This window comes from Papaver somniferum, chromosome 1, assembly GCF_003573695.1.
Source record: "Papaver somniferum cultivar HN1 chromosome 1, ASM357369v1, whole genome shotgun sequence".
Taxonomy (NCBI): domain Eukaryota; kingdom Viridiplantae; phylum Streptophyta; class Magnoliopsida; order Ranunculales; family Papaveraceae; genus Papaver; species Papaver somniferum.
The window spans coordinates 203,169,187-203,241,275 of record NC_039358.1 but is presented as its reverse complement, the minus strand read 5'-3'; the positions used below and the strand labels follow the sequence as shown (position 1 = coordinate 203,241,275).

The 72,089-nt window shown below is 36.2% G+C and overlaps 4 protein-coding genes and 1 long non-coding RNA gene across 8 annotated transcripts; all 5 read right to left on the bottom strand.

Moving 5' to 3' along the window:
* Positions 1–14,193: 14,193 nt before the first annotated feature.
* Positions 14,194–18,619, bottom strand: LOC113312606 (histidinol dehydrogenase, chloroplastic-like). The gene is made up of 15 exons (XM_026561347.1): positions 18,384–18,619; positions 17,890–18,014; positions 17,747–17,799; positions 17,539–17,611; positions 17,327–17,428; positions 16,865–16,966; positions 16,674–16,745; positions 16,514–16,576; positions 16,376–16,417; positions 16,207–16,266; positions 15,919–16,029; positions 15,538–15,708; positions 15,258–15,348; positions 14,775–15,056; positions 14,194–14,395 (listed from the first exon to the last, which is right to left on the bottom strand). The coding sequence occupies exons 1-14, from the start codon at positions 18,499–18,501 to the stop codon at positions 14,782–14,784; spliced, it is 1,458 nt and encodes a 485-aa protein (XP_026417132.1). The 5' UTR covers positions 18,502–18,619; the 3' UTR covers positions 14,194–14,395; positions 14,775–14,781.
* Positions 18,620–23,930: 5,311 nt separating this feature from the next.
* On the bottom strand, positions 23,931–29,676 carry LOC113312611 (histidinol dehydrogenase, chloroplastic-like). Of its 4 annotated transcripts, XR_003341692.1 has the most exons (13): positions 29,465–29,676; positions 28,585–28,633; positions 27,906–28,022; positions 27,613–27,680; positions 26,641–26,762; positions 26,362–26,436; positions 26,158–26,255; positions 25,649–25,750; positions 25,493–25,562; positions 25,332–25,397; positions 25,185–25,226; positions 24,803–25,065; positions 23,934–24,660 (listed from the first exon to the last, which is right to left on the bottom strand). XR_003341692.1 is itself a non-coding variant. In XM_026561353.1 (11 exons), the coding sequence occupies exons 6-11, from the start codon at positions 26,161–26,163 to the stop codon at positions 25,012–25,014; spliced, it is 333 nt and encodes a 110-aa protein (XP_026417138.1). In that variant the 5' UTR covers positions 26,164–26,255; positions 26,362–26,436; positions 26,641–26,762; positions 27,613–27,680; positions 27,906–28,633; positions 29,465–29,676; the 3' UTR covers positions 24,676–25,011. The 4 variants fall into 4 exon arrangements, 1 of the variants encoding a protein (XP_026417138.1); XR_003341689.1 differs by having other exon boundaries at positions 23,931–24,660; positions 24,877–25,065; positions 27,906–28,633; XR_003341687.1 differs by having other exon boundaries at positions 23,932–24,660; positions 27,906–28,633.
* A 7,635-nt stretch (positions 29,677–37,311) lies between these two features.
* LOC113358488 (protein NDR1-like) lies at positions 37,312–37,992 on the bottom strand. The gene has a single exon (XM_026602083.1). It carries the CDS (start codon positions 37,990–37,992, stop codon positions 37,312–37,314), a length of 681 nt encoding a protein of 226 aa, XP_026457868.1.
* Positions 37,993–56,769: 18,777 nt separating this feature from the next.
* On the bottom strand, positions 56,770–57,552 carry LOC113335498. Its single transcript, XR_003353386.1, has 2 exons — positions 57,406–57,552; positions 56,770–57,254 (listed from the first exon to the last, which is right to left on the bottom strand). It is a non-coding gene; the product is annotated as an uncharacterized LOC113335498 (long non-coding RNA).
* A 12,236-nt stretch (positions 57,553–69,788) lies between these two features.
* On the bottom strand, positions 69,789–71,564 carry LOC113358481. The gene is made up of 7 exons (XM_026602074.1): positions 71,436–71,564; positions 71,228–71,314; positions 70,915–71,133; positions 70,659–70,817; positions 70,520–70,573; positions 70,249–70,395; positions 69,789–70,172 (listed from the first exon to the last, which is right to left on the bottom strand). Exons 1-7 carry the CDS (start codon positions 71,559–71,561, stop codon positions 69,789–69,791), a joined length of 1,176 nt encoding a protein of 391 aa, XP_026457859.1. The 5' UTR covers positions 71,562–71,564.
* Positions 71,565–72,089: the final 525 nt, after the last annotated feature.

Here is a 72,089-nt window from a genome sequence, read left to right as displayed (position 1 = left end):
TGGTTCAAGAGGCGTAAGGAACGCGACTGTACCTTGATCAGTGTGAGATTAATTAGGTCTCAACTACATTCCAGTCTGAAGTTAACTGGTAGTAGGCTAGTCTCTGTAGCGGCTTAATATGGGGTGGTGTTCAAATATGGAATAGGTCCCGGGTTTTTTCTGCATTTGCGGTTTCCTCGTTAACAAAATTTCTGCTGTCTGTGTGTGTCACTTCTTTTCCGTATTATATTCGTTTATATAATTGAAATATCATAGGTTGTGCGTAAGTTCAATCAATTGTGAATCCAACCTTTGGTTGTTGATTAAATTGATTGACACTTGGATATTGGTTTTTGATACCATCAAAGTTATTTCTTATACTCAATCGGGCTCGCAAATTCCTATTTGTTTAATTGCGGATTAAATTGAGAAACAAAGATATAACTCTTTGATATAGTTTTCTTAAGATTGAGTCTGACTGTCTAGTTGATTCTCTTGAAAGTATATTGTAATTAGTCCATACAGATTGCTAAGCGAAATATTGGGTGTGTTTGTTGGACCCCCGCTTTTTCACATATGGTAATATCAAAACTAACCTTGAAGAAAGTCACCATCACCTTGACTGGATTACCAAAAATCAATTTAACATTAACAGAGGCAGAGATATTAAGGAAGCTAAGAAGAAGGTGGATCACTGGCAAACTGTTCTTGAGAGTTTTTGGAAGATTAAAAGCAGAGATCAGTTCATAAAGTTAGGTGAAGAAATACCAAATTCTTCCATGATTCTGCTAAAAGAAGATATAAAAGAAACAAAATTGACTCCATTCAACAGGAAGATAGTACCTGGATTCATGATATCAAGGATGTCTCTAAATGCTTCATCAATCACTTTGCTAATATGGCTACTGCTGAAATTATAACCGTAAACCAATCCATTATCAACCTAATTCCTTCTATTATCACCACCTCTGAAAATACTAACCTCCTCAAAATCCCAGATACTACTGAAATCAAAAATATCCTCTTCAACATGGCTGGAGATAAATCTCCTGGTCCTAATGGTTTACCACCAAATTTTTTCAAGCCAACTGGACATTGTTGGGGAAGATATTACTACTATGGTTCAAACCTTCTTCACCTCCGGGTACCTGCTAAAACAAATGAACTCTGCCTTTATATCCCTCATTCCAAAAACTGATCATCCAACCTCCCCCTCTCATTTTATACCTATATCTTTATGTAACACTACCTACAAAATAATTTCCAAACTTCCCTCCGAAAGATTTAAACCTCTGTTACCCAAAATCATTTCCCCATTTCAATCTACTTTCATTCATGGAAGACAAATCTCTGACAACATAGTTATTGCTCATGAGCTCATTCATCACATGAATACCAGACAAGGGGGAAAAAAGGAGATAAAGGCATTATGGGTATCAAGATTGATATGGAAAAAGCTTTTGACAGAGTCAGTTGAGAATTCCTTATGAAAATCATGGCTCAAATGGGTTTCAACCAACAATGATGCAACTTAATTATGCAATGTATCTCTGCAACAAATTTTGATGTTCTTGTGAATGGTTCTCCTGGTACTTTCTTCAAGCCCAGTAGAAGACTCAGACAAGGTGACCCCCTATGCCCTTACCTATTTCTGTTTTGCATGAACGCTCTGTCCAGATACCTTATACATACTGAAACTCTCAACTTGATCATGGTATTAAACTAAATAAAGATGCTCCTGCCATTAGTCATCTCCTCTTTGCTGATGACTGCATGATCTTCTGTAAAGAAAATATGGAGGAATGCATAAATATTATCAAGATTTTCAAGGATTTCAATCAATCTTTAGGGAAAATGATCAACTTCACTAAGTATGGCATTCTTCAGTAAAAATACTGCTCCTGACATTGCTGAAAGTATAAGCCATCTCATGAAAGTTCAAAAGATTAAGATTAAGGATAAATATATGGGTTAACCCCTCTTCACCAATAAAAGCAAAGTGCAAGCTTTTAAACCTTGCATTGACAAATTAAAGTTCAGACTTGCTGGTTGGAAAGCCACTATGTCAACTGCTGGTAAAGTTACTGTGATCCAGTCAGTTACTTCTACTTCAAGTATCTACCAAATAAACTGTTTCAAGCTTCCAAAAACCACTTGGAAGGAAATCAATGCTATTCAGAGAGACTTCTTCTGGAATAAGGATCAGGATAAACCCAAAGGTATTTACTACATAGCTTGATGCTTTCAATAAACCCAAGGAACTTGGAGGTTTGGGTTTTTCAAGAACATGGAATTATTCAATAACGTTATGATCACCAAGATAGCTTGGAGGATTATAACTGAACCTGATTCTCTATGGACATGCTCAATGAAAGATGCTCACTTTTCTAATCATGAAGTCATAAGGATGGATACTAAACCCAAACCTTCTGATTCTTGGATATGGAAAGGAATTCTTGAAAGTATTTCCAATATCCAAAAGTACTACATATGGAAGATCGGGAATGGTAATCTAATCCACATTTTGGAGGACATATGGTATGATGGTCAAATAAACATCCTACCAAAACCAACCAACTACCCTCTTGACCTCATCACTGTTAGTCAACTTCTCAACAACTCTAGTGATTGGGACTTAAATATTTTAGCTCAATGGTTTACCCACGATGTGCAAAAGTCCATTCAAACCACGCAACACAACACCAGTACTGAAGACAAAATTATTTGGAGACTTTCTACCAAAGGAAATTTCTCTGTGAAGTCATTCTATGATAAACAAATATCTGATAAGTATGCCAATGATATCCTTTATTCTCCATGGGATAAAATTTGGAAACCTGATACCTCTCCTGCCATTCACTTATTCATATATAAATGTGCTCATGGCATTCTTCCAACCAATGCAAAGAACGCCAGTATCCTGACTTACATTGATCCTATCTGCAATATTTGCAAAAGTACTAAGGAAGATATTACTCATGTCCTCTTCTCCTACCCTGTTGCTTCTGATGTTTGGGGGAAACCTTTTGGGACTTCTCATCAACTTTTCAGTAACTTCAGCTCTTTTCATGCTTGGATTAATAGCTGGCTCAATACTCACAACCCCAATTCTAGCTGGAATGTTGTTTTTGCTACTATTTGCTGGTTCATATGAAAAGCCAGATGTGATTTGGTCTTCTGGAATATTAATCCTTCTGCTGAAAGTACTGCCCTGAAAAATTACCCAACATATCTGCTCTTTTAATAGAGTAAATCATAACCCAAGGCATATCTTGAACAATATGAGATACATGGTTACTGACAATGATCACCTTGATATAAGTTCTAGGCTGATCAACCATCATAAGGAGAAATTTGGAATCACTATCAGCATTAGTATATTAGAAGTGAATAATATCAATGCTAATAGTGATTTAACCCCCTATACCAATTTTGCCTTATTTGCTTTGTCCTTTTCATGTAAATGTGTGGGAACAAGGAACTACAAAGATTCAACAATTGGACTCAACAAAGCAGCAAGGACAAACAGAGGAGCTCATCTAGCTTTGGAATGGGGCAAGGAAATGCAGAAATTCAATATAGACTTTGCAGCTAAAGATGATGAAACATTACAAGCCATTAAGAAAGGTTACCCGATGGAAGTTCAAGAAAGATTTCAAGTAGGACTCAACCACACTCATGGAGACAATTTTGCAGCTACTGATTTTGTTTTAGGCAATTTAATCAAAGTAGCTCCTCATCAGAACCTCTCGGCACTTAGATTAGCAAAAATTTCCATTAAGTCAAATTTACTTCATAACTTAAATTGGCAGGGTCCTAACCTCCAACAGTTTTTTGTTAATATCCAGTCAGTTCATGTTTCGACTGTTGAGACAACTAGTTATAACTCATATCGGACTGAGAATGTTCAGAATGGTGCTAGACTTAGCCCAACTGAACATCTTTTTGTATCCCAGAAATAGTTTCTCGTGTTGAATGTAGGATCCAAATATCACACAAATATTTGTAAGTGTGCGAGACTCATAAAAGGCTGTGCAATAATGTCGCACGGAGGATATGAAATAAAAGGAAATATGAGCTATGTAAACACCTATATAAAGAGAATAGCAGGAGAGAGAAAGGGGGACACACTTTATAAACACACACTTTAGGGAGGACACATTGGTAGAGAGAGAGCATAATTTGTATTATTATCTTCTTTTTCTTCCTTCAAGAAACTAGAGCTCCAAATACTCATTAATGGAGTTTCCATGTAATCAAGATGTAATTATAAATAATCATAAGTAAACCCTAACCCCATGGTGGTAGATCAAATGGATCGAACCACGTAAATCTTGTGTCTCTTTACAATTTTAGCATTCTTATCATCATTCTTATGTTTAGATCTACAAATTATTATAAGGGGTGTGTTGTAGGATTTCCTGCAACTACATTTTGGCGCTAGAAACACTACCTGCTTGTTGGTATGAAGGAGAATTAAAAAGATTAGTTATTGTTAGTGGTGAATTCAATTGGATCTATAAACTTCAAGGGAAAAAACGAAAGTTTGAACAAAAGATTCTTATATCCAGCAACAAACATCATCAACAATTTAGAAACACAGATGCGAAGATTTTCAACCTGCATCAACGGATCAAAAGGAGAATATACAGATTTGCAGATCAAAGAAAGAGTTGAGATGCGCAATCAAAAAAAAAAAAAGACAAAATCTTATCCCCATCTCATCTATTTTGTTCTTAGCTCTAATTAGATCTGACAATTCAGAAACAAAATTCAAAACATTGTCCCAAAAACAAAATTCAACTAAGGACTGGTGATTATTAAAGTCTGATTTACAAACACTGTCTTAAAACAGGACATCATCTTTACGTGTTTAAGACAACAAACTCGAAAAATTAATGAAGCAAGGAAACGGGAAAAGCTAAGGGAGAAGGAAGGAAAAGCTTATGTGCGATAACTTCGCACGGTATGTTCTATCAGCACAGAAAGCAGCTGGTATCGCATAAAGAAAAGAACCGAAAGGAGAAGCTCCTACAAGCAGCAACGCAATATGACCCAAAGTTTTACATCACGCGAAGTCTTTCGTGCCAGCTCTATACGGCAAACTCAAGTACCAAAAATGGAGCAAGCGAAGACAATAATTTGGGTGCAAATAAATTTTCAGGGAGTAAAGCCTCAACCAAATGATAGAACATAACGATAGAAAGAAAAGAAGGATTTTCCCCGTGCGAAGAAAATAAGAAGAAAAGTAATTGTGCGAAGAAAACACTCGCAACTAAGGAAAGAAGGAGAAAGAAGAAAGCAGATGGCAGTAGAAAAATATTCATGGACGTACGAAGTTTACTTCAACTGAAATTCAGGAGAAGACCCAACTCATACAAAGGGAGGTTAAAGACACATATAAAGGAACAAAACAAATTTAAAGACGCACAGGGCAAGAGCAGCTACAAGCGAAGATAACACACAGATGTAAATAGGAGTTCAGATTCGAAGAAGAAGAATAAAATGGACGATGACGTGGATGATTCTGGCCGAGAAATGAAACAACAGATAAAAATTCACTTTTCGTGTCCATCAATCCAGTTCCCAACAACTAAGTTTGAGGCAATCAGCTCAATCCAAATAACAGCTCACTTCGTCACCAACCATCCACCTGCGAGATTCTAAGGTCACTTCGTCACCAACAACTAAGTTTAAGCAAACTAGGACATCTCGTAAAAGGGAAGATAACAAAGAAGAGATAACTAACTCTGCGAAGTAGAGCTACTCCAGCCGTTATATGCAACCAGTTCATACCCAACTCGCCAACTAACTACTTGGCCGATTTATGCAATGCAACTTCGCCAATGGACTCACTGACAACTTCCTACCTCGTCAGCTAGACGACACCAGTTTATGCGAAGGAAAAGGAGTTAGTACTTTGTCAACTAGTTCAGCCCCCACGAACAAAGCATATCAAACTCAGTTCATCAGATTCCTCTCGTCAATCCACTTCGCGACTAAACAAACCACCCACTGTCAATGATACCACTAAAAGGGAAGTACTCTTACTCTCCCTTATATAATCATTAAGAAATTCTCATCTAAGAAAATCCGAACAGGTACACGTGTTGGAAAAAATGGGTTTCAAAAAGGATGAATGACACAGAGAAGAAAGTGTTGCACTCCAAAACTTTCAAGGCTTGTATAAATTTCTTTTAGACAAATATTTCTACCCTCCCAATAACAATTGGCGATTACAACAGGTATGCGAAATATTGCCTTCAGGATACAATGAAAGCCCTGCAACGAAAACTGAATTCAAGGTTTGTACCCCTTGATTCAATCAAGAACACACAAAGAGATTTCTGATTTCTGATGATGCTTTTTTTTTGAAACAGAGAAAACATATTGATTTTTCTTATATGTTAAACGAAACTGGGAGAAGCTATTTATAAAGGGTTTTGCACCTGTTGGGAATAGGTTTTTTTTTTTTATTCGCCAACAGGTTTCTATTCACGAAACGTCAGGTTCCTTCATCAACAGACATCAATGGTGTCTTTTGGATTCGAAATTTTCGAACAGGCTTTTATCGGCCAAATAAAACCTTCAGTTCAAAAAATTCTTCCGGGGGCGTTGCCCCCTTGAAACCCCCTTTGGTCGACCACAGCCTGGGGGCGATGCCCCCCAGGACCCCCCTTTGGTTAGCGGCGTTGAAAATATTCCAACATTCTCCCCCTATTTTCAAAAACCATAAAACAAAGTTAAAACTTTTAAATCAGAGTGACTGCATCACCGAAGTGACTGCCTACGTACCCGAGTGGGATCAAGCCAACGTAGTTCAAGCACAATTGAGACTAAGCATCATCGTTGAAATCAACACATAAATGATAGGTATTTTTTGGATTTGAACCTTCACTTAGTGTAAGAAACTCAAAGCCTTATCGAGGTTCTATGGTGAAACCAGTCTTGAACCAAGTACCCCTTATGATAAAACCGGAGTCTCCACACATATTGATTTCATAAAATCATGTGTTCTGTAGCCAAGCACGTTAATGGACATGTGCTTATATCCTTGTTCATGAGTCTTCTTTAGAGAACGGTCTTCTTCTCTTAGGAAACGGCCTTATTTCCATACTCATATAGGTAAGTCTCGAAGGTGTTTCTGCGATACACCTTTTACTAATCATAGACTCATTAAGGATTTACATCCATCCTATTTTCTTGCAGAAACCAGCACTAATAAGAAATGGGAAGTTTTTATATTAGTGCTCCATAATCCACATCCATAACTTGTTGGTACCACATTGAACCTTGTTTATCCTTTTCAAAACATAGGTTGGGTTTCTGCTATGGGAGATCAAACTTCCTTCACAGACCTTAGTCCCATTTCTTTCCTTTTTATTGAAACCACTGAACTTGGTAGACTTTTCGTAAATGGGTCTGCCAAATTCCTCTTTGATTCAATAAAGTTAACCGTAACTACTCCCCTCTTGAGTAGTTGCCTAACCATGTAGTGTCTAAGACTTGCATGTCTAGACTTTCCATTATAAGTCTTATTAGAGACATTATAGATTGTAGCTTGATTATCACAATTAATCAAGACCGCCGGAGTTGGCTTCTTCCAAAAAGGAATTTCCATAAGTAGGTTTCTAAGCCAATCTGCCTCCTTACATGCATCAGTTAAAGCTATCAATTCTGACAACATTGTTGAATCAGAAATACAAGTCTGCTTCTTGGAACTCCAAGACACAGCAGCACCCCCTAATGTAAAAATCCATCCAGAAGTTGACTTGGAATTTGATTCTACATTGTTCCAGTTAGCATCGATGTACCCCTCTAGTGCAGCGGGATAGCCTTGGTAATGCAAACCAAAATTTATTGTTCCTTTCAAGTAAGCCATAACTCTTGAAACTGCTTTCCAGTGTTCATATCCTGGATTACTTGAGAAACGACATAATATTCCCACGGCTTGGGCTATGTCCGGTCTTGTGCAATGCATAGCGTACATAAGACTCCCAATAACACTAGAATACTCAAGTTGAGCATGAGTACGGCCGGTGTTCTTCATTAACTTGATAGTATGGTCTAAAGGAGTAGGTGCTGGATTGTCATCAAAGTGACCATATTTCTTGAGAAATTTCTCAATATAATGAGATTGAGTTAAAACCAACTCATCTCCCTTTCTTAGGATCTTAATTCCCAAGATTACATCAGCCTCTCCTAAATCCTTCATATCAAAGTTAGAACTAAGAAACTTCTTTGTTTCTTCCACAACAGATATGTCAGACCCAAATATTAACATATCATCAACATACAAACAGAGAATCACACAACCAGAACTATCATGCTTACTATAGATACATTTGTCCGCATCATTCACCACAAAACCATATGACAAAACTACTTTATCAAACTTCTCATGCCATTGCATAGGGGCTTGCTTCAAACCATAGAGAGATTTCACTAACTTGCAAACTTTCTTCTCTTGGCCTGGTAATATGAAACCTTCAGGTTGTTCCATATATATCTCTTCTTCTAAATCCCCATTTAGAAAAGCAGTTTTGACATCCATTTGATGCACAACCAACTTATGAATAGAAGCAAGTGCAATCAAGCAACGAATGGATGAGATGCGGGCAACAGGAGCATATGTATCAAAGTAATCAATACCATGTCTTTGTTTATAACCCTTGGCAACTAGCCTTGCCTTAAACTTATCAACTTCACCATCATCTCTCAACTTTCTCTTGAATATCCATTTACTTCCTATTGCTTTAGCACCAGGAGGTAAATTTACTAATACCCAAGTCCCGTTAGTCAAAAGCGAATGCTTTTCATCATTGATGGCTTCTTTCCAGAAATTTGCATCTCTAGAACTCATGGCTTCAGCATAAGTTTTAGGGTCATCATCAGTATGCATAACATACTGGTTAACACTAAGAATTCTATTCTTATTTGCCTCTACAAGGTAATAAATAAAGTTTGGATCAGGCTTTTTCTCAATCCTTCCTCTCTTACTCCTTCTAGGTTCGATATCTTCAGTAGGCACTGAAATATCATTGTCATGAGTAGGAGAGGGATTTTCATCATTGTTATCAATCTCCATAGGTTCTAGATCAGGTAACAATGGATTTTCCATGGGTTGCATTTGAGAACTGTTCCTATTTAAGTTCTCAAAGAATTCCACATCTACAGATTCTATAATCTCAAAAGTGTCAAGGTTTATAAAGGGTTTTGCACCTGGGAGAAGCTATTTATAAAGGGTTTTGCACCTGTTGGGAATAGGTTTTTTTTTTTTATTCGCCAACAGGTTTCTATTCACGAAACGTCAGGTTCCTTCATCAACAGACATCAATGGTGTCTTTTGGATTCAAAATTTTCGAACAGGCTTTTATCGGCCAAATAAAACCTTCAGTTCAAAAAATTCTTCCGGGGGCGTTGCCCCCTTGAAACCCCCTTTGGTCGACCACAGCCTGGGGGGCGATGCCCCCCAGGACCCCCCTTTGGTTAGCGGCGTTGAAAATATTCCAACAACACGAACAATGTCGAAACAATAAACTTGAGATACCAGTGAAGGATTGAACTTCAGAGAGGTGTCCAACAATTGCTAAGCAAAGCAAAGCAAAGCAAAGACTAAACCAACTTTTCCATTGTAGAAATACGAAGTTCATCCCCAAATCCAATGAAGACAACAACTTTAAGTCAAAATAATGAAAACGAGAACCGCACGGTACAAAGCCAAGATGAAGAGAATGAGGGAGTAGGCTATCATCAGACAACCAGTAACGCGGATTCCTAATACTAATAGCGAAGAGAAACAGTAGAGAACCCTACTCCGTCACTAACTACCACGAAGACGTACAGAGAGTGAAGAAGTGGTAATAAAGAAATCGCTTACACAAAGTTGCTCCAACGAAGTGCTATTTCAAAGAAGAGGAAGTTCTGTGAATCACACTTCGTGACAAGCTCACCAGCAGCTGATGAAGTTCGAAACAAATTCTCCATATCAGCTCCAGTGAAGAGAAAATGAAGGACCAGAGAGACAATGGAGAGGAAATACTTAGGGTTAAAAGCTTCGCAGAGATCAATTCGTCAACCAACTTCGCCAGCAATCAATAAGGAACGAGCTAGCTCGCAGAAACGTAATATCTCAGGTTCAATTCGCCAACTTGACTAGTAAAGAATCAGCAATCATTACTTCGTCAGATATGGAGGTACTTCATCGACAACCTTTATCTCGCCAAGTAATCACTTCGGAGGGGACAGATCTGCGAGCAACAAACCAGCGAAGTACATATCTCTCTCGACCAACCAGTTCAAGAGTTACGAATAAGAACCGGTGATCCAAATAGCTCAATGACGAAATAAACGACTCAATTCTTTTGGATTTGTGGATCATCTCGAGTTCAAATCTTCTCAAATCCACAAGCGAAGTACCCTCTCCACTTATCTCTGATTTTATTGGTCACCAAGCTAGAAATAAGCAATAATAAAGTTGACGATAATAAAGTAAAGCAGTGATGTTATTTTTTGATTATGCAACCATTAACTCTCTACGGAGAATCACAGGAGCATATATACATTACTAAAGTGGAGCATTAACTGACGGTGCATGACGCAAGAATTGCAAATTAAGAGAAAGCGAAGTAATTTCTTCATCAACTAAAGCAATGACAGAAATGAAAGAGTGAATGAAAGAAATGACAGAAAAGAGTAAAGAAACGCGAAAATTTCGCAAGAGACAATCTAAGATCCATAAAAATCTAAGATTAGAATGGGGTGAATCTTTATGGCGTACACCCTAGTTCGCGAATAAAATTTCGCAAGAGGCAAATGTAAGACCTAAAGTACGTCATAGAAGGGGTACCTTAAGCATGACTCAGGGAAAAGGTTACACCGCCCCTGAAACCTGAGTCATGGAGATTTGGGGTCATTAAAGCCATCCGGGAGAGGCACCTTGGATTCTCAGCTTAAGCATATGACTCAGGTTGGTGACTAAGGTAATAAGGACTTTCCCAAGGAGTGCGGAATCTGATCAAGGCGCCGAGGTACACGGTTGAGTCAAGAGTGTCAGGGGCGTCTGCAGCGTACTTTTCCATTCTTGACAAGTCTTGGCTTATACTGCACTCGGCCCGAAGAAAACCCCACTTAGGGTGCAGTCTCGTAACCATAAGCCTTATAGGTAAAAGGGATAAGAGGCTGCGAAAACAACTGGTTGTTGTTAAGACTGGATGGGAGGAGCTAACCTTGTATGGTAGAAGTACGCCTTCTTGAAGGGGCAACCAGGGGGGAGATAAGGGCGGCACCCTCCATTAGGGAGATGATAAGTGTCTTAAGATGCAAATGTCATGAGGCTTTTTACTCGCAAGAGTATTAAGGCTTGTCATATTTGTGCGACAATCCTGAAGAGGAAATAATATTAGAGAAAAAGATAAGAAGAGATCAATGGGTTTTTGCATGAAAGTGCAAAGACGTCCTGCGATTTCGTCGCAAGACGGCAATGTCATGGGGCTTTATTTTCGCAAGAATATTTAGGCCTGTCATATTGTCGCAATAATCCTGAAGAGGCAATAATACAAAAGAAAAAGTTAAGGCAAGATCAATGGGTTTTTGCATGAAAGTGCAAAGACGTCCTGCGATTTTGTCGCAATGACAAGAGGTGGCATAATAAGACCTTTAACTAGGAAGGCAAAATAAGACCACATAAGAGAGTACGCAAATAAACTTGCGAAGATGACTATATGAAAGCAAATAAGCTGGCGAATATGTACATGGAAATGAAATTGAGGCAGTGAAAATGCCGCAGACTTGATACTATGATCATACTGTTGTGAGATACTAATAGTGCAGGAAAGAGGAAAGATGAAATACAAGTAAGAACTTGTGAGAAACAATAACTACACGAAGAGGAATGCATACATTAAAGAAAAAGCCAGAGAAATGAAGAATGGAAGCAATTTAAAGCTACATCAATTTTAGACGGCAAAATGAGCTAAGTAACACAAACATTAACTATATATTGCAATAGATAAGCATTCTCATCATACAAGCATCATACTCGCATCATAAAAGCATTGCACAAGCATTTCATGGCATAAACATCACATACACATTTCATAACATAATCATCACATAAGCATTAGATTCGCAGAATTGTTCAGAATTTCGCAGAGTTATTCAGAATTTCGCAGGATTGTTCAGAATTTCGCATAATGATTCAGAATTTCGCAGAATGATTCAAAATTTCGTCAAATGTGTCAGAATTTTGCAGAATGTGATTTTTCCGAACGATATGATTATTTCTCTCAATTATTTCACACAATTATAAGCAACTTGAAGAGATTATACTATCGCATGAGCACAACACATGAGACAGAGGCAAGATAAGAATGAGGAAACATTTCGCACATTCAACATTTTCTCAAGGATTCTACCTTCATAGATAAAGAACAGAGGAAACTATAGATTATCAAGAAAACATTTTATGTTCTTTATCTCCTCGTCAAGAATCATATCCAAAGTGGACGTACAACAACAAGAATCCTCACCAAAAATAGAGTAATAATTTCGCATGGATAGAGGCAATACTTATTACTCTCATTCAAAGACGGATACTTCTTATATTTCGAAGATTGAGTATTTCTTATACTTCTTCAAGGATACTTCATACTTCGCGTACTTCAAGAGATGATACTTCTTATTTACTTCGCAAAGTTTCGGAACTTCACAAAAGAATAGAGGCAAGTACGTACTTTTCAAGTCCAGTATTCTTTCGCTCGTTCCTTCATCAACAAAGATCAAAGACTACTCCAACAACACGTATCTCGCTCCAACAACTACAACACAGATTTTTTCCTGAAGATTGCTCTTCAAGCAATTTTCAAGAAAAAAGAGGCAAGATGTAGGATCCAATTATCGCACAAATATTTGTAAGTGTGCGAGATTCATAAAAGGCTGTGCAATAATGTCGCACGGAGGATAGGAAATAAAAGGAAATATGAGCTGTCATCCACTATGTAAACACCTGTATAAAGGGAATAGCATGAGAGAGAAAGGGGACACACTTTATAAACACACACTTTAGGGAGGACACATTGGTAGAGAGAGAGCAGAATTTGTATTATTATCTTCTTCTTCGTCCTTCAAGAAACTAGAGCTCCAAATACTCATTAATGAAGTCTCCATGTAATCAACATGTAATTATAAATAATCATAGTAAACCCTAACCCCGTGGAAGTAGATCAAATGGATCGAACCACGTAAATCTTGTGTCTGTTTACAATTTTAGCATTCTTATCATCATTCTTATGTTTAGATGTACAAATTATTATAAGGGGTGTGTTGTAGGATTTCCTGCAACTACATTGAACTCTATATCTGTTTTCTTGTAAAAAAAAAGGATTATGGGATGATAATCCATTAAAATAATGGTTACCAAACAACCCCAAAGATCCAACCTTTTTAAATTAAACACTGAAAATAAACAATGAAGGATTTCACTAACCTTAAAATCTGAGACATGGGTTTTGTTTTTCTATTTAGTCAGAAGAAATGAAGAATAGGGAAGTGACGTTAACATTCACTACAAGAAAATCTAGCTATTGCAACACCATATATTGCCACACTTTTGATATAGGTGTTGCAAAAACAAATTTCTAGTCACAGTATTTTTCAGCAATAATTTACTGCTGCAAAATGAAATTTTTGCCACACAACTTATAGCAAAGAGTGTGGCAAAAAACGGGAATCTCTTGTTGCAGCAATAAAGTTTGGGTGCAGCAATAGATTTCTTGCTACATAGGTTATCGGGACACTAGTAGGGGTTTATGCCATAACCATTGGGTGTTGCAATATATTAAGTTTCTTGTAGTGATTAGCTTACTTCTTCAGCGTTCCATGAAAAAGCAGCTCCACTTTGTTTGACGAAAACAGGTTGTTTTTAACAAATGAATCAAGTAGAGGAGGATCTACTTGCCTGACACTAACAGAGATGATTTGACTCGGCATCGGCATCTAAATCTGACCAGATGTAATAAATTTGGTTCAAATGAGTTATTTCCCCGTAGTAGCATTTGATTAACGATGGATTTCACCTTCTTTTTTTTTCTTTCTCAGGTTTAATGTTTTTGAGGTTACTGTATATCAAAATCTTACGTATTTCCTAATGAAACCTGCTAGGCAACTCTTAGTTGGTCATTTGTGAAATCCAGAGGGAAAGGTTTTATATTTTGGTGATGAACAGCACTTCGATAAACACTCTCATAAGGTAGATCAGAAATCGTAAATCGGAAACGAATGATACAATAATTTAGAACAGATTTTTTCAAAAACATTATTAAAAAGAAAAGATCAGAACAGACTTCGATGGTCTTCTTTTATCACCAAAAATTGAGCTTTCCTATTCTCCCCAGCGTGTGCTGTGCAGTAAAAAAACCTGCACCAAAAATCAACCGTTAGGTAAAAACTGATATACAAGGGCCTATTTTTGGATCCGACCACAACTTTTCTTGGTTTCTGCCATTGGTTTTCTTTTTTTTTGCTTTTTTTTTTTTTTTTTTTTTTTTTTTGGATCCGACCACAACCTTTCTTTCTAGACAGGATCTCTGAGGATTCTTCTACGTTCTTAAACCATTAACCGTGACCCTAAGATACAAACCTATTGTTCTACAAGAGTATCTCCTGCAACTCACAGGTCTGATATCTAAGTTACCACGGGGTTCCAACACTCGGTGTACATTCTGTGATGCTATTTTAAGTATCATGGATAGCAGCTAACAGAATTACAGCGAAAATAAGGGCTTAGTGACATTTACCATGTTCTCATACTGGGACCCTGGCTTCTATATCTCGGAGTCTAAGTGTGACGGCTCTCTTGTGAGCTTCTAGTCCTTCAACTTCAGCCATTTTTACCACGTGCGGCCCGAGCAGTTTCAATCCTTCCTCCGTTAAGGATTGTACAGTTATGAACTTGAGGAAGGAGTCTAGAGACACCCCGCTGTACATCCTTGAATACCCATAAGTTGGGAGAACATGATTAGTCCCACTTGCATAATCTCCCATGCTCTCAGGGGTCCAAGGCCCTAAAAATATTGAACCTGCAATAGATACAGAAAGTTGTTGAAGTAAGTTGTTATATTAGACAGAAGTTGAAGCTGATCTTCACGAAAATTCATATCGAACAACAGAATTTCACAAGCTGCAGCTCGGGATTTTCATGGTTTTGACTGTTAGGAGAAAGTTTTTCAAGCAAAAATAGGAGGTGCTAAAAAGCTCGAATACCAATTGAATATTATTACCTGCATTTTCGATGAATTCCTCCCAGTTCTCTGCATCTTTGACATTCATTATCAGATGCTCTGGGGCATACAAATTTGAAAAGGAGATGGCCTGGAGGTTTATCATAACTGAGATTTTAGTCCTAAAATAACATACACATTGAAGAATGCAAACCTCATATTCTGCAGTGAAAATAACACATCTGCTTCTTTGCTAGATTTTAATACGAATATCATGTCTCTAGTTTGTTCTCCGTAAGGGTATGCTAGGATCTAAAAGCAGCTGATAACAAATGCTAACCTCAACCATATCACGAGCAAACACAGTGAAACTATGGGCAAGTGCCTTCGAAGCAAAATCTCCCCTAGGAAGACTCTGACACTGCGAGCTGATTTCCTTCTCGATGGCCTCCACATCTACACCATCTCCAGCAATTACAAGCACAACCTGACTGTCAGGACCATGCTCTGCCTGAATCCACCAAAAACAGTATAAGACTTATGCAAATGGATAGGTCAAGCAACACTGAGTGGCCTGGTAGAAATTGAATACTTCAATGAACAGGAAGTATTCGTGCAGGAAAAAGAAAATATTGAATAATTCAATGAACAAGAGTATTTCACATGAAGTTCATTGTACCAACTAAATGAGAAATCCGGAAGTAAATATATCTATAAACACCTGAGAAAGTAAATCAGCTGCTATATGAGCCGGGCTGGCATGTTTATCGGCAATAACCAGAACTTCAGAAGGGCCCGCAGGCATGTCTATTGAAACCATCGCTTCACTGTTCTGCATCGCAAAAAGTAAGAATGTGAGAGGTACGTCTAAGCTTCAAGCAATAGTAATACGAACTTGACGTAGATATAGAACATTTAAAACGTAAAGACAGAATAGTTGGGTATTAAAAAGAACTAGAAATGGAAACGGAAATTCTGAGTGATTAAATATAAGGAAGCATAAGAATACCTGAAGAATCATTTTTGCAGCAGTGACATATTGATTTCCAGGTCCAAATATTTTTTCCACCTACAAATTAAAGAAGTTACCATAAAGATTAGGCTCCAACAGCGCATCAAACTTTTCACTAAACTGCATTTCTATAAAAGCCTGACAAAAGTGTTGGAGAAATTAGCACCTTGGGACAAGATGATGTCCCCCACGCCATGGCTGAAATGGCCTGTATGAGTGAAAAGATCAATATTAATTTTCCTTTCCGGAAAAGAAAAGTATTCCGAACGTAGTGCTTAATAAAGGTCACGGATCAAAACACTACCTGAGCTCCCCCGGCTTTAAGAATATGAGTCACACCTGCTTTCTTAGCACAATAAAGCACCTCCTGGAGACGGAATGATTTGATAGAGAGATATTTGTTTAGCTTATAATGTATCGTAATAAATGGTATGACTCATGAGAGTAGATCGTTAAGTAATAACCTTGCAAATGCTACCATCTTTTCCTGGGGGAGTAGCCAGAACAACAATTTTGCATCCTGCAATCTGTGCAGGCTGGTGCGGAACAAACAAAATATCAACCAAATCTGGTTACTGAAAACTGGAAGTCACTGAAAATGCATAGGGTAATGAATATGGAATCTCATTGTTAAACAGAAAATTAGAAAACTTACCACTGCAAGCATGAGAGCTGTTGAAGGTAAAACTGCAGTTCCCCCAGGAACATAAAGACCCACAGAAGTAATGCACCTTGATACTCGCTTGCATCTAACACCCTGACCAAATAAAGTGCCAGGTTAGTGATATGATTTACATTCAAGACACATCCATTTTTCTACTAATTCATGATGGGACGGGGATTTTTTACTTTTTTATCTTGGACTGAGGTTTTGTGAGGAGAACATCCTTGGCAAAATTTAACCTTGGATCATCCCTGTGTATGGCTCTTTGAACCAGAGATAACAATTCTAGTTTTTTCTAAAGAGAGAAGGATAGAAAGATAAAAAAAAGGGACGAGGGCCTGGAATTCTTCCAATTCAGAGTCCTCATTTAGTTTGAACACATTTATTTGATTGTCAATCATACTTAAAAATGTGGACCAGAAAGACAGAAGAAAGGGAGTGATATGTACTTACTTTCATATTCTCAACTTTCACCGGGGGAGCCTTTTGAGCAAAATGAAATGCATATATGTTATCATACGCAACATCAAATGCCTCTTTAACAGCTGGATCAAGCTGCAGCCACACATAGAAAATACTTAACCGTAGTCTTATATAGATGAAGTAGAGCACTTTGATACTGCACTAGTTACTCAAAAACGATAATAAATTGATATTTAGCCTACCTGAGGATCAGGAATATCAGCCACCCGTTCGATGATTTTATCCAGAGAAACTTTGTCAAACCTCGCAGTATAACTACAAAATCAACAAACAGCCCGATCAAATCCTGATTACGCGACTCCAGCTTAAGAAAAGAAAAAGGAAACTGCAATAGCTTTTCCAAATGAGAGAGATGCACACAATATAACAAAGAATCATAGAAGCACCAACTCTGTAACAGCCTCATCGCCTCTATTGCGTACATCATCGACAATGGGTTGGACCTATTCCAGTACAATCACCAAGCACATGATTACTTTAAATTCTTTCGCAGAGTAAACTTATGGGAAAATGAAATAAATATAGAACCTTACCGTACTAAAAATGGAAGAGAAATCAATACGAGGGCGAGCCTTAAGGTTATCAACCTCAGTTTTTGACAACTCGGACAACCTATAAGACTTCATTGCAGACCTAATAGTATTATTCTCCTTTGGTTCTGCCACAACAAGAACAACTTAGTTATGTTGTTTATGTTAGGACTGGGAGGTTTATAAAAAGTCCCATTTCGCAACATCAACAAACAAAGTGAGATATGTAAGAAATACCCACATGACAGAAACAAGTTACCCACCAGTGAGACAAATTAACAAACACTTTGAACGCACATTTAACATTCAGACATTGTTCTTTCTATATCACTTAGTATCTCATGGAAATGTCAAAATCTACATTCTTTACATTAATATGAACAATGAATTAAGCTAACTTGTTTTCCAAATTAACACTAGATTTCTATTCTAAACTGACTACATCAAGAAAAACACATAATTTCGTAGCAAAACTTTATAAAGAGACTACTACTTACTTGCAGAGAAACGGAGAAGAGAGTGAAATGATGAAGATTTTGAGAAGGACCCAGAGAAACGGGGATTCCGAATTAAGCAATTGCTCCTCGGATTAAGAGAAACGATTTGAATATCCATCCAATTTTGATTAATTAGGGTTTTAGTGTATATAAATGGTCTGCTCTCTGGTCCAGTCCGGTCAATCCTCCTTTCCTTTCTCTCTCTTCTTCGCTTAGACGAAATGCACCTTTTTTTTTCTTTTTGTGATAGTGGCAAAAAAAAAGAAAGTGATGGACCAACTCCAACGCCTGAACGGCCTTGTATATGGGTTTTTACAAGGGCCGAGCCCGGAGAGGGCATATCAACTGCACCGCACGACAAACCAAGCCTGCTAATCGGGGTTACCAGGTTTGGTGGGGGTGTACCAAGACAAGGCAAAACATGTTTTGTCCTATATGAAAATATATTTTGTCTTATCTTGGTTTTGGTACACCCCCATCTAATTTGGTATCCGTATTAGTAATCTTGTTTGCGACAAACATTAGAGGCCAAGCATTTTAATAAATGATTTTGCTTGATTATATCTTGATTATAGCGAACTCCATCTATTATAGTCTTTTGTGTTGCTTACTGCAGGGATATGGCTTAAAATTAAAGATTATGTTTCAATCCGGTCAAGTAATCAGTAGGGCCATTAACCGGTCAAAATCAATCTCCTCGGGCAATTTTTTTTTTTTTTTTTGATCAGACATCTGGGACGGACTAGATTTCAACCCCTATCAAAATTTACATAAAAATGTACATTAGTTTAACCATAATAATAATCAAATTTTTGAAATAAACAAAAGTCAACACCGCCTCAAGCCCCCCGAATAACATTACCGATCCCATATCTCACCACCCCAATCATCAAAACTTCTTTTGTTCTTCTCTATTCCTAGATAGAGAGAGGAAGAGATGAAAGAATACCAATCTTTTCATTATTATTACAACATGATCGCATTTTGCAATACAAACAAGAAGCTTGAGCTTGGTAAAAGATCACTAATTAAGCAAATAATGTACGTGTTCATAGGACGAACTCTTATAATTGTTATTGCAAAGGAACTTGAAAGTAATAACCAAGATACAATAATAATGATTGGTGTCGGCCATTAGTAGCCGACGGAGGTGCCAGCAAATTAGAGTAAATTTCCAGGTCACAGAGAATTGACCACGGACGCATCTGTATGTCATTAAAGTAGCGTTTCAAATATCAGCACAAGAAAGAAAAAGCAAATAAAGAGCAAGATCAATCAAAACCAGAAACAAAACACCATGAACGGAGTAACTAGTATAACTTACCGTATGTCTGCTGCAACAACCAAAACCAGGAAGACAGATCCGATGAGAGACAAATTTAGTTTAGCTTTAGCCATGATTAATTTCTATTAACTCTTTTCTATTTATAGGCATTCCGGCTTCATGGTGATCAATAATGTGACCAACCAATTTTCTTTTTATGTATATCTTAATTCATGAGCTCCATTGCCCATCACATTTCCTGTTTTATTTATTTATTTCTCACATTTTTTTCTTTTTACATTTACCTGCCTGTTGGTCATGAATTTTTTTTTTGGGGACTTCTTTTCTAGCCCAATTTCTCACCCATCACCTCTAGCGGAGCAACCAACATATGAAGAACCTGATTCTGATACACCTACTGAACAAGAAGGTGGTGAGGAGGAGATGAATGTAGAACAAGAAAGTCGTGGCAAGAAAGGTGTTGAAGAAGAAAGTCGTGGCAAGAAATGTGTTGAAGAAGAAAGTGATGAGAGTGAAAGTGATGAAGAAGGAGGTGAGGATGAAAGTGATGAAGATGGAGGTGAGGATGAAAGTGATGAAGAAGAAGGTGAGGATGAAAGTGAGAAGGAAGTTGATGAAGAGATAAGAGAACTCGTTCAAGAACAAGTGCAAGAATAAGAAGTTCAACAACAAGACCAAGGAGGAGACGCTCAAGAAAAAGGTAAGAAGAAAGAAGGAGTAAAGAAGAAGAAAGGTAACCACATTTCCGACCCGCTGAAGATGTTTGCTCGCGGCCCTGATGATCCACCTTTAGGGATACCCGGTGATGGAAGAAATGTATTATAGGGTTACAAAAGCAGTTGGGTCTCCGTCATTTACAATACCATAGTAAGTACCTAAACCTTATGCTATGTGATGTAAACATTATTATTTGTGTAGTGTTTTGATTGTCCATCGTGGTTGTTTTGTTTTATAGGATTACAAGGATGTCGTTCGTCTTATGAAGCCAGGGACGTCAGTAAGTATGATGAGGCAATGACCACTTATAACACTAGAATCCACCGAAGGAGAAGTTCCGGAAGTAGTCGATCTAGTCAATTCTACGGGGTTGGTACCTGCGGTCGACAATTTGGACCACCTTGGTTACGACAGACCTCTATGTTCCGCCTTTGTAGAGAGATACTACGGGGAAACAGATACTTTACATCTTCCGTTTGGAGAAATAACGATAACTCCGAATGATGCGAAGTTCATTACCGGGCTAAGCATAGAAGGTAAAGCCGTGAAGCACAAAGGGTACGCGCAAGAGCTTGCGTGGGACAAGATTTATACGTGGACCAAGGAAGCGTTCTAATTGGATGAGGAGAAGACTAAGAAGGAGATGCTAGTAGGCAAGTCAAAGCAGAGGACTCGAAGCTGAGGGACAACTGCATGGGAACAAAGAAACTTCGTGCTCATGGAAAAGAGGTGACGCCGCAACGTATCATCGCCATGGCCAATGCGTATGTCCTATATGTCCTGGGAGTTGTTATCTTCCCCGACGTTTCCAGTGCACGTGTGAACGCCAAATTTATCCAGATGTTGCAACCATTTGACAAGATGCACGAATACTCTTGGGGCACTGCCATGCTTGCACACTCGTTGAAGGAGTTGAGAAAGGCTTCTAGGGCAGCCAGGAACCAACACGGAGGGAATATGGCTTTTCTGCAGGCGTGGATATATTTGCACTTCCCAATATTTGCTAAAATGGCTTTTGAGAACAAGGAATGGGACAGAGAGCATTATGGAGACAAGTACAACTACAGAAGTAAGCCGAAGAAACAAAAAATGGATTTTCTGAATTTGAGACGCCAGTTAGACAACTTGACGACGAAGGATGTTGTCTTTGATCCTTACAAGCAGGATTTGGCTAAAGGAAAAGGAAAGAAGGTTGGATGCAGAGAGCAAAGTGAATATTGTGGGCCTTTGTTTCACCCAAGAGGATATGTAATGTACAACCCGACGAGAGTTGCAAGACAATGCGGTTACGTAGAAAAAATCCCAAAGCGCACAAGATGTTCAACATCAATTGGACAAAAACCAAATCATATGATAATGATGTTGTCATTGTTCACAAGCCTTTACCATCATGTGATTATTGGGACGACAGAGCGTTTCACAGATATCCTTTGGATGGTCCATCTCGAGCAGATGACAAGACAATTCCGGGTTATATACCGTGGTACCTCAAAGTTTCGCATACTCGAATGATACGAGTAGATGAGAGGCCCAAGATAGAGGACAAAGATACGACTTTCGATTACTTGGTGCGTATTGTACTCAATTACGATTTTGTTAATGGTTTTAGCATTATATATTGAATATTTGTTATTTGAAATTGAAACAGAGAAGACGAGTCGGACACTTGATAACCCAGGCAAAGCTAGAAATCAGGGAAGGGAAAAATGTGAAGGCCAATGAAAATCTAATTGATGAATTGAGCGGTCTCGAAGATGTAGAAGCTGGTGCAAAGTTTGGGGAGAAGGAAGAGGATGATGATGATGAGGAGGAGGAGGATCCAAAGAAAAAAAAGGAAGCGAACACCCCTAAAAAGGATGTCTGAAGGTGCATCGAGCAGTGCCCAACCTCCTAAACGAGGACGCGGTGGTCGTGGTCGTGGTGGGGATGTTGATGAATGAATGGTTACATTCATGTTTATGTCTTTAACTATGGATAATTTATGGAGTCAAAACTTATGTCTCGTCTTAAACTTATTGTTGAATTATGTTTGGTTATATTCCTAGTTTATGAATGACTTAATCTGGTCTCTTTAAAAATTTGTTTGTGTTTGTCCAAGACGCGATAAAATAACCAACTACAATATGTGCAAAAACTGTAGGATTCTGGCATTTTTTCAGTCAGAATCGGTTTACATGTAACTATATGTAAACCGATTCTGACAATTTCCCAGAGGTCCAGTTTCAAAATCGGTATACATGTACCTTTATAAAATCCGATTGCCATGAAGAAAACTCCTGTAACTTTTGAATCCAAGAATCGGTTTTTATGTACATAAATGTAATCTGATTGCTAAGAAGAAAAGTTCTGTAACTTCTAGAATCGGTGTTTATGTACATAAATGTAATCCGATTGCTAAGAAGAAAAGTTCTGTAACTTTTAGAATCGGTTTTTATGGACATACCTAAAATCCGATTGTTTGATTTGAATTTGATAAAAATAGTCGTTGAGTCCTTATCTATATAAGGACAATCTCTTTCACCCACTCCCATATCACACACTTAGCCTAGAAAACGGAATGGGAACCGTTTGAAGATTTTTGTCTCGCTAAATCCTTTGCTAATACGTTCCGTGAACGTCCGAATGAAATCTATTCAATGTTTTGGAAGAGAGTTAAAGAGTCCTTTTACGAGAGTACCGCGAATCCCAACAACCGCAAATGGAGAGACTTGGCATTTCGATTCCAATACATTAAAAGGGGCAATGCGAGAGTACGTAATAGTTAGAAATATGGTGTACCACTGTCATCCACGAGCTCCTCTTAGGGAAAAAGTGAGTAATGCGATCATTTTTATACCTATGTCAAAAGTTCACGTACTTACATATAAGATTCATTGAATTTCAGCTGGAACGTTTCAACGGGTTATGGAGAATTCGTAATGGGGAAAGAAAGTTCATTCACCACAAAGAATACACGACGTTGTACCGACGTGCTCGGAGGTTCATTGACGAGCATTTGATGTGTCAAATTCTAGAATTCCCATATTGAATCCTATATGTATTGCGCTAATTTCCTAAACTATGTAATGAATATTTTGTTTCTGAAACTAAAGAATAATCGGATTATATATATATATATATAAACACCGATTTTGGGAATCGGTTTATTTGGGTATCGTTCAAACTCCGATTCTAGGTTTACTTCGTCACTTGAAAATACTCAACCCAGAATAGGTTTACAAATTAACTAACATAAACCGATTCTGGATCGATTCTTTCTAAAGAAAATTAAAATTTTTGACAATTGTTAATTATGCATTAATGAAAGTTAATTTTAGAATTAGCTTGATTAAGTATTATTTAATAATCCGAATTAACACTAATTTAACAAGGGTATATTAGGTATTAACATAAATAGTGGATAAGGGGTTTCTATGAAATATTTCTTAATGACCATATTTTATCATCTAGCTATCATCCAGCTATAGGCCCAATTTAGCCAGGTTTTATAATAGGCACTTATAATATTCAAAAGTAAAATTATCTCCTAAAACCCGGCCATGCCAAATAAAATTAAGATTACCATTTCAGTAATTCTGGGATGATGAACTTGAGGCCGTGCGAAGCACGGGCGAGACACTAGTTTATATAATAAATAAAGATTCTAAAATAATCCCACATCCTGAAAGTAAATCAACGTAAATCGTTTTATAAGGAATCAGAGAGTCTACATCCACCGAAGGTTCCCACACGGTGCAAATCACGGTTTTTGTTTTCGGTGGATGAATCATTCCGGCCGGAGTAGATGCTGGCATATTGCCAATGGCAAAGAGTTGGTTGGTGAAGGTCTGAGGAGAAGCTCTCTCCATAGACAGAGTATGAGAAGTATGATCTCCAGAGAGACCCCATGGCCCATGGTATTTGCCATTGGCTTTTCTGAATCCGACCACAACTTTTACTTTTAGCCTGGATATCTGAGGATTCATGCTCTAAAACCATTGACACTCAGAAACCAATATGCTGGACTAGCTTCCCTAGAGTTGGTTAAACAAGAGTTCCTCCCGCAACAGTTCGGAGGTCTGATATCTAAGTTAGCCCACTTGCATAATCTCTCATGCCTTGCAACAGACACACAAAGTTGCTGAAGCAAGTTACCAGGCAGAAGTTGAGATGATCTTTTCGATCAATTCCTCCCAGTTCTCTGCATCTTTGACATTCACTCTTTTCAATGGCATCCACATCTCCACCATCTCCAGCAATTACAAGCACACCCCGACAATCAGGACCATGCTCTGCCTGAAACAACCAAAAGCAGTATAAGGCTTACGCAAATGACTAAAAGATCAACCAGAAATAGAATACTCTGCTAAACAAAAAAAATTTGCGCATGACAACGTAACATAGAAAATTTCAATATTTTGCATGAAGCTCACAGTACCAACTAAATGAGAAATCCAGAGATGTAAGGTTAGTTATAAACAGCTGAGACAGTAAATCAGCTGCTACATGAACCTGGCTGGCAAGCTTATCAGCAATAACCAGAACTTCAGATGGGCCACAGGCATGTCTATTGAAACCATCACTTCACTGTTCTGCATCGAGGAAGATAAAAAAGAAAGTTCTCGATGCATAAACCATCACTTCACTTCACTGTTTTGCAGCTGTGACATACTGATTTCCAGGTCCAGCAATTTTCTCCACCTACAAAATAAATAAGAAAGTGACCACACCGATTAGGCTCTAAAGAGGAACACCGCATTGAACTTTTCACTAAGCAGAATTCCTATAAAACTAATGAAAGCGTTGGAGAACATCGGAACCTTAGGACAAGATGAAGTCCCCCACGCCATCGCTGAAATGGCCTGCATACATGGAAAAGATGGATATTTAGTGTTTCCATCCGAAATTGTATATCTATCTATGCAAAATAAAGGATCTATTACAAAGGTTACGGAACCAAACACTACCTGAGCTCCCCCGGCTTTAAGATAAGAATGAGTCACAAAAGCTTTCTTGGCACAATAAACCACCTCCTAGAGAAAGAAAGAAGTAAAGAGAGATTTTTTAGCTTATAATGTAATGTAATCAGTGAAATGATTCACAAGAGTAGATTTTGGTAGGTAATTACCTTGCAGATGCTGCCATCTTTTCCTGGGGGAGTAGCCAGAACAACAATTTCGTATCCTGCAATCTGTCATCTGGTAACCGAAAATTGAAAGTCACCATACAGCATATAAGTCGTTCAATACGAAATTTCACAGGTAACATAAATTACACAAATTACCACTGCAAACGAGAGTACAATTGAAGGTAAAACTGCAGTTCTCCCAGGAACATAAAGACCCGCAGAAGTAATGCACCTTGATACGCACTTGCATATAACACACTGGCAAAATAAAGGGTTAAATTAGTGATATGTGCTACATTCTAGAAAAAAGGGAAAGACATATCCATTTAACTAATTCATGACAGGACTGCGACTTTATACTTTTTAGAATGGACTGGTTATGTGAGGAGGACATCCTCTGGAAAACTTAAGACTTGGATCATCCTGTGTATACACGAACTAGGGTCTCAGGGCTCTTTGAGTCGGAGGCAACTATTCCAAATTTCGCTAAAGAGAGAAGAACAAAGAGATAAAAAAGGGACGAGGGCCAGTGAACCTCAGACCAAAACCCATCAACATTCTTCTAATTCAGAATCCTCGTATAGTTTGAAATACAATCACTTGATTTCCAATCATACAGAAATATGTGAACCAGAAAAACAAAAACGGATTGATATTTTACTTACTTTCATGTTCACAACTTTCACCTGGGGAGCTTTTGGGGAAAATGAAATGCTATGTTATCATACGCAACATCAAATGCCTGTTTAACAGCTGGATCAAGCTGCACCCACACCAAAAAAAAGGCTTAAAAATAGTAACTGAAGTAAAATACTGACTATACAATTACTTACTCACAAACGACAATCCAAATTAGATATTTATCCTACCTGGGGATCAAGAAGATCAGCAACTCATTCAATGATTTTAGCCAGGGAAACTTTGCCAAACCTCGTGGTATATAACTACAAAGTGAACAAACAGCTGTAATAACACATACTTTTAACTCCAACATAGACATGAAAAGCCTTCAGAAATGAGAGAGAAAGCACATCATCAACATTGGGTTGGACATGTTCCAGTACAATTACCACAAATCAAGCAGGGGATCACTTTAAATTCTCATGTAAAGCGAATTGATGGGAAAAGAAATAAACACACAACCTTACCGTGCTAAACATGGCAGAGAAATCAATACGAGGGCGAGCCTTAAGGCTGTCAACCTCAGTCTTTGACAGCTTTGACAACCTATAAGACTTCATTGCACACCTTATAGTATTATTCCTCGGTTCTGTCACAACAAGAACAACCTAGTTATCTTATTTATTTCACAATAAACAAAGTGAGATATGGAACGAATACCCACACGAAAAAAACAAGTATGCCACCAGTGGGACAAATTAACGAACACTTGAACGCAAATTTAAATTCAGACATCGTTCTTTCTCGACCTTTTTATATTGACCTTCATTATCAGATGCTCTGGGCATACAAATTTGATGTTATGGGGCATACAAATTTGAAAAAGTGATGGCCTGAAGGTTTATTATAACAGAGGTTTTAGTCCTTAAATTACATACACGTTGAAGAATGCAAATCTCATATCTAGTAGTGAAGATAAGAGATCCGCTACTTGGCTAAACACTTATATGAATATCAGGCTCCAGTTTGTTCTACTTACATATCCTTATATGTGAGGAATTCGGATCTAAAACTAGCTGATAAGTGATAATAAATGCTAACCTCAACCATATCACAAGCAAAAACGGTTCAGGCAAGTGCCTGATTAAAAAAAAGCAAACACGGTGAAACTATAGGCAAGTGCTTTTGAAGCAATATCTCCCCTATGAAGAATCTGAGACTGCGAGCTAATTTCCACATCTACACCATCTCCAGCAATTACAAGCACAACCTGACTGTCAGGACCATGCTCTGCCTAAAACTACCAAAAGCAGTATAAGACTTGCGCAAATGACTAGAAGATCAAGTAACACTGAGTGGCCTACTAGATATCGAATACTTTGATGAACAGAAGTTTTTTGCGCAGGACAAATATAACATAGAATCTTTCAATATTTTGCATGAAGTTCACAGTACCAACTAAATGAGAAATCCAAAGATATAAGATTAGCTATAAACACCTGAGACAGTAAATCAGCTACTATATTAACCTGGATGGCATATCTATTGAAACCATCGCTTCACTGTTCTGCATGAGAAAAATAAGAATGTGAGAGGTACGTCTAAGCTCCAAGCGATAATAAGACGAATTTGACATAGATACAGAAACCATGAAACAAAAAAGGAGATGTGCAGTCTGGAGCAGAACAAACGAAGTTTCAACCCATCTGGTAACCAAAAATTGAAAGTCACCATACATCATATAAGTCGTTCAATATGGAATTTCACAGGTAACATAAATTAGAAAAATTACCACTGCAAGCGAGAGTACAATTGAAGGTAAAACTGCAGTTCTCCCAGGAACATAAAGACCCACAGAAGTAATGCACCTTGATATTCGCTTGCATCTAACACCCTCCAGTGATGTAAGCTACATTCAAGAAAAATGCAAAAGACATGTCCATTTAACTATTGATTTTCCTAATGGTTCACGATAGGACTGCGATTTTATACTTTCAGAATGGACTGTGGTTAGATGAGGAGAATATCCTTTGGAGAACTTAGGCCTTGGATCATCCCTGTATATACATGAACGAGGGTCTACAGGGTTCTATGAATCAAAGGAAAGTATTCCAATTTTTGCTAAAGAGAGAAGAATAAAGAGATAAAAAAAAAGGGACGAGAGCCAGTGAACATCAGATCAAAACCCATCAGCATTCTTCTAATTCAGAATCCATGTCTAGTTTGAAACCCATCAGCATTCTTCTAATGTAAACCAGAAAAACAAAAATGGAGTGATATTTTACTTAGTTTCATATTCTCAACATCAAATGCCTCTTTAACAGCTGGATCAAGCTACACCCATACCAAAAAAAAGGCTTAATAATAGTCTTATATAACCGAATTAAAACACTGAGAATACACTTACTTACTCACAAACGACAATCTAAAATAGATATTTAGCATACCTGGGGATAAGGAAGAGTACTTACTCATTCAATGATTATATCCAGGGAAATTTTGTCAAACCTCGTGGTATAACTACAAAGTGAAGAAAGAGCCAGATCAAATCGTAATAACACATATGCTGAACTCCAACATAGACAAGAAAAGCCTTCAGAAATGAGAGAGAATGCACACAATATAACCAAGAATCAAAGAAGCCCCAACTCTGTAACAGCGGCATCGTCACTATTCCAGTACAATTACCACATATTAAGCAGGTGATTACTTTAAATTCTCACTCAAAGTAAACTTACGGGAAAGTGAATAAATACAGAACCTTTCCGTACTAAAAATGGAAGAGAAATTAATACGAAGGGGAGACTTAAGGCTATCAACCACATAAAAATTTAGACATTGTTCTTTCTCTACACTTACTGTCTTGGAATTGTCAATATCTACATTTTTTACCCTAATATGAATACTGAATTAAGCTAACTTGTTTGTCAAAAACAAATAAACACTAGAATGTCACTCTAAACTGACTACATCAGGAAACACACACTAATTTCATAGCTAAAAATCATAACTTTATAAAGAGACTACTACTTTTTTAGATTAGGTTAGGAGGCTCATAATAATTTCCATTTCCCAACATCACCAAACAAAATGAGACATGCAACAACTTCCCACCTGAAAAAACAAGTTCGCCACCAGTGGGACAAATTAACAAACATTGTGAACGCACTATTAAAATTTAGACATTGTATATCTCTACCTCTCACTATCTCATGGAAATGTCAATATCTACATTCTTTACCCTAACATGAACACTAAATTGTCATTCTAAACTGAATAAATCAACAAAAACACATTAAAAAGCGAAACTTTATTATGGGTTTAAAGGAGGAAAAAGAGATTACTACTTACTTGCAAAGAAACGGAGAAGAGAGTGAAAAGATGAGGAGACCCAATGAAGATTTGAGGATTCCGAGATAAGCAATTGCTCCTCTGATAATTAGGGTTTTAGACTTTTGATAATGGTCTGCTCTGGTCCGGTCAATCTCCTTCTCTCTTCCTCTCTTCTTCCTCTCTCGAAGTCGTCGGGATTAACAAATGCACTTTTTTTCCATGTAGTGGCGATAGCCAGATGGACCAGACCCAGAGGGCCAGAGCCACAGCGGCCTTGTATCTGTGTTGCCTGTCTTGTCATGTAATCAGCTGCGCTTCTTGCACGTGATTTGCTTGAAATTTCGGATAGGTAGCATAAAATTCGCCCGGAAAAAAATGAATAAAAATTACAAGATCCATATTCTACCATGTACGAGGTGGTAAGTGACAAGCGAGTTAATGGTGTGGTATTTAACATTTTCTGTCATGGCATTGGCATTTATTTGCGAGGGAGTGTATGCTATAAATTTATTAAAATCTTGTAAAATCTTGTATTATTATTATTATCATTTTGACGAATAAAAATCAAACATAAACATTTTGCATATTGATACAAACGAACACTAATTCACAAAGAATCAGCGACACAAAAACATTCCAAACAGAATAAAAATTGACGAGCTCAATAAGTTACTAATAATTGAGCAAATAACGTGTTCATTGAACTTATATTATTACAAAGAAAGACGATCTACTCATTACTTGCACAACAGACCAGGTGACTTGTGATAACCTCAACAAGATACTACATAGCTATTCAACCTCGGCAGGACAAGCTATCAATTTGCATAAATCAGTCATCATTCGCCATCCACACACGACCACAAATGAAATACAGAGGCTAACAACAACTTTCAACATTTCGGCAACGTCTAACCCACCTAAACACCTAGGTGTGGAATTCAAGCAAGGAAGGAATTCATCACCTATTTTTGTTGAACTCTTGCAAAGACTGGAAAGGAAAGCCAAAGGATGGATGGCGAAACGTCTCAACCAAGCGGGTAGATGGCTACTAATAAACTCAAGTCTAATACCCACAACTAGTCACATTATGCAAACTCAATTGCTGCCAGCTCATGTACACCACAAAATAGACAAGATAACAAGAAATTTCTTTTGGGGTCATGATAAGACGACAAGGAAATTGCATATGATTGGTAAGGAGAAACTAAACCTACCCTTCACAGGGAGGATTAGGAATCAGGAACACTAGAGTGCACAACTTTGCTCTCCTGGGGAAAAGGATTTGGCAAATTCATGCTCGGCCGAATACAATATGTAACACCATGTACAGATCCAAATACATGGCATAGGAGTCAATCCTGAGAAGAATACCAAAACCAAAGCCGACAGCAATCCCGGCTTGGAAGAACCTGACAAAAACAACCTCTTTTGTATAGGAAAATTTTGCAATGCAGATTGGAGATGGAAATGCGACACTAACAAAAGACAATTGGACACCTATGCATGCACGGCTGACAACTCTGGGAAATTTAGGTAACAATTTCGTAAGTACGTTAATGATTCCACATTCATTTAATTGGAACACTGAGTTGTTACAACAGAGTTTCGAGCCTCACATTAGCAAGGAAATTAGCGCAATCCATATTCCAATCCCAGCTTCACCCGATAAACCAATTTGACCACATGCCATCAAGGGACAACACACGGTCAAAAGCAGGTATGAGATACTTCTACGACATCAGAACACTCAAGCACAACAACCTCAACAGAGCAATAATTTCAACACAACAAGGAGGTACAAGGACCTATGGAAAGTAAACTTCCCCCAAAAAATTAGACTTTTCCTCTGGAAAGTCAGTCACAATGGATTACCAACTTTTGAAGGCCTTCACTATAGACACATTGTTAGTTCTAACATGTGCTCTATATGTAAGAATCAGTCGGAAACAGTCCAACACTGTCTGTTTAAATGCACCGTGGAAAGGGAGACTTGGAATCTTATGTGCCAACATGTTAACAAAAATGCAATCATTCACAACATATACAACAACATTGTACTACCACCACACCCGATACAAAATACCATCTGCCAGCAAGCACAGAGAATAGCACCAATCCAGTATCAGAGAAGAGATACACCAGCAGCAATTGCAAGAAAACCACCATCGAATTTCGAAGACTTTCTGAAAATGCAGGAACACAAGGAGGATTTCACGTTATGCTGCTACATAATTTGGAATATTTGGCTGGCCAGAAATGGAAAGGTATACCAAAACCAAGTGCAGACACTAGAACAGACCTTCCATATATCGTTACTGCTAAGCCAAGAATACCAGTGGGCCAAAAAACACAATTTATTCACACCGGAGGCAAATGGACAACAACTGGAAAGAACAAAAAAAATTAAATGGATCAAATGGGAGGCACCAAAAAATCAATGGCTGAAAATCAACATGGATGGAGCTACAAAGATGGATGGGATCGGTACACCAGAAGTAGCTGGAGCAGGATGGATATGCAGAGACGACAGGGGTTCAGTCATCATGGCAATGGCAACACCGATTGGCAAAACTTCCATCTTCATATATAGAACCATCTTTTCGACCAAAATACCATGATGTTGATAAAAAAAACTCCAAACCATCTTCTACATGAAGAATACTTGTCAAATTGATCATGTTTTACAAACACCATGAAAATCATCAATTGTCATCAATCAATCCTTGCACAGACTCCACCATTGATCACCAAGAGAACCATCCAGAAGAATCATCGTTAGCTCCACCTAACTTGTAAACTAACAACATATTGAACTCTAATCCAGAAAGGAAAAATTAGCTTCAATATCATACTCCAGCACATGTCATGATTACCGTGTATGTGAAACAAACTGAAAAGGCGAGGGTACCCAAATATACCTCAAGCTAAAACTTTTCCTACCTATAAGTCCTTTCTCCGAAAGTGATTGTCTATGGACTGAGTCGAGACAATGCAACTAATCGGTATGGATATGAGATCGAGACAATACAACAACTAAGTATGTTTACTTGATAAAAAGGTTCGGACTTAACAAAACACAATAGGATTGCTTATCAAGTAAATAGGAATTAACGTTTGTGTAATTTACTTTAATTATAATAAACAATTATAATACAGAAATATAAAGTAAATGACACATCAAGATTTTGTTAACGAGGAAACCGTAAATGCAGAAAAACCCCGGGACCTTGTCCATAATTGAATGCTCTCAGGATTAAGCCGCTACACAAAATTACACCTAACTTCGTATAGTTGAGACCAAGTAACTAAACCTATAGTTCACCTAGTTCCTTCTGTATTCCCACGCTTCCAACTTATGAATAAGTCACGTACTTGGAACAATGCCTTTGGTTCCTATTCCAAACAGTAAAGGAACAACAAATCTGTTTGGTATCAACTCTATTCAACCAAGTGATGTGAATCGGACAAAGGATCTTCTATTTATCTTAACATAAACTCCTTCGTCAGGTTTTTCGATCTACCTTATGTTGAATCACCAATGGTGATTGTTAATAAATACTTTTAAACACAAAGAATTGTATTGATGCAGATCGAAAAAACTAATCAATCCAATCTACCACAAGGATAAACCGATTATAGTTGGATCCTCTTATACCGAAATAAGTATTGTGCACACCTAAGATTATGAACCCCAAATCAGAAATCTTCAACATCTTTTTTGTCTTCAAATCTTCTTAGATCTTCAATAAACACCTGCACACAACAACTTGAATCTCTTGTGATCAATCACGCACAAAACGGAGTCTGTTAACAATGAATTATCACAAGATCGTCTTTAGAACTAACAACAGTCTAAAGATCATGTCGAAACTTCGATCTAGTTTGAGTGAATCTTATATCAGAAGAGAAGATTCTCAAGCATAAACAAACTAGGTGCAATCAAAGTTCAACCACCGTTAGTCAATCAAATCAATCGAAAACACAAGATAAACCACAATTATCAAGTTTCCCACCAACGGTACTCGTAGAGCTTCTCAATGCCAAAGAAGACTTTAAACTGAGCGGCCGTAAGAGATTTCGCCTAATTAGGTTACTCTCCTCTCCGAATAGGCGGCTACACCAGTAACAACACAACCGAGGAAGTTTGCTGTCACGAAGGATTAGTTTGATAGAAATGCAAACTTCAAGTATTTATAGACAAGGAAGTTTGGACACCAAGGAATTTCCAAAACCGAAAATATTCTCAAAGATATTCAATATATTCCAAATTCGTTTTTCATAATTCCTGGAAATGCTCTATCCAAAATAATGACCGAAAATCTCTTTGAAAAATCTAAACTAGTAAATGCACATTACTAATTCTCATTTTACTCAAATAAAATTGACAACCTTAATTAAAAGATTCTTAACTTATTTATTTCAATCCTGGGATTTTGTTCCTGTAGATATTAAGGAATAACTTTGAACAATAAAAGATAAACATTATTGTATGTGTACAAAGTATGTCGACATCCTTACTTTGTAAGTCCTTTTTCATACTTACAACCTTGAAACCGATTTTCCACACTTCCAAACAAGTTTAGAATTGGTTCATCTGACTTTCAAGAACTATGTGATTGATTAAGAAACACTCAATCACAAATCATGGATTTAACGGTCTACCAAAACAAGTTTCGGTTCTACCTCCATGAGTACTGCGCATAGTCATACTAGCTTTCCAAAATTCGGTTGACTAGGTACTAGGATCGGTTCCCCACATATATATGGTATATAACTTATATGTGTTGCACATGTCCATAGGATCAGTTCCCCTTTGCCTAAAAACGTGTTGCACATGTCCATAGGATCGGTTCCCCTTTCTGTTACAAACTTGATGCAACGCATACAAGGATCGATTCCCCTTTGTGATGTGTTTCACCTCTTTATAGGATCGGTTCCCCTTTACCCAGATTCGGTTCAACAAATCACAAACTCGATCATACCATCTCAGGTGATTACTTAAGATCGGTTTCACTAATAAAAGTCATACCAATACATAAGTCAGGCCTTTGTGAATAGTTTTACCAAGAACGCAAACAAGTCGTGAGCGGTTATACTAAATCACACATATTGGATGTTCACAAGATATGCAATGAATAACAATCCCAATAACGCCTGGCGATTTCCTTTTCGATTCATAAACAAGTTTATGAACTTACTTCCTTAAAACACATGTAAAACATTGTTTTCTAGGATGAAATCCTCACCTCATACCCATACATAATCACAATAGCATTTAAACGATTATGTCGATGTCTTATCTACAAAGTTTAATGGTTAAGCAATAAACTTCATATTGTATTCTTTAATACTATGTCTATCTAGAGTGTTCATGCTTCGCAATTTCGTTTTCAGCATGTACGACTTGAAAGATAGTTAGGAATGAAACAGTTCAAGTCAAATATCACTAACCTCAAGTGGAAGGATGATGTTGTCGTTGTAGCTTCTTACTTCTTCACTTCTTCAAGTCTTCGTAATGCTTGTAATGTCTCATATCCTAATACTTTCAAGCTAACCTATACGAAGTTGACTCTAGTACATAATCAAGCGACTCTTAAAATGAGTTTTGATTCACTAAAATATGACAACCAAACTTGACATACCAGCGCTTGGTGGGTTCAACCGAGCTATGCTCTAACACAAACCATCAGATATTTCCACTATGATTAATAGGCTTAATCCTTTAAGCGATTGGCAAATCCATCACCAACCTAACATACTCTTTACCACCATTACAGCCAACATACTCGCTTAGAATATATATCGTGTGAATGCCCATATAACTGTGGTACATGCTTCCGAGATCGGGCACATTCTTGATATTACGTGGAAGTCATCAAGAATACTTTAACATAGACTTAGGAACAGAAATCTATACATCTCGTGCATAACTTCGAAGCATTGCTGGACTCGCTTCTATATAAGACCTCATATCCCCATCCTTTCTTCAAACTTTGTAACCCATTATTTATGGTGTATGGTCACCAACACCCTTCAAGAAGTATATGTGTATTCCACCTCATCCAGCCTTATTCTGCATCCTATACTACATGATAAAACTAAATGAAGAACATAAACTTCTACCAAGTTGAACCTCTGATTCGTAAATCACATCACAAATCCATCTTTGTGTTAACACCGGTTGAAACATTATCTTCATAACATATTTCTCCACCCGAACAATTAACTATCATTCAATTCATGGTTCAATCACACTAGCCCGTCCAAGGGTTCTGATACCAATTGTTGGGAAAATTGGCACCCCGAGCGCAGCGGAACACAGGATCACAAAAGGTAATTGGTGATTTGAACCAAACATGGAAAAATAACAAGAGACACAGAAGATAATAAAGCATACACACAACCACAACATAAGATATACGTGGTTCACCTTTACAGGCTACATCCACGTCCAACACCACTAGAAAAAATTCTATTAAATCAAAGACCATTACATGCTCTTTCCGCAACCCATGACAGGAACCAAAGAGTTAACAAGACATACCCGAGAGCACCATCAAAGAAACCATAGAAACCAATTCTATAACCATTCCTCAAACCAGCCTCATATTTTCTCTTCTACACCTTCTTCACAGCTGCTAGTAACAGAGTGGAAACATGGAAATACTAGAAACTTGGTTTAGGGCAAAGCCCCAAACCCAATACAGTAGAACTCCAAAATTCTCTCTCTACAAACTTTTCACGATCCTTCCAACCAAAGAGACCAAAAATCCTAAGCACATGGATTTACCACTCTTCTAGGTTGGATATCTACAAACCTGCAATTCTAGTCCTATATATAGAGAACACAAACTTGGACACCAAGTATTAATCTCCTATTAGGAAACTAAACTCTTTCCTAATAATATTCCCACTCCAATTAGGAAATACAACTAATGTGGAAACGGACTTAAACTAGGAAACCCACGGTTTTCCTAACAATCCTTACAATGTTTTTGCCAACATTGTGACGCAAGATTGATCCAAGAAGCTTGGCGATTGACGCAATATTTTATATCTCAGTAGTTTCCTATATCTTTTGTTTAGTTCTTGTTAATGTACGTGTCTGGACGTTAAGAATATACAGACGCAAATTTCCTTTATATGGATCAGTTAAGCACTGAATATTAGACCCGGCTTTTATCTGTGCTAATCGGAAATGCTAGTCCTAAGACACCATAAGGCGCAACCTTATAATCTTTGGCTCTGTTTTTTTTTTGCATCGATGAATTAGAGATCTCTTTTTGTTTTTGGCTAAATGACTAGGAAAAGGCGATAGTTGTCTCGAGTTGTAAATATCATGGTCATTACTGATGAAAGAAAGACGTTGGTGTGAAGAAAAAAAAATCTCTTTACTCGAGTTCTAGCTAGCAATATGCGCAATTGGTATTGACATGAAAATAAAGCTAAGATGGCAGTTTTAGCTAGCTAGCAATGCGTACACCTGAATGGGAATAAACTCCCAGTCAGAACTCTTATATGTAGTTACAAATTACAATGCCAGAAGGAAAATTACCTTAGGAATTCGGTTTTCCCTTTTAGTTTTGTTTCCTTGTAGCACATTGTAACATGTCTAACTTAAGGTGCAGTCTTGTATTGATAGTTCAACCGATTCGTGGTGTCCCATGGAACAAGAAAAGGATGCATAATAAAAGAACGTTAGTATGGCTATATATGGCTTTTGCTGTTGGTTGAATACACAATGAACATTAAGGATGCATAAGAAAATCTCACACCAAAACTACTAACTATTACAGTAAACCATGGAGCGCACAATCTAAAAAGATTAGATGAATGCACATAATTGACATCAGATCGATGTTTCACAAAATTAAACTCAAAACTGATAAAGCGAGAAGAAAAAAGCTAGATGGGTGAATATTAATACGCCTAGAAGATGAAGTGAGCCTCAAACCTTTAGATACTGATTTATTTCCTTGATCATTGACAGTAACATTGGCACCAAACTCCACCGTACCTGTTTTGGTATGCGTAAAGAATTTTATAAGCAACATTTCATAACTAACACGTGAAGCTAATTCAACTCTGAATGTGGTAGTGCCGCCGTTAGAAACTGCAATCCTAGCTTCCTCCCAAGGAATCCCAAAAGTCTGAACCTTCACAACATGATGCTGTGGATTCTCAGACGTAGATCCACTAAATTTCGGAATACATATATTCCCAATGGGTGAAGGTATTAGAATCTCACCAGTAGCACTACTACCATTGTGGTAATAATAAAGAGTGATGTTAAAAGTATTATAATCAACTCTCCAAATACTAGGAATTTCTATCTTTAGTCTGAGATCGAATGATATGGTTGTATTGATTGTCGAGTTTGTTGCATCATTGGAAGCTTTATTGAGAGCAGGAACATAGAAGTCTTCTATAGTACACTTCGGGAAATTATCGTAAGCATCAGAGCCTACAACAGGCGAAGAAAATAGAAACGATAACCCTACAAGAACGACTAAAGACCTTCGACAACAAATCTTCATCGACATTTGCAGTACCGTATAAAAGAATACATCTATACTGATCCCCTTATATAGGGCAGTTTTCATAGGATTCGGAGATTGTTCAGAATAAGTCTCACATTTAGATACAGCATAGAAAAATATTTGGTAATTGTTAAAGAATTTTAAAATAAAAAAAAAATTACTGGCGGAGGGTCTAGCTTCCGAAAATGTTAAACACACGGAGGTGCCGATACCGAAAATTGTCCCGAGTCGCAAAGACTGGTGGGTCCCACCACCAAAAGACCGATCCCTGTCTATCACGTGATCACTTGGTCTAGGGGTGGGATTTGGGTTGGCCGGGAACGACGCATTCCCGATCTAGGAGTCCTCTCTCCAAATTGCCCATCAAACCCGTGGAACTCATGGAACATAATTTGGACGGACCTGGGCTCTAACAATTTTTGTGGCTTGTTTAATTAAAGTGAAAACTACAGAGAGACCCATTCTTCCTGATGTTTCTACTGTGAAACTCACGCTCCCAAAACTACAGGCGCGCACCCAAATTCTGGAAGAAAATTATTCTCAAACCCAAAATATATAAAATTCTGTTTCTGTCTTTTTTTTTTCTTCTTCTTCGTCTTTTTTTTCTTCTTCTTCTCCACTATACCTAGATCTCAGAAAAAGGGAGAGATTCGATTGATTTCGAGAACAAATTCATGCTTAAATTCGATTGATCTCAACAGCAGCACCAAATCGTCTTCTTCTTCGAATTAACGACGAACCCTCTTACTACCAATTCTCTTCATTACAATTTCAATTCACTACTGTTACTAATGGTAGCAGCAAAAATCCCTAAATGGGTTTGTAGAACACGGTTTGGTCATCATAGATTTATGATCAAAACTTGTTTTCAATGAAGATTTTGAAATGAATTTCATATTTTTATGAAACTCTCAGCCGTGAATTGAGTTGGAGTAAGCAATACTGGATGAGTTGTGAAGAAGGTTTAATTGCAGATGATGGTGTAAATACATGAAAGAAGATGATGGTGTAAATACATGATTTTGACCAATAGCCCCCGAATAACTGAAAGATAATGGTTTGCGTGGGAGTTATTGAAACATGAAAGAAGATGATGATGTGGTTATGACTGCATAACATGTCATCAGTGGAGAAACTGTCTGCATAGCATGTTATGCATTCGTGAAAATGGATGCATAACCTGTTATGCATCTACAAAATTTGTAGCATAACTTGTTATGCAGTCCAGAAAACCTGCATAACCTGTTATGCGTCCAAAAATATGGCTACATAATGCATTATGCATCGAGAAAATAGATGCATAACCTGATATGCATCCGTAAATATGGATGCATACTGCATTATGCATCAATTTTTTATATGTACGGCTAAAATCAACCAAAAAAATGGTAATATAACTTGTTATAGATGCATAATTTTGTTATCCAAATGCATAATTTGTTATGCAGTGGAGAAAATGGTTGCATAATTCGTTATGCATCTGCAGAATGTGTTATGCATCCTTTTTGGTGACTGCATAATGGTTAAGTATCAAGTTTTCAGAAAATATCCCTAAAATGAGGATCACCTCCGATTTTTTCGTTAAAAACAAAAATTTGATATTCTTGTTTGTACTCATTGCGTAGCTCTTTTAAAAATATTTCCAACGATATAAAATTTGTAAAATTTTAAGGCGCGGATTTTTAGATATGTTATGTCCAAGTTGCGCTGCCAATTATACCCCTGAAAAATTAGTCTGCGTAACGAGTTATGTCTGAAAAGATAGTATGCATAACCAGTCATGTATTGATTCATATAATAATTTCATATAATTATGGGTGTCACGGTATACAAAATTAATTGTGGGCCTGAGAATGAAAATATTATTTTTTTTGGATCTCCCCCTAATTTCCCCTTAATTAAATCTTGGCAGCTTCAACCTTATATAGAAGAAAAAACCAATTTTAGTTTGAAAATGGGAAATAAAGGGGGAAGAAGATAAGAAGAACCGGTTATTTGGGATGAGTATGAAATAATTAGAGTTCTAGGTTTTATTATGTAGGAATTAGTGGATAATAATTCGGTAATTTCATCGAATTTAAACTCTTTATCCTCCGTTTTGGTTGATAGTCCTCAAATAATACAAGCGGGCCTCAAACTAGCCGGGCTTAATTAGTGAAGTCATTCTACAACTCTCTCATTTTTACGCCAGCCATTAACGATCCTTTTGGTCGCCTAATTATCCACGGTAGGGGTGTTGTTTTTGGGAGAACTTTTAGGGCGGTTTTTTCTAACTAATTTTTGAAATTCAATAGCATTTCATCATGGTAAGTTAACGCACCCCCAGGTTTCTTTCGATAGGGTTGATATGGGGTGAATCTGAAGTTTTCGATTTGCATCTGCAAACTAGAATAAGATTCGAATCTTCTTCAGGAAAAATAATTCGGGCGACACGATCCATTCATGAAATGAAGGCATTCTAATACTCTTTTTTAGGTGGCTCATGTGATGATCCTTTTGATCGCTTAATTAGCCACTATATATATATATGTGAAAAATAATCTACGTGCTCTCGGGGGTAACTTTCATGAGAGGAGCTTATAAGTTTTATAACAGTTCATGATGTGGTTCATGTCATGTCATGGCCAACTAGTATATATGCTATACGAAATGCAACTTGTGTTATGTCCTTATATACTAGTTGGCCATGACATGACATGAACCACATCTTGAACTGTTATAAAACTTATAAGCTCCTCTCATGAAAGTTACCCCGAGAGCACGTAGATTATTTTTCACATATATATATATAGTGGCTAATTAAGCGACCAAAAGGATCATCACATGAGCCACCTAAAAAAGAGTATTAGAATGCCTTCACTTCATGAATGGATCGTGTCGCCCGAATTATTTTTCCTGAAGAAGATTCGAATCTTATTCTAGTTTGCAGATGCAAATCGAAAACTTCAGATTCACCCCATATCAACCCTATCGAAAGAAACCTGGGGTGCGTTAACTTACCATGATGAAATGCTATTGAATTTCAAAAATTAGTTAGAAAAAACCGATCTAAAAGTTCTCCCGAAAACAACACCCCTACCGTGACTAATTAGGCGACCAAAAGGATCGTTAATGGCTGGCGTAAAAATAAGAGAGTTGTAGAATGACTTCACTAATTAAGCCCGGCTAGTTTGAGTCCCGCTTGTATTATTTGAGGACTATCAACCAAAACGGAGGATAAAGTGTTTAAATTCGATGAAATTACCGAATTATTATCCACTAATTCCTAAATAATAAAACCTAGAACTCTAATTATTTCATACTCATCCCAAATAATCGGTTATTCTTATCTTCTTCCCCCTTTATTTCCCATTTTCAAACTAAAATTGGTTTTTTCTTCTATATAAGGTTGAAGCTGCCAAGATTTAATTAAGGGGAAATTAGGGGGAGATCCAAAAAAATAATATTCTCATTCCTATGCCCACAATTAATTTTGTATACGGTGACACCCATAATTATATGAATCAATACATGATTGGTTATGTATATTATCTTTACAGGCATAACTCGTTACGCAACCTAATTTTTCAGGGGTATAATTGGCAGCGCAACTTGGACATAACATATCTAAAAATCCGCGCCTTAGAATTTTACAAATTTTATATCGTTGGAAATCTTTTTAAAAGAGTTACGCAACGAGTACAAACAAGAATATCAAATTTTTGTTTTTAACGAAAAAAATCGGAGGTGATCCTCATTTTAGAGATATTTTTTGAAAACTTGATACTTAACCATTATGCAGTCACCAAAAAGGATGCATAACACATTCTGCAGACGCATAACGAATTATGCAACCATTTTCTCCACTGCATAACAAATTATGCATTTGGATAACAAAATTATGCATCTATAACAAGTTATATATATGAAGATGGAAGTTCGGTTTTGAGCTTCAAAAGTAATTCTACGAGTATATAGAGATGGTGAACAAATCTGGTGGAAGATGGAGGTGATTTTTTGTGATCGTCTCATGCTTAAAAGTATGATCCGAGGTGGAGATTGTTAGGAAAACCATGGGTTTCTTAGTTTAAGTCCGTTTCCACATTGAGGTGTATTCCCTAATTGGAGTGGGAATATATTAGGAAAGAGTTTAGTTTCCTAATAGGAGATTAATACTTGGTGTCCAAGTTTGTGTTCTCTATATATAGGACTAGAATTGTAGGTTTGTAGATATCCAACCTAGAAGACTGGTAAATCCTTGTGCTGAGGATCTTTAGTCTCTTTGGTAGGGAGGATCGTGAAAAATTTGTAGAGAGAGGATTTTGGTGTTCTAGTGTTTTGGGTTTGGGGATTTTCTCTAATCCAAGTTTCTAGTGTTTCCATGTTTCCACTCTGTTACTAGAAGCTGTGAAGAAGGTGTAGAAGAGAAGACATGCGTCTGGTCCGAGGAACGGTTAGAGAATTGGTTTTTATGGTTTCTTCGATGGTTCTCTCGGATATGTCTTGTTAACTCTTTGGTTCCTGTCATAGGTTGCAGAAAGAGCATGTAATGGTCTTTGATTTAATGGAAGTTTTTCTGGTGGTCTTGGTCGTGGATGTAGCCTGTAAAGGTGAACCACGTATATCTTGTGTTTTGGTTGTGTGTGTGCTTTATTATCTTTTGTGTCTCTTGTTATTTCTCCATGTTTGGTTCAAATCACCAATTTCCCTTTGTGATCCTGATTTCCGCTGCGCTCGGGGTGCCAATTTTCCCAACAAGGATTTAGTGTATATGTACCACAGGGTTCATGACCGTTATACAGAAATTTTCTGCTGGTTTGCCTTTCCTAACCCACCTTATTCCCAAGAATTTTTTGTATACGTTCCTAGTCTAAATATACGTATACTGGTATGCATCACCAGAAGATGATATAACGGTATCATCTACTTTAATTTTTATATATTGGGTTCTTTTACGGGAAGAGTGATTCTAAAAAAAATTCTAGCTTTATCCCTCAAACGGTGACCCATAAAAAAGCCAATATATTTTTAGCTCTCCTAGAGTATTCCAATCCAATAAGACGACCATGTCTCCAGGATGATAGTGTTAGAGCACTGCTCGGTAGAACTCGCATGCGTTGCTATCTCAAGCATGTTTGTCAATGTTAGTGATCAAAACTATAAGTCTTGATTTCTAGTCTAATTATAGATAAGTCTCGGACTAGGATATAAAGTGTAGTTGAGCTCAAGATTCCATGGTGATCATCATACAAAGAAGAAGAACTACTCAAGGAACTTGTGGAACTTCATCGACTAAAAGGTATGTGAAGACTTGAACCTATCTATCACTCAAAAGTCTATATACTCTATCTCATATCTTGAAACAAAAGTCTTATTGCTATATAGACTTTGATTATGCACATTTTCTATTTCGAGCCGAGTTTATCTCGTTATCTATCTCTCGAAATATGTGTTGGTAAGCTTTCGCTTTGTCCAAGTTCATCTTTACTAGTGACGAAAGTCATATTAGTTTCAATTACTTGAAAATGGCTTTGATGAAAAATGGTTTGTGAATAACAACTATATAACGTCCTCTAAGAATGTTTCAATGATTGAAATGAGAGTTTAAAATATATAACCTTGGAAGGATATAAACATTGTGTGGTAACACATACTGTGTAAGTCCTTATTCCTTGAACCAAAGTATGCGTACTTTGCTGCTCAGGAAAACCAGAACTAAAGTCCGCGTACCAGTACACACACTGTCGGAAGTTCACGTCCCGTGAATTTCTGCTGGAGTTTGTGAACCGAAAACAAACTTATTCCGGGTACTTAAGTCCGTGTACCAGTGTGCGTACTTAAGTTGGTTATTTTCTAAAAACGGTTATTCGTGAACTTAAACCTATATAAACTAAGGAATGCATATTTGCAAACCGTGGATATAAAGTTCATGAATAGATTCGAATGAATCAAATCGTTTTTGCTTTGAATGTGTCTTGTATACTTCTATAAGATCTAAGCAATTGAACAACTCTCTAACTAGTTCATTTGAGTCATTTGAACTAGTTGTGGTAAAGAACAATATGGTTGATATGGAAGTGCTCATATGGATAACCATTTGGTTAACTACTGTTGAACCAACTAAGTGTACATGTTTGGGTACGGTTACACAAACCTAAATAAATGTGCATTTCATTCGTGTCTAACAATCTAATTTCAATCTAACGGTTGAAAGATATTAGCTTGAATCTAATCAGGTTTTCGTCTAACGGTGAATACTGAATGCTTTGTTACTAAGCTAACATTGATTGCAAACCCTAATTTGAAAGTCTATATAAAGGAGGACTCTAGCAACTGGGAAACCTAATCCCCACACCTTTCGTGTGTTACTAGTTGTATTAGCTAGAGTCGATTCTCCTTTAACCTTAGGTTTTTTCTCGAGACCCTGTAGGTTAACGACTTGAAGACTTCATTATATTGGGGTTGTGAAGCCAGACCCAACTATTTTCTTTGTAGTTGAGTGATGTGATCTTGTTGTTTCTATCTTATTTGACTACAATCGTAAGATTGGCTTGAGATTGATTTCTCCGATAGGCAAGATATAAAAGAAGTCACAAACATCTTTGTCTCATTGTTTGTGATTCCGCAATATCTTCTTTCGCTAGCCGATTAAGATTATTGTAAGGTGATTGATAATTCTAGGTTGTTCTTTGGGAATATAAGTCCGGGTTATCAATTGGTTCCTGTTCACCTTGATTTATCAAATGACAGAAAAAAAACTCGTAGGTATTTCTGTGGGAGACAGATTTATCTATTACCGTAGACTTTTTTGTGTGATGCAGATTTGTTTATTAAAGTCTTCGACTTTGGGTCGTAGCAACTCTTAGTTGTGGATGAGATCATCTAAGGGAATCAAGTGCGTAGTATCCTGCTGGGATCAGAGACATAAGGAGCGCAACTGTACCTTAGATCAGTGTGAGATTGATTGGGGTTCAACTACAGTCCAGATCGAAGTTAGTTTGTAGTAGGCTAGTGTCTGTAGCGGCTTAATACAGTGTGTGTTCAATCTAGACTAGGTCCCGGGGTTTTTCTGCATTTGCAGTTTCTTCATTTACAAAACTTATGTGTCTGTGTTATTTCTTTTCCGCATTATATTTTGTTATATAATTGAAATATCACAGGTTGTGCGTTGAATCGATCAATTGGGAAATCCAACCTTTGGTTGTTGATTGAAATTGATTGATCCTTGAACATTGGTCTTTGGTACGTTCAAATGATTTCTCTTGTATTCAATTATACTTGCAGATTTTTATTTGCTTGAGTAAGTATTGAATCGAGAAAGTGAGATATAACTCTTTGATATACTTTTATTACGATTGAGTCTGACCGACTAGTTGATTCTCTTAAAAGTATATTGGAGTTAGTCCATACAGATTGCTAAGCCAAATATTGGGTGTGGCTGTTAGATCCCCGCTTTTTCATTTGTATCAGAGCAGGAAAACACATTTAAGAACTTATAAGTCCGTGTTTGTAGCGATCTAACTATATGGACAATAATCTCTCTGATAACGCAACATCAGATCAGAGTCCCCCTGAGATGTTTCAAAATCCTAAGACATCTAAGAAATTTCCTATTTCTGCCTCTGTGTCTGAGTCTGACTTCAACTGGGAAAAATGTCTTGATGAACAATTGGATGATCTTTCAGATGAGACTGATTCAGAAGAAGGACAAACTATTGATGAGGAAGTCTCTCAATATATCAAGCTGATTGACCATAATTTGAAGAAAAAAAAGTCAACAACTTGCTTGACAAAATATTTGGCACCTCTCTGTCAAGAAAACAAAAAGATGAGAAAGCTCTTTAAAGGTTATGATTGTGGTTATAAACTATTACAATCTACCGTTAAAGATCGAGACGAAGACTTACGCTCAAAAAGGTACGAGTGTGACAAACTTCTTCAAAATCTCTTTGTGTTGAAAGAAAGACTTGCGGAATCTGAAGCAAGATATGACTCTCAACAAAAATGTTTTAATGACAGAGAACTCAGTCTCCTCACCAGGGAAAAATCGTTGGAGACTGATCTCGTTGCTGCTCTTAATAAGGTAAAATCACTGGAAGGAAATCTGAAAAGATTTAATTCTAGCTCTACAAAATTATCTTCTATGCTTGGAGCATGTAAAGAACATCGTGATACATGTGGTCTGGGCTATAGGGGAATAGACGCTCCAAGTACTGGTAAGATTGATTTTGTTCATGATAATGAAAACCCTTCATGTGAAAAAACTTTTCAAGAAGCCGACAGTCTTAGGAACAAGGATTGTACTCCTTCAAAATTAACTCGCATGAGAACAGTCAAGAACAAATCCTTTAACTGCTATTATTGCGGAAATAAATGACATATTGAAAGAAGATGTCGTTTCGATTGAGGAATGAGAAACTTCATAACATTCTTGCATGGATGTCTAAAGAAGTAGTTAAACCTTTCTCTCATATTGCTGGAGTAAAAGGCAGTGTCTGCAATCAAGAGAAGTGTTGTGATGAGTCATTTCTAGATTATGTTTTTGAGACAAAAAATGCCTATAGTTGTAGAAGGAAGAATGTTAGGTGAATAACTGACTCTTTAAACTAATTCGAGAACAGAAAAAGGTATATGAGAAATAAAGAAAAGCAAAATTCCTTATCTCCTTCTAAAGAAGACAGTGCAACCGAGGTGTCTGCTCCAGATTTCATTCATATCAATAATCGAGTCTCAGAGCTCAAGATCAGCATAAACAGAGTCAAACGGAGCATCAAAAAGGAAAGGAAAGCAGCAGGTTTAGGTATTCCTTGTTCCCCTCTGGTTAAAACTCTTTCTACTAATCCTGATGATTTTTCTGAAAATCTTCAAGAAGGAAAGAGAGAGGAAGTCAATATTCTTGATGAGCAAAAAACTCATCAAAATACAACATGACTACTTAATGTAGCATCCTTCTTGTAATATAGAAGGATGCTTATAATTCTCAAGAAACCTGTTTGTCTTGAGAAAGTAGTTGTTGTTATATTTCTTTTACGAAACGATGATCATTAAACTGTTGAGCCTTGTTCCAGTACTTTACATGATGTAATTTTTTTTTTTGATCTTTAACTCTTGAGAATAATCTCTTGTTGATTGACTTGTTTTCGAACGATTCTCTTATGTTCCCTTGAACTAAGAAGGTCATCCCTTGTTTAGAATGATTCTTGAGTGTGTCAAGATCTCTTCTAAATTTTTCTCCATTATTCTTTTGGTCTCGTACCAAGGTTGTAACCTTAAGTTCACGTTCACCGGACCTACGCGGAACGTATACGAATATTCCTAGGGTTTCCTAAGAAACACTCATATATATATATATATATATATATATATATATACACATGTATCATACTCAGTTTTGGTACATATACGTCCCATAATGTCAAAAGGTTCACCTGATTTCTGTGTACACAATGGATGGATGCAACAAGGAAGACAATGTTGAAAAGGGCAAGCATTTCGAGTTTCACGAGAACCCTATTTTCATAACTTTCTATCATGCCGTTGATCATGAAAACAAACTACCAGTTCAGATGTCATCACAGCTGGTCGGAAATCTTCTTCGAGATTTTGAGGTCGTACGTGAACAACTTGGAATTGCAACAAGGAATCTTGATTTTCTGAAAAACGAACTGAAGAAAGCAACTGATGAACTCTTCCATGTTCAATCTTTGGTTGCTGGCTTTGTTTAATGTGTTTTCCGAATCATTTTCTCTGAGAGTTGTTTTATTTTGTGTAGTAAACCTTCTTATAAGAATTTTATTTCTTGTGTTTCAGGAAGAATAACTAGTTTTTGGAATAGCCATTATTGTGATTACATGTAGCTATGTCCAATGTTTTCATCTTCATTGTTTTAGGTTTATTTGTTTAAATTCTAAAATTGTTTGGAAGATGATTTTTGCAGTATTAATCTTCATGGTTTTATATATTGCAATGTGTTATGGGATATGTGTGTTTGCATCCGTGAACTATGATTTTCCCATACTTTGTCAAAAGTTAAGTCTTTCGCATGTCGATATGCATTTATTGATAAAAGAATGAATGAACTTTTGACATTACAAAAGTTAAAGCCTTTTATGTCATATTTTGATGGAATAAAGGATACAACTTTTTTTTACGAGGATTATGTCTATTGTATGTCATTGTGCAAATAGTGATGGAAAATAGGAAGAATCCTTGTCTATTCCGCAATATTGATCTTCCCTGATCCATATTTGTTATGTATATACTGTGCGGCTCCGTAAGTTCTCTTATGTTGAATATTTCCGATTAAATTAATCATGGGTTTTCTTGTGGTTAATTTGATTGAGTATTTTTGGATTCAAATTCATAGTCGTATGTGATTTGTTATGTCCAAAGAAATCCTTCTTTTCTTGTGAAAGTAAGGTCGCTCTTGTTGTTCTTTCGGGAATGACATTTTATGGAGGAGAGTTCTTAATTGAACTTCTACTTAATTGTCAAAATCTTTGTGGGGAGTGCGGCTGTGGAATATTATAGGGGTTATCTTGTATCTTTACAAACTCCTTGTTGAAAGCATTTAGCTTCGACTATATGATGGCATCTAAAAAGTTGACATGTGCTTTCTTTTGTTCATGAAATTTCTCTATGGAAATTTCATTAGGATCCCACTAGTTTCGTACCTTTGCCAATTTTATTGACAAAAAGGGGGAGAATTAATGTGTAGTTCACACTACAAATACATATGGTTTTCAGATCATTATGTAAGGGGGAGTGGTTTCCATGTGAGATGGAGTATTGACTAAGGGGGAGTGATACATATCACCATAGTATTGTTGTCGAAGTTGTGATACAAATGAACTTTGATGCCGTGTAATAATATTATGACACTGTGTAACAATGATTGAGAATTATTGTTTTCTCATTGTTATAGCTACGGATTTTCAACAACGATGATACTAAACTTACAACCTTTGGAATCATTGGAGTACTTGGAAGTGACGAAGATTTCGAGTAATGTTGAAGAACCAAGGAGATCAGACATGTGGAAGAGAAGCTACAAAGTTTATTTATTTATTTTGTATTCCATATGTATTGATAGTTTTGTCATTAAAATTGACAAAGGGGGAGATTGTTAGAGCACTGCTCGGTCGAACTCGCATGCGTTGCTATCTCAAGCATGTTTGTCAATATTAGTGATCAAAACTATAAGTCTTGATTGCTAGTCTACTTATAGCTAAGTCTCGGACTAGGATAGAAAGTGTAGTTGAGCTTAAGACTCCATGGAGATCATCATACAAAGACGAAGAACTACTCAAGGAACTTGTGGAACTTCATCGACTACAAGGTATGTGGAGACTTGAACTTATCTATCACTCAAAAGTCTATCTACTCTATCTCATATCTTGAAACAAAAGTCTTATTCCTATATAGACTTTGATTATGCACATTTAACATTTCGAGCCGAATTTATCTTGATTATCTATTTCTCGAAATATGTGTTGGTAAGCTTTCGCTTTGGCCAAGTTCATCTTTACTAGTGACGAAAGTCATATTAGTTTCAATTACTTGAAAATGGCTTTGATGAAAAATGGTTTGTGAATAACAACTATATAACGTCCTCTAAGAATGTTTCAACGATTGAAATGAGAGTTTAGAATATTTCACCTTGGAAGGATATAAACATTGTGTGGTAACACATACTGTGTAAGTCCTTATTCCTTGAACCAAAGTATGCGTACTTTGCTGCTCAGGAAAACCAGAACTAAAGTCCGCGTACCAGTACGCACACTGTCGGAAGTTCACGTCCCCTGAATTTCTGCTAGATTTTTTGAACCGAAAACAAACTTATTCCGGGTACTTAAGTCCGTGTACCAGTGTGCGTACTTAAGTTGGTTATTTTCTAAAAACGGTTATTCGTGAACTTAAACCTATATAAACTAAGGAATGCATATTTGCAAACCGTGGATATAAAGTTCATGAATCGATTCGAGTGAATCAAATCGTTTTTGCTTCGATTGTGTCTTGTATATTTCTATAAGATCTAAGCAATTGAACAACTCTCTAACTAGTTTATTTGAGTCATTTGAACTAGTTGTGGTAAAGAACAATATGGTTGATATGGAAGTGCTCATATGGATAACCATTTGGTTAACTACTGTTGAACCAACTAAGTGTACATGTTTGGGTACGGTTACACAAACCTAAATAAACGTGCATTTCATTCGTGTGTAACAAGCTAATTTCAATCTAACGGTTGAAAGATATTAGCTTGAATCTAATCAGGTTTTCATCTAACGGTGAATATTGAATGCTTTGTTACTAAGCTAACATTGATTGCAAACCCTAATTTGAAAGTCTATATAAAGGAGGACTCTAGCAACTGGGAAACCTAATCCCCACACCTTTCGTGTGTACTAGTTGTATTAGCTAGAGTCGATTCTCCTTTAACCTTAGGTTTCTTCTCGAGACCTTGTAGGTCAACGACTTGAAGACTTCATTGGGATTGTGAAGCCAGACCCATTTATTTTCTTTGTAGTTGCGTGATGTGATCTTGCTGTTTTTATCGTATTTGAGTAAAACCGTAAGATTGGCTTGAGATTGATTTCTCCGATAGGCAAGATATAAAAGAAGTCACAAACATCTTCGTCTCATCGTTTGTGATTCTGCAATATCTTCTTTCGCTAGTCGGTTAATATTATTGTGAGGTGATTGATAATTCTAGGCTGTTCTTCGGAAATATAAGTATGGGTTATCAATTGGTTCCTGTTCACCTTGATTTATCAAAATACAGAACAAAAACTCGTAGGTATTCAGTGGGAGACAAATTTATCTATTACCGTAGACTTTTCTGGGTCGTAGCAACTCTTAGTTGTGGGTGAGTTCAGCTAAGGGAATCAAGTGCATAGTATCCTGCTGGGATCAGTGTGAGATTTGTTGGGGTTCAACTACAGTCCATACCGAAGTTAGTTTGTAGTAGGCCAGTGTCTGTAGCGGATTAATACAGTGTGTGTTCAATCTGGACTAGGTCCCGGGGTTTTTCTGCGTTTGCGGTTTCGTCGTTAACAAAACTTTTGGTGTCTGTGTTATTTCTTTTCCGCATTATATTTTGTTATATAATTGAAATATCACAGGTTGTGCATTGAATCGATCAATTGGAAATACAACCTTTGGTTGTTGATTGAAATTGATTGATCCTTGAACATTAGTCTTTGGTACCGTTCAAGTGATTTCTCTCGTATTCAATTAGAGTCACAAATTTCTATTTGCTTGAGTAATTATTGAATCGAGAAAGTGAGATATAACTCTTTGATATACCTTTAGTAAGATTGAGTCTGACTGACTAGTTGATTCTCTTAAAATTATATAAGAGTTAGTCCATACAGATTGCTAAGCGAAATATTGGGTGTGGTTGTTAGACCCCCGTGTTTTCAGATAGTATCTCCCCGTTTCAATCAGTTTATGGTCAGAATAGGGATCTGTTAATCTGCTCTTTGCACAAATACTTGTACATTATAAAAACAAAAAGGGAGGTGTGGCTTTAGGGAAATAAACTATACATTTCTAAAACATTTGACCCCCTGGGACGGAATTCCTCCTCGGAATTCTAAAAAAAATTGAATATGATCCATTAATGAGTCCTTCCTGGCGATCTGCCAAAAGTGAACTCCTTAAAAACCGTCCACTCTCAAAGAATGGGCCCCATGGGCTGGGAATTTGCAGGGGGTCTGGTTTAGTGGGGCGGTCACAGTAGGGTTCCTCTCTAGGCGGTTTTTAAGGTGTCCGTTTTCACGGTTCACCAAGAATTTGTGTCTATTGAGCACATCAACCATTTCAGTCAAACCTTTTTTTTCTAGGCTTTTTCAAAAAGAGAGTGACCAAAAAACAAACAAACTCAAACACCCATCGTGACAAAGAATTGTTCAAACACATAGATAATCCAATTTACGAATCACTAGCATTTAGCAGCATCCTAGCTTTCTCCAATGGTGAATGTGGATCTTTCATATGTGGCATCACTTTTACGACATCCTTTGAGTATAAAATCCTAAATATTAGGAAAAATAAAGTTTTATCTCCAACCCATAGATAATCCAATTTAGGAATCACTAGCATTTAGCAGCATCCTAACTTTCTCCAGTGGTGAATTTGGATGTTTCATATGTGGCATCACTTTTAAGACATCGATCCTTTGAGTATAATATCCTAAATATTAGGAAAAATAAAGTTTGATCTCCGAAAATGATATATGGCACCCATATATCGTGCACCCACTGCACCCAACATTAAGTGTCATCCATATTGGAAGCGAGCTCATCATCCCTTCCTTTACCTATTCTTTTCTCCTTCGATCTTATTTAAAAAACCTAAACGAAGATCAATTAAATGCGAAGAATTTTTCATTGTGGCGTGAAATGCAATGGAAGATTTCTTTAGTTTTCTGTTTTGGGCTTATATGAAAGACGAATGTAGGACTAGTTTTAATTTACATCATGTATTAGAGAATCATCCTAATGAAGGAATCATAACTTTGCATATAAAAAACAAAAAGCTAAACGAAATCAACATGAACCAGTCTTGATGAAGAAAGCAACACCTTGCAAAATTACGAGATATTTCTTTAGTATTTGAGAAAAATTACCCATTCGATTAGATTTTCTGATGATTGATTGAATGGTAGAAAGAATAAACAAATTTTAGAAAAAGAGTTACTGATTCAATCATGACATATACAAGTTTCAAATGCACTTTTCTGGTGATAGGATATGATCAATAATAAGATTTTGCAAATTTGGAGATTCGAAAGTGATTAGGTTTCTCTAGTTAACAATATTAGTTTACCTCGTGCCGATTAGATAATCACTCCGAAGATGAAAACGAAAAGTTAATCTCGAAAACCAAGTCTTTTCTATGAAATTAAACATTTGTTCCCTATGGATGACATCTAATGTTGGGTGCAATGGGTGCACGATATATGGGTGTCATATATCATTTTCGATTTATCTCCAACTCATAGGTTTCCTGTTATTTGTTTACTTATTTGTAGGCATGCAATTGGTTAAAATCCTTTTCATATTTATTTTTCAATGATTTTTATTAATAAAAGTGCGACTAGGATGGGAAGACATTCAGTTATGTATACATTTTTGTACAACATCTACCAGTTGGCCATGACATGAACTCGATGTGAATGTTATTTAATTTATAAATTAAGCTCCTTCCATGGAAGTTTCCTCCTAGCACTTAACATATATATATATATATATATATGTATATATACCGTGGCTAAGTGACAAGAAGAATCATTCCATGAGTTTCCCTTGAAAAAAAGTCGAATCTTATTCTAATTTACAAATACGAAACAATCGTCTTTACCTGGGTTTCTCAGACGCGGACGCGTAGACGCGGACACGACGCGGCCGCCGACACTACAAAGTTCTCAAAAACTAGGACACGGACAGGTATATATATACTTTATTTATATATAAAATCATGTATTTGTACAACAAAGTTAAGTGTTTGGATCCTAGAAATTAAAAAATGATGCTACATGTGTATAAATTTCAAAAGAAAAGAAGAGATCGTTTGTTTATACACAACGAAGTTCAAGCAGTCAATCACTATTAAACACATGGCACAATCAAAATGCATTCTTAGAACAACACATGCCCAACTATGGGTACACGTGATGTCATTTCCAATTATAAAACCTTAATAAAGACCTAAATAATTGATCTAAATGTTCGTGTTTCTTTATTTAGTTAATTTTAGTTAATAATAGTAAAAGTAGTGGAAGAAGTTTAAATGAAAATGAAAAAGAAAATCGCTTCAAACCCGAGTCATCAGTGCGTCCAAAACAGTCGCGCGCATGACGCGCACATTTGTACGTCGGACACGCGTCGTGTCAGCGTCCAACGCGCGTCCCGTGTCCGACGCGAGTCGAACGCGGACACGGCACAAAAAATACAGCGTCCGTGTTTACAAATGATTAAAGAGGCAAAACATAAGGACGTAACACAAGTTGCATTTCTTATAGCATATATACCAGTTGGCCATGACATGACATGAACCACATAACGAACTGTTATAAAACTTATAAGCTCCTCTCATGGAAATTACCCCCGAGCGCACATAGATGATTTTTCATCTAACTCCTTTAAAGTCCTATTTCATATGAGCCCCCACTTTGCGTCACCGTTCGCTTAGAGAAGAGAATCACTTAGAAGAGAGTATTTACAATCGCTTAGAGAAGAGTTTGTAAAATAAACATGGAGATAACACCTGGCGAGATTCTATTGGTTTGGGGTTAAACCTAAATCGCATCCTTGAAGAGACCTAAATCTCTGTTACATCTCTTTCTCTCTCTATTCTCCTCTCGATTTTCCGACTGCATCAATTCTACACTTTTCTTCTCCAAGAAAAAGCAAAATCTTTCGAGAGGAAAAAAAAACCCTAATCATGTTTTTCTTTCTTTCAATGCGATCTCTTTTCCTCTTTCCCACAGAAATTCAAGATTTTCGCTTCTCCGTTTTTGGTTTATTTTGTTGATTTAATTTTTAGTCTCTTTCTTCTACTGAGTCTGTGGGTTCGACAGGGTGATTGGTATTCAACCAAGTAGGTAGTTTTTGTTAGTGGCGAAATTGGTCAAGAAGAAAAACCTAGAAAAAAAACCCTAGACCACCAAAATAAAGTTATACAATGAAGATTTTAGGTAATGTAACTCACTATTCATTTTCATTCATTTTTGTGTTTCAGTGTTTGCTCCCTCTTTTTATTTATTTATTTTTGATTTAGGGTTTATTCCTTTTCTCTATTTATTTTGATTTGGGTTTTTTTCGTTTTTTTCATATTTTCTCATTCTCAGTTGATCTTTGTTCAACAGTTATATTTTTATTTTGCATATAAACATAATCAGACAGAAAAATCCACGAAAACATGGTCTAATCTCTGACGACTAAGATACCGTTTGGGTTTTCTTCTCAAATGCACCCCTTAGAAGCACTTTATGTTTTAGTTTATTCTCACGATGAAGATGTATCGCATTAATGTTATGTTAAATAGCCAAATCAACATCATCAAGTAATCCATAGTCTAATCGGTACGAGTCATGATATGTAACTATGAAATTCAGATTTTTATTAGTCAGTATTGTGATCCTTTAATAGAGGATTAGATATACAGATAATTGTTCTTTTATCTGATCCTATTTGCAGAATCATTTTCATTTTTACGTCAACTGAAAAGTGCAATGACTTGGATAAATGTGGCTCTTCCTTGCCTTAAATCAGCAATTGGTCATGAAGAATAAACTAGCTCATCTTGCAAACGTCATAAATCCGAAGATATGTCGTTAATTTACTTCTTAAATTAAGGGGCGATCTGTTTAGAATGGCTCCTTCCTAGCACCCACATTATTTTTTCCTATATATTGTGGCTAATTAGGCGACCAAAAGGATCATTAATGACTTGCGTAAAAATGAGAGAGTAGTAGAATGGCTTCACTAATTAAGCCGGCTAGTTTAAGGCCCACTTGTATTATTTGAGGACTATCCAAATTTTATTCCCAACTAAGCGGAGGATAAGGTGTTTAAATTGGATGAAATTACCAAATTATCCTCCACTAATTCCTAATAGTGAAACCTAGAACTCTAATTATTTCATACTCATCCCAAATAACATGTTCTTCTTTTCTTCTTTTCCCTTTATTTCCCGTTAACAAACTAAAATTGTTTTTTTCTTCTATATAAGGTTGAAGCTGTCAAGATTTAAACAAGCCACTAAAATTGTTATCAACAGTTACAGATGGCGAACAACCTCATAACACTCTTGTAGATGGTGGGTCATTTTTCAAATTATAGGGCATACGATAAATTCTAGGTCACACTGACATATTTCAATCAGGAAACATATATCGGTTTACATGGTAAGTCAGATGAATATTAGATTTTGGATCACAGTGTAGTTTTTAGGACACACAAGGAACAGTTTGGTTTTGCAAGTGCAGTTTATAGATCACAATGAAAATTTAGGTCCGAATATATATATTGAGTCAAAATGGTAGATTATGGCTCATGTAACCCTGAGCCACGTAAATCCTTGTGCCTTGTTAAATTCGAATGTGCTTGTTTTTTGCTGACTCAGCGTCTGAATCTGATTCGATCGCAAACTCGGCACGACTCAGATGTCAGACCTTTTTTTTTCAGATCTGACTCAGACCTAATCCCTGACTTGGACCCATTTGAGTCAGGGAATAAAATGTCCCTAACTCATGGGACCAAGCCACTGAATCACATATTTTTGAGTTAAATGAAAATAAACATATTGTGTCAGATCCAGATGAGTCAAGTGATATTAGTCAAATCCAGATGAGTCAGGAAAAAACAAACACAATGTGCTTGCAGTTATATGTTTATGTACATCTTAGATTAATAATCTGCACACAAGGAACAATTTGGTTTTGCAAGTGCAGATTATTGATCACAATGAAAATTTAGGTCCGAATATATATTTTGAGTAAAAATGGTAGATTATGCCTCATGTAACACTGAGCCACGTAAATCCTTGTGCCTTGTTAATGTTTACGAACTAGAACTAGTAGACTGTAAAATCAAGCTGAGGGTAACTTTTAAACCGAGTTTATTTTATAGAATTAAATTGTTGGAAAATTTTATTTTTATTTTCTCATGGTTGAAAGTCAGATAACATAAACGTTTTTTCCTATACAAACGAACACCCCGAGCTCTATAAGAGGAGTTATACAGAGAAATAACAAATGAACATAAAAGATGAGCAATTGATCAGTGAAAGATATGATGAAAAGAGAGAATGACTTTGGTGGAGAAGATCAGACAAATGATCGATGTAAATCGAACGGTTACATCTACTCGATGATTAACATTTTGCAATACAAATTAAACAAACACCCACACTAGCTAGTAACACAAGCCCGCTTGATTATAAAAGGACCGGCGATACAAAAAAGTTACAAACATGTAACAAAAGATCAATAATTTATCAGTGAACTTATTACTACGAAGAAACGATGGAGAAAGTAAGATACATGATTGGTGTCGCGCCAACCCTAACTGATGACAGAGCCGGCAAGTTGCTGTTTATATCCTTACCTGCAACATGCGCAGTAATGGCCAGAGAAAATATAACCTTCATCAAATTGGCATTCAGTTTTACTGACTAAAAAATCGCAGTTGCTAATACAAAGAGAATCACAATCTACACCATCACACCCGTCCTCCACCCGCATGCGTCTCCCCACATCACATTCACCACGGACGTATCTGTATACGTCATTAATCAGATGTAGTAGAATGCTCGTATTAGTGTTTCATATCTCAACAAAAAAAGAAATAAACATGAAAATGAAGAGAAAGATTGATCAAAAAGAGAAAAAACAACATGAATCGAATATCTAGCTAGTAACTTACGTACCCTATGTCTGCAACAAACAAAACCAAGAGAAATCCAACAAGAAAAGGAGAAAAACTTAGACAAGCTTTAACCATGATTTCAATATATCGGATTGAGTTGATATGTTTTCAATTTATAGGCATTCCGCATTCCTCATTCAAATTGAATAATTTGTCCGTTTATATTTAATGCATTTTGTATAGCATCCATCTACCAGTTGGCCATGACATGAACGAACTCGATAATGAAATGTCATTTATTTATATGCTCCTTTGAGAATTTTCTTTATAATTTATTTGTGGTTCAGTCAACCTCGATCGTCTATAGGAGCAGCCATTGTTTACTTCTAATTACAACCAATAATTCACAAAAATCTTCTTCTCATCCATTCCCCACTGGCCACTTGCATGGTTTGCGGGTTGCAAAATTTCAATTTCTTCTCCAAGATAATGTTTTATACATGAAAACACACACACCAATTAAAACAAGCAACAAGCTGCTTGAATGAGCTAAAGAAACAAACAACAACTAGCTAAGCGACCTCTTAATCCATTATTGCACTATCCATTCTAGAAATGAGCTGCAAAACACACAACAACTAGCGCAAAATCTTCCCTATAACTGAACCACTACTTCTTTTTAGGAGTATAGATATCCACATAATTCTAATGCTGCAAAACGCTAAATGTCTAGATTTGACTAGCTATAATATCTACATTGATTTCTTAATATCCACATCTATAGCAAGGAAATGTGACGTGGGCACATGTGATGAACGTGAATTGACATGTAATGAAGCAATTGTGAAAGACAGCTTCATTTGATTGACATCACTCGGTTTGTATATATGTGAACTGCATTTCGGTGACTTATAATTCCTTGATACTTTTGCTGCCACAAGTTTTGCAATCAGTAACAATTGCAGATCAAGGTTATTTCCTAATATCTCATGAAAGAATTTAAGTGTCAATCTAGTACTACATAATTCATAATTAAAAAACCAAGTTAAAAAAAGGCAACAGAAATACCCCAATCACAAGATAAAGACATCATCTAGCCTTGGTACGTAGCTCCATCGAAAATAAATCTAGCCCATGTAGCCAGTCCTCTAAAATCAGGTACCGTTCAAGTTATATCTCATGTATTCAATCGAGCTCGCGAATTTCTATTTGTCGATTGCATATTGAATATCTCTATCCGTTCAAGTTATTTCTCTTGATATACTTTTCTTAGATTAAGTCTAAATGTCTAGTTAATTCTCTTAAAAGTATTTCGGAGTTTGTCTATTCAGATTATCAAACGAAATATTGGGTGTAGTTGTTAGACCCCCGTTTTTTCAGGTTGAAATAAATTTGCGATTATATTGTTATTGCAATATGGATGATATTAGGGATAATTAGAGTTTGGTACTCAGGTTTAGACCAACACTAGGCTTTGGTCTAACATTTGTCCAACGTTAGGCCTTGGTACCTGGACTGAACGTTGACTGTAGCTGACTGTCATTGACCAGAATTTAATTCATTTATACAATAAATAACAAGGAATTTACACTTTTACTCTGAAGGGGGACTTATATCCAACGGCTATGCCAACAGGACTTATTTTATGGCCACAATGTAACCTAAATCTTTTCTCTTCCGCCTCATCTGCAGAAACCCCGTTGATGTACATGAAGAAAACCCGATGCTTCGGCTCATGTTTAGCACCATTATTACAGGTTACACACATACAATACATGACCAGTCATTCTACCCGACATCCAATACAGTATCCAAAATCCCACATTTGAACTCATATAGATTATATTTAACCATTGATCCCACTGCATTCCCATTTCTATAACCCCAAAAACAAAGTTGGGTTTACATTCAATCTGATTTTATAGCAAGAACATGAATTCTAATAATAACACAATACCCGACTCCAAAATCCTCAAGAACAGAGCCAACCCCTGTTCTTCAATTCATCACCAGAATAACTTCAAAACATTAACTGATCAACACCCTTGATTCTTAAATTGAAGATCACCAATACAATAACCTTAATTCTAATTTATTCCAGATTCATAAAAACATTTGAAGATAACATATCAACATCAAAATCCCAAAGACATCAACTACATCCATACTTCGATAAACATAACAAACTTACATTGGGTAAGGAGATATTACCTCAAATACAAATTCAAAAGTTGTCTTCTTCCTTTAGTTACTCACCATCAGGATCATGTTTCCATCTTCAATCCGAATTCACGAACCCTAAATTCTTCGATTCCTCATGGCGAATTGAGAAGTAGTTGTTAAATCTTCTTCTCTGCTATCAATTCGTAATACCCATCACTAACTCATCCTCAATTTCTTCAACCCTCAATTAAATCTAAAAACCCTAATTTCCTGAATTAAAGTTCTTCTAATTGAGATATCAAATCAATTAGATGTTGCATGTGTTGTTTCCATGAATCAAATTGACTGAATACCAGCGATTGAGAGCCACTCAGTGGTGGTATCATGGGCAGTTACTAAGAATTGAATGAAGATGATGACAGCGACCAAGATGGGGTTCTGGGAAGGTTTTTCGGTGGTGGTTCTGGGAAGAAAGGAAGATTATGAAAGGGAAGAAGGGATTTTGGAATTATAAGGATAAAAATTTTGTCCCTCCACGTGTAGATATTAGGTAAGATCAATGGTCTGGAAAAATTAACATAAAAGTATTGATTTTATTAAATTAAAATTACACTTAACCTAGTCAACGTCCAGTCCAACTACCAAGGCCTAACGTTGGACAAATGTTAGACCAAAGCCTAGTGTTGGTCTAAATCAGAGAACCAAACTCCAATTATCCCATGGTATTATGTGAACTATGCATGTTGTGGTTAAAATCATGATTGTTTTAATTAAAAGAGTTGAAAATATTTTGTTGCTTCTTCGCATATGGAGTGTCAAAACTCACGTCGTATTATGACAAAAATTCCAGATTGGATGCATGACAGGAAGTTGATCAACGTGGACCCAAGAGAATAATTTTAGATACTTAATAAAATTGTTGTTTATGCGTAAACTTTTAGTTCACAGATGTAATTAGTCTTAGATTTAAAGCTGTAAAATATTATATGATGTTGAGTTGACTGATTTTCATTTTAAATTTCTAATAGTTTTTGGTGTAATTATTTTTTAATTAATGTACACATCTCAAGAGACATTTGGTGAAAATTGTAGAATTTTCTGAGTGGTATACGTATTTATAAAATAATTATTTGTACCGGTATTGAACCAAGAAAAAATATTTGACAGTTGTAAATGTTTCGTGAATATCCTAGTTTAAAACTATGATCAGCTGATTTTTACACCTTAGTGTCTTCTGAGAAAGTCAACATCTATGTTTTATATTTCCAAAATGACAAGCCTCATGTAATTTTGAGTTGCCCGTTATTTTATAGAATTTTTATAAGACATAATATCACAGTTTATATTTTTTGTAGTGCTGGCCAACTTCGTGTTTGACCGTGGTCATAGGATACTTAACTTCATTTAGAACTCCCGGAAAATCTATACCTAATAGTATTTACATTATAGATTTTATCCATATAAGAACCATAAATTTTGGAACTCGTATGAAGCCTGTAAAATTCTAAGAATCTACCTTGCTTTGTTTTCAGTTTTACAATTTGGTGTTGAGATCGTTACTTATTAATTAAATATTAAGACTTGAACGGTGTTAATATTTTTATATGAGAACCAAAATGTGTTTTGTTTCCGGTGACTATGAAATTAGGTTAAATCAACTGTTATATTTTCCTAAATAATTTTCTAAGTATTCCGCTGTGACATAAATGGTAACATGAACATAAACTAATTAAGCCGAAATAAATTATTTAATGAGCTTGGCTTATTAGCCGGGCTTCGACTATGGTATCGAAGTAGCACTTCGGGTTTTCGAGCATGGGATCTCGGCAGGATCCGGGCCCAAGAATCGGGGTGTTACACTAGCTCTGACATCGAAACCTAGCCGTGAGTGGATCACTATAAGCCGAAAACTTGGTTCGTTGGATTCGAAACAATTACAATAAGACCATTATAGGCATAAACTCTAAATTCTAGTGACTTAATTAGAAACAATAAGACTATTTACTGGTAAGATTCCATTCCGAGATCGAACCTGGCCGTGAGTGGCTCTGAAACCTTAAACAAACCCTTATGTGACGGCTTCAAGAAAGAAAATGGCTCCGAGCTTGAAACCTGTCCGGGATGGGTAAGATCCCATCGGAATATTCTCTAAAATCCTAAACAAACCTTCTTCTGTCAACTTTGAGAAAGAAAGTGGCTCCGACTTCGAAACCTCTCTTCTCATATATATATATATATCAATAAGTATGGACTTCCTATGTAAACAAGGGTTGTTCACATCAAGCAAAATTCCTACATAAATATGCTGTTCGGGGGAAAACATGTGAACAAGAATTGTGTAAATTATCAAAATGCCTTGGACACACTAGTTGGATAACCCCTGCCAATAATTTGACGAGGTATAATTTGTAAAAAGGAAAGTTGTCCAGACTCGAGTGACTTCCTCAACCTCATAAAATTTTACTCCAACTCTTATATGCATGCAGGGTCTGTTTGGCACGCTAAAGACGGGAGTAGTATTTTTTTTTTAAGAAAATGGCACTATAACGAAAATATATATCCACAACTGGAGTTTTACAACTCTATGCTAAAAGTCGTAGAACGTCTCATATTTTACAACTTTTTTCAAAGGAAGAGTTGTAGAATGGCATCACTACCAACCCCTAGGACCGAAAGGTTGCGACAAGAAAACAAACGACAACTCTTTAAGAAAAACTGTTGTGACGACATTTATCTTTAACAACCTTAATAATCCTATCACAACCTTTCGCAAGAGTTGTTGATGAAAAACAAAATATAATGATACAAATATTATTGAGGGGATTCGAATAATCCTATTACAACCTTTCACAAGAGTTGTTGAAGAAAAACAAAATATGATGATAAAAATATTGTTGAGGGGATTCGAGCATGAACCTAATATGTGTTAGTTTAACGCATCAACCATCCTTACACTTCACAAGTTTGGGGTTTTTGTGTTATTTTTTTATGAAAATGTATAAAAACCATTATAAAAGTTATTGAAGTAAAAATATAGCATGTTGGGAAATGAGGTTACGGTAATTTGATCCTATCACAGTTATGTCAGGTTTGTGGTTCTTTTTTATATTAACTTTATGACAACCGTTATGAGAGTTGTAAAAACAAAATATGATGTTCAAAAATAAAGCTCAGTTGACTGAGCCAAACACCGCGCGAAGCCTTCTATGTAAACATTCACATACATTCTACAATGACAATGCATCTCATTTCATATCTATTATTTGAAGAAACCATGTCCCTGGCACTTCATTTCACATTTCACAAATCAAGTTTCAGTTCAAGTACCCAAATATTGTTTTGGAACTTCAAGTTCAGTTCAGGAACTTTCCTGCATTCAAAACACTCAAAACTCTTATAAGATGACTTACAATAATTTAGTAATTCAAATATAAAATGGTAACTAATTAAACACAAAATGGTAATCCAAGAAGATGATGGTTTTGACGGTAGTTTACAGCATATGAAGTGATGAAGGAGGAGGTGTTGCGGGAGATAAGAAAAAAAAAATGAAGATAAGAAAAAAATAAAAAGTGGATGTGAGAGGTTAAGGAAAATATAAGGAGAAAAATTGAAGAAAAAAAAAGACGGTTAGAGATTCAAATGGATTGTTGCAATGTAAGATTTTCTACAACCCCTTTCGCAACCTTTAGTAAAGGTCGTCATAGGGGTACGACAAAATTTTTGTCGTCCTGCTAAATATAGGACAATCTCAAAAGAATATATTATGACTAATCCGATATAAATATGAAAAATATAAATATAAGTCAGTCTTAGAGCATATCCAATATATATTCTGACTAATCCGATATTAGAGATGCAAAATCGAATTTGATGAATTTAAGAAATCAATTCATTGAATCGTGCCTGGAATCGACTTATTATAATTTTTCAATCAAATCTCATTTTTACTTTTTATATATAATAATTCGGATTCATATATCGAAGGCACCTAAATCGCTATAATATAATCCGCAAAAAGATGGTGGTGGTTCAACGGTACATTTAGATAACCAGTATAGATATTCCATCCAGTCGGATAAGGGACGATACTCTCGTATCAGATTGTTATAGATATACCTCTGGTATACATTCCGATCAACCAAATGTGGAAAAAGTTTGGTTTAATGCTAGATTTAGAGTATCAGTATAGATATTCCAATTAGACGACCATGGAATGAGGCATACTCTAGCTCACATCGCTAGAGATAGCCCTTTCGGGTAAATATTGATCAACCATACATGGAACATAATAGATGATCTTGAAATCATTTGGTATCATGAGTTATGCAATAAGATTGACTTAAGTACACATATGAATCAATGTATTCTTTTGATGTCATGGGATATACCTATGAGATTGACTTATGTCATCAATGTGTGATGTAATCTTATAATTCATTTGATACCATAGGTTATGCTACAAGATTGACCTAAGTCGATATATGATTCATCGTATTATTTCAATAGCATGGGATATACCTATGAGATTAACCGAAGTCTTCCACGCATGATGTAATCCTAAAATTCATTTGGTATTAAGGGTTATGTTATAAGATTGACCTAAGTCGACATATGATCCATCATTTTTTTTCAATATCATAGGATATACCTATGAGATTTACCGAAGTCATAAATATATGATGTAATCCTAAAATTCATTTGGTATCAAGGGTTATGTTATAAGATTGACCTAAGTCGACATATGATCCATCGTATTCTTCTGATACCATGGATATACCTATGATATTGACTTATATCATCAATGTATGATGTATTCCTAGAATTCATTTGCTATCATGGGTTATACTATAAGATATTGACCTAAGTTGACATATGATTCATCATATTCTTTCGATATATTGAGATATGCCTATGAGATTGATTAAATCCATCAACGTATGATTTAATCATATAACTCGTATAATATCATGCGCTATGCTATAAAATAGAGAACCTAGGTTCATCTCTAGTAAACTGGTAAGATGAGTTGGTATATTGGATAGCAAATCCACCGAGAAACCATAAAATCTGATATTTTACACCTCTTGTAAATTGCTAGATATAGCATTCTTATGTCATCTCCTCTCCTCTCCTTTCTTCTCTTTTCATATATATATTCAATAAGTATGGACTTACTATGTAAACATGAGTTTTTCATATGAAGAAAAATTCTTATATAAAATATGTTTCTGGGGAGAAAACATGTGAACAAGCATTGTGTAAATTATCGAAATGCCTTGGACACACTATCTAGATAACCCTTGCCAATAAATTGACGAGGTATAATTTGTAAAAAGGAAAGTGGTCCAGACCTGAGCGACTTCTTCAACCTCATATACTTTTACTCCAACTCTTCTAGGCATGCAGGTCCATTCGGAACGCTAAAAACGGGAGTAGTATTTTTTAAAGCAAATGGCACTACATGAAAAATATACATCTACAACTGGAGTTTTACAACTCTTTGCTAAAAGTCGTAGAACGTCTCATGTTTTACAACTTTTTTTTAAAGGAAGAATTTTAGAATGGCATCACTACCAACCCCTAGGACAAAAGGGTTGCGACAAGAAAACAAACGACAATTATTTAAGAAAAACAGTTGTGATGACATTTAGATTTAACAACCATTTTCCGGAAATTTTAGTTAATAATCCTATCACAACCTTTCGCAAGAGTTGTTGAAAAAATTAAAATATGATAATAAAAAACATTGTTGAGGGGATTCGAACATGAACCCAACATGTTTAGTCTAATGCCTTAACCATCCTTACACTTCACAAGTTTGGGGGTTTTGTGTTATTTCTTTATGAAAATGTATAACAACCTTTATAAGATTTGTTGAAGTAAAAAGATAGGATCTTGGAAAATGAGGTTACGGTAATTTGATCCTGAGCCTTCCGCGTGCAAGTCCACACCATCAACCATGCCTACACTATCACAATTCTGTCAGATTTGTGGTTCTTTTTTATACTAATTTTATGACAACCTTTATAAGAGTTTTAAAAACAAAATACGATGTTCAAAAATAAAGCTTAGGTGACTGAGGGGTTGAGGGGTGAATTTACTCTTGGTAATTATAATGCATTTTATTTCATATTTACTAGTTGAAGAAAGCATGTCCCGGGTGTTGAGGGGTGAATTTACTCTTGGTTCTGCTAGCCTTAGTTACACCCTAATGACACATTTTCTAGGAATAATATGAGAGAGAAACTTGCTTTCTCTTGTACTATGTACCTCTTTTTATAGGCTTTCCCAAAAGCCCTTCCTTTCATGACATCATGGCACATGTCCCTAATCATCTTAATTACTTCTAATCCTTTCTTCTTCATGGATATCTTGAGGATGGGTTTGGGCCTCAGTCCCCAAGTCCCCTACACATGTGAGTTGGATTTCTTCCTATTATGAGGGGATCTTAGGTCCTATTAAGAGGAGGTATTTTTCATGTATCAACATTAGTCCCCTGGATTATCATGTATGCTTCCCTTGATTGGAGAGTTCTTCTTTACCAATCCCGTACGGATAGGGGGCTTTCACCGTTCATTGCGATGGCCATGTGTATGCATCTGCATAGGTTGGCTTACGCGGTTACCACGCCATTTATTGCTCCTCTTTCCCTTCTGCCTATATATAGACATCGATATAATTTCCTTAGTCTTCCGATTCTGTCACCGATTTTCCTTCTCTGAGCTATTTGTACTTCGTTGCTATGGTGCATCTCCTTCATGGCTATGTTCTATTTATGGCGCTGGTCCCTGCATTGGCCTCGCCCATGTTCATGTAAGATGAGCCGACACGCTTGTTACTCGTGGAGGCCAGATCAAGGTGCTCAAAGAGCAACGGGAGAAGGATCGTGATGCTAATTAACGTGCTCGGGTCGCTGAGAAACATGAGACGTATCTGATGGCCAAGCGATCTCATGAATCTGGGATGTGTATTTCAAGATACGACGCATATTGGACAAAGCTGTTGAGGCGCGACACGCGGCTGACCAGCTATTCTCCGAATCCGAGATGATGGTTGCCCGTATTGAACGCGTCGTGGCTGACTGTCGCCACTTCATAGCTGAAGACGCTCACCCTCAGCTTCCTAGGTATACCTTGACCCTAGCGGTTGCCACTGCATGCACTTGTTAGTTTGTCCTATCTTCAGAACGAACTTGATCGCCTGCTCATTTTTCGTGAAGAGATGGGCATGTTGTTGACTCTAAGGATGATTTACGAGGACAAGATGCGTAAAGCCTATGATGAGCATGAGGAGACCGTTTCACTGGCGCGTGAGTCACGAGCTTCTGGCAAGATTATGGAAAGCGTCTATGGTCGGGTGCGTCGAGCTGAATATGCGCTATCGTCAGCAACTGTTCAGCGCGAGGAGGTGTCTCTGATGATAAACACAAAAATCAAGAGATTTATATGATAAAAAATTTCATAGAGTTTCAAAAGAAGAACAACAAATCCCAATTCTCTATTTTCCCAAATTATATATTTTTTAATAATCAAAATCCCAAATTTGTATGATAAACACAAAAATTAATGAATATAAGTAAAGAGTTGCACTTAAAAAAAATAACCAGTGAGTGAAGAAGGTTAGGGTTATCACCATTTACTAATCAAACTAACAACTCATTTGGTCAAGATGAGTTTAAGGATCTAACTTAGAATAACAAATCCAATAATAACCCTAAAACCCCAAATTCTTGAATAAAAAGTAACCAATGCTAATGATCATAACCAAGCCCATATCATCATAAATCAAGAGATTAGAGTTTCAAAAATCAAAACAAAACAGAGAAACCTTAACCCATGTTTCGTTCGGCTTGATTTCTTTAAACCCTAACTCCAGTTTCAGTTAATCTTCTCTTCAACTCAGGAATAACTCTGATTTCTCCATAATTTCTCGACCTGAATCTTTGATCTCAGACTATCTTCCATTTCTATTCCATTTTCATCTCTCAACCTGTTGGAAAACAGCTGCTTCATGTGATATAGCAGGAGTCGCTGCTTTTTCATTGTTTTTCATTATATACCTAATGAAGAAGATGAAACACCAGCAGAGAGAGAGCACAATAAGTGAGAAGAAACTAACAGATGTATTGTATAACTAACTGGCGTTAGTAATGTCCAGTTAAGTATTTGATGTAAACCAAGTATAAGTAATTAATTAGGTGTAAATCCTCACATAAGTGTTGTATACCCATGTTATTGTTAACGGTGTTACAAACGACTAGTTAAATATAAGGTGTAAACAGAATGTAATTCATGCTTTAATGTCCCGACCAATAGAGTCCTGCCACTTATCATCACCAGGATTGCTCTAAGTGAAAGCTTTATGAGAGGGTGTCACATTCACCGTGTGACGTGAGAGCTTATATGACTTAGCATTTTAAAGGAGGGGAGATATTACAGTGGTTAATTCAAGTCCAAAAACTTAAACGATAGATTTTGGGTATGGCAAAGGTTTTTTGTTTTGACATGTCTTAGCAATTTTCCATCACTGTCTAGTCCGCATCAGAAGAAAATGTAGTCGCATATAAACATATAACCTGATCGCATCAACTATATGCATGGAAAAGTCGTCGCAGTGTAGCTTGATTACAAGGAAGATTCCGAACTCTTGAAAATTTTATTGTATGTCACGGATAAAAAAAGATATTTTACTTTGAAGCTTCCAAGCGTGTATCAATTAAAATTTTATTGTACGTCATGGATTCAAATTAATCTTAACTGTTGACCAATGATGACATCGACAACATAAACAAAACATGGAGTTTTTAGAATCTATTTTGACATTAACAGAAAATAAAGTAGGAAGTCAAACTCTTATAAATCATCTAATACCCCAGCTTAAAATGGTGTGAAATAGCCCATGTCGTGTGTTAACATTTGGTGTAGTTTAATCTTTCCGGTATAATGGTAACATAATTTGTTATCGGGATTCTTAAACATAACAACAAAGAAAAAAGAACAAACTTTTACTTAACAACTGGATAATATAAGAGATTCAACCGAATATAATATGGTATAAAGCCAAACTTAAATAAAGGGCATTCCTTTATATACCCCAAAAAAACGCTAACAGTATCCCCACTAGTTAATTTTGTTAGTTACAATTTAGTAAACATAAAAATTCTAGAACTATTTGAATTTTGTTATATTCGTACCTCTAACTATTAAACCGCCAAAAGAAGGAAAAATAACTTCCCTTTATATATACCAATGATGAAAATCAATCAAATATTTTCTTTCCAAAAGAATAAAAAATTATAATTAAATCGGGGACGATATTAGGGAAGAACTTAGAATCGACCTAGGCAACTTAATTTTTGAATTATTAGCATATATAGAAAATCCATAGATTGAAGCATATTCTGATTGTCTAAGGAAGACGATGCACAACATTCCAATATGTTTCTGTTTTTTGTGAAGATTAATTGTTGCACATCCTTGAAATCCTTACGGAAATTGAAACTACTCATTATTACTATTGTTTTGATGAGAAAATTGATCTTATGTAGGAGTTGACTTGATGAGTTTTAAAATGATGGTTACGGGTATATATGAAAATGGTACTATATCAAAATAAATAAATATCGTGGAATCACCAGTTATGAATACATGACACAGTACAAGATAACTAGTTATCAGAGTTGTCCAATTCTAGACCGCAGAACTAAGACTACACAACTAGAATAGAGTGCCCTCTCTATGTTTTTTCTTGATTCATAGGTTTCTTAAACAATCAATGATCTCAAGATATATAACAATAAGAATAACAATTTCTTTTTTTCAGTCCAAAATTGATATGGGAAGAGGACTTAGCCACTGTTTGATCAATCAAAAACAAAAACGAAAAAGGTTTCTATGATATGGGCTTTTTAAATGATGATTCTCTACTCCAAGAACCCTAGTGCCACTGTTTAGAAGATAGACGGTCAATTTTTTTTTTCTGTTTTTCAAAATATTTGAGCTGAATAATGAATTAAAGGTTTTCGGGGTACAAAAAATATAAGTTTTTGATGGAATAGGAAGATATAATCAAAAGGTACACAGATAAATGGGTACCGTTAGTATTTCTATGACGTAGATAAAGGAACACCCTAAATAAAAGAAAAAAAATTAGAAATTGAGACAAAAGAGTCTACACATAATAGCGGTTATAGATCACCTCAATATAATTTATTCAACCATCATCCATTCTACATGTACCAAATTTTTTAAATACGAAACTTCTTTTAAAACTTACTTATCATGGACATTTATCATTATAACCGGGGCCTCCATAGTAAAAACCGTATCCATTGGTATCATGGTGGTTGTTGTCTATTTCCAAGCCGTAGCAGTCTTGATTTGTAACCATTGTCTTCACATTTTCAGGATCTTTGGTCACGTTGTTTTCATCAACTACTTGAACCCAATTAAAATAACTCGATGTTTTCAATCTACCTTCTGAAGGGAAATGACCGCTACCCATTTGTGTCGAAGTATGTCGTCCTTTACTTTTATGATTCGATATTTCTCCACCAAAATGTATTGTGGTTGATGTCATTGATAATTTTGTGAAGAGAGAACTAGGATAATATCCAATCGGATTACCTTGTACTTGGACCCACCATTGTCCACCAATTTGGTCCTGTCAAATTATTGAACATTATATATAGACCAAAGTTGGTAATGAGTATAAAATTTGATTGCTTGTATTTTCTTACCTTGTGAATACTGAAGGTGACATCTTTTTGGATACCATTGAAAGTAGATACCTCGGTGAAACTGCCACCAAGGCAGAAATCTGATGATGTCTGCACAAAACCATCACATAGGAGGTCGTAGCAACCTGTAGTCTCGTATCCGTCCTTCTAAAAAACATTGTCAATTGGATTGGTCTTCTTGAGAAAATAATATCAAACAATAATATATGGCCTTTTAAGATGTCCTCGTCAAGAGGACATTCCGTACAACGAAAAGCGCAATAATACTTACCGTCCAATATATAAAAAATCTAGGTTGGTCGTCGCCATATATGTGTTGGTTCACCTAATCAAAAACCAAGATAAAATTCATTGGTGCCAGATAAGAGGATATAAATTTGCTTGTATATAAATTTTGGCGTATAACTTACGATCCATCCGGCTTCAATAGTATTTTTTACTTCAACATCACCGGCTGTAACCCAAATTTGGGATACACTTATTTCAGTTGATGTTTCCATAACCGGTTTCCAAATATTTATTTTTGCATGTGCTCCAAGAAAATTTCCATTCACCTCGATTATCGCGTACTGAACAAAAAACGTTTCGATTATTATATACATACATGTATAGTGGGTCAAGTAAAGTAAACTAATATAACAATATATGGTATGTGATTATGTGTACCTCATGGCTTTTTAGAAGGTCTGATGCATTAAGAGTTCTATAAGGTGATAATTTTGGATGATCATGTTTATGCAAAATTATTGGATTATAATTTTTTCCTTTTCTCCGTATAGGGATAGTTCCTTCCGGACATGATCCATATTTATGCCAAGTTTGTGTAAGTTGAAGTGTCCTGAAATTATTTGATTTCATTTCTTTCGGGTACGAATTTGGTTTCTCCTGTATCATAACAATAAAAATAAGATAATTTCGTAAGAATTATAATAAAAACATATATAGATATTATCAGGAAAAGTATGTATCTACACTAAACCTGTATTATGTGATTATGAAGTAAAGGATGATTAAGACTAGGTTGTCCGTATATATCATAACAATCGATGATCTCATTATTTTCCACCTGCAAAATAAAAATAAATACATCCATAAACATAAGATTAATTCTGCAAAATAAAAATCAGTACATCCATAAAATGGGATTAACTATATACACAGTAATGCATGTAAATACAATACTTCACCTTAATAGTTTTTATTATTGCTTTGTTGATCGCATTTAGGGTCATTCTTCCTTCAACTAATTCTTCATTGATGATCATCATTAGTATGAGTAACCAGCATGTTAAGCCAAAAAAATTCGACATCATCAAACAAACGTGGTATGTCCTTCTTTTCTTAAAAGCAGCGATATGAGCGATATGGTTAATCGGAGAAGATTGATTAAAAAGTTATATAGACTTTCTGACATTAATTATATCATATTTGCAATTAATAATATAATATTTGCAAATATTAATATCATTTTTGCAGCAATTTATGTTTTATTTATTTATTTTATAATTTGATCTTAACCAATTAAATATTATATTATTTTAAGAAAAATATTAATAGTACATACCACATTTGCAGTTAAAGTTATAAATAGATAATACTATAATATTTGCAATTAATACTGTAGTATTTTTTCAGAGGGAGATTAACTGCAAATATTAATACTACCATATATGCAATTAAATTTATAAATATTATAATACTATAATATTTCCAATTAATACTATAGTATTTTATTAGTTGCAAATATTGATACTCCACATTTGCAATTAATACTATTTCCAGTGGGAGATTAATTGAAAATATTGAATATAATCAATATATTGAAATCTTCGCATAACAAT

Bases quoted from the DNA above. Each gene is read 5' to 3' on its own strand.
- LOC113312606 (XM_026561347.1), bottom strand. From the start codon at position 18,501: ATGGATATTCAAATCGTTTCTCTTAATCCGAGGAGCAATTGCTTAATT. The intron at 17,612-17,746 runs GTTGGTGCTTCT...TTGATTTTGTAG, and splicing joins GGCGATGAGGCTGTTACAGA to TTATACTGCGAGGTTTGACA. The intron at 16,267-16,375 runs GTGCTAATTTCT...TTTAATTTGTAG, and splicing joins GGACATCATCTTGTCCCAAG to GTGGAAAAAATATTTGGACC.
- LOC113312611 (XM_026561353.1), bottom strand. The intron at 25,556-25,648 runs GTAATTTGTGTA...ACCAGATGACAG, and splicing joins TTGTACTCTCGTTTGCAGTG to ATTGCAGGATACGAAATTGT. The intron at 25,227-25,331 runs GTAGTGTTTGGT...CCATGTATGCAG, and splicing joins TTAAAGCCGGGGGAGCTCAG to GCCATTTCAGCGATGGCGTG.
- LOC113358488 (XM_026602083.1), bottom strand. From the start codon at position 37,992: ATGTCGATGAAGATTTGTTGTCGAAGGTCTTTAGTCGTTCTTGTAGGG.
- LOC113358481 (XM_026602074.1), bottom strand. From the start codon at position 71,561: ATGATGTCGAATTTTTTTGGCTTAACATGCTGGTTACTCATACTAATG. The intron at 71,315-71,435 runs GTGAAGTATTGT...TTTATTTTGCAG, and splicing joins CAATAATAAAAACTATTAAG to GTGGAAAATAATGAGATCAT. The intron at 70,396-70,519 runs GTAAGTATTATT...AATGTTTTTTAG, and splicing joins GATTTTTTATATATTGGACG to AAGGACGGATACGAGACTAC.